The sequence below is a fragment of the Podarcis erhardii genome, assembly GCF_964252035.2.
Source record: "Podarcis erhardii genome assembly, chromosome: 3".
Lineage (NCBI taxonomy): Eukaryota > Metazoa > Chordata > Lepidosauria > Squamata > Lacertidae > Podarcis > Podarcis erhardii.
In genome coordinates this window covers 40,656,943-40,727,518 of record NC_138507.1, presented here as the reverse complement: position 1 = coordinate 40,727,518, position 70,576 = coordinate 40,656,943, and the positions used below count along the sequence as shown (strand labels likewise).

Here is a 70,576-nt window from a genome sequence, read left to right as displayed (position 1 = left end):
CTTGGCTGCTCATACCCCTTCTGTCATCCTAACTTCCCTCACAGATTGCCATGAGGATAAAAATAAAACAGCAACCCAAACTTTATCACAAATTACAGATAGGTAGCCGTGTTGGTCTGCCATGGTCAAAACAAAATAAAAAAATTCCTTCCAGTAGCACCTTAAAGTGAACTAACTTGAACTAACTTGAACTAACTCAGTTGGTCTTTAAGGTGCTACTGGAAGGAATTTTTTTATTTTGTTTTTATCACAAATGTTTCCCTTAATGTTTTCTAATGAAAGCAGACTCCTTCTGACAAAGTACAAAGCTTTTTTTTTTTTTAAATGCGTGCATACTTAAGATCTGTTTCTAAAACTTCTAGAACATGCTTTACTGTTGTCGTGGCACTACTAGACGCATTTCAGTTTCATGCTTGCCACCATCATGTGCCATAAAGACAAGCAACTACCAACCACAAGTGTAAAGAAAGAAAGAAAACCATCTCTTGACTTTTGCCACATCCTAATAAATAGGAGCATTCTCTAGCAACACCTGGAACTAACTAGATAGATTTATTGTCCTTGGAGCCTAGAGAACATATGGTTGTTCTTTCCTTTCTTAAATAAGGAATTAAATGGATGGAAAACACAACAGAAAAAAAGATCCTTTCTAGATAGCTACTTATGACAGGCCCACCTGACAGCTGAACTTCACACAGCATTAACAGAAATGAGAAAGGAGGGAAAGCACATTTTCTCGAAGACAGCCGGGGTGGAGGTGGGGGCTGTCAGTGTGATGAATAGGAAGACTAAGAAATCAAAAGAGAAAAGGCTTCTCATGCTGTGTTGCAGAGGTGGGAAACTTCAGACCTGGAAGCTGACTACAACCCCCTCTTCCTCCTTCTGGGGCTCTCAGTCTGGTCCTTGAGATGCTTCACCAGACCATGTCCTCATTCCCCAGGCCATACCCTTTACTGGCTCCGTTTTGCACACCTCTTAAGTGTTTTTTCCTATCTGAAAGTGTTCTTGAATTGTGATGATGCCTCTTGCCTGGGTGTACAAATGTTGTCGCAGCGGAGGCAGTATAAACTTCTAGCTTTCGTATGGCTATTGTGCATAGATAAGAGTCACATTTGTTGTTGCACACTAGTTTTGCTTTTGACCCCACCACCACCACCGGGATGCAGCCCGCAGACATGTGTCCATGAGGGAATGCAGGAGTTAGGCTGAAAAGAGTTCCTTGGCCCTGTGATAGTGCACAAAGTACCGTATTTTTCGCTCTATAAGACGCATTTTTTCCCTCCTAAAAAGTAAGGGGAAATGTGTGTGCGTCTTATGGAGCGAATGCAGGCTGCACGGCTAAGACAGAAGACAGAACAGCGAGAGGGAGTGCTGTGCAGCGTTCCCTCTTGCTGTTCTGGCTTCTGGCTTAGCCACGCAAAGCCTCCGCAGGGCATGGGGAGCCTTCATTTTCTCGGGGGAAACCTGCACGCACCGCACACACGCTCCACGCAGCTCATGAAAGGGAGCGCTGAGCAGAGCCTGGGATGCATACAGGCTCTGCTCAGCGCTCCCTTTAAATAATTCCCCCCCCCCTTTGCATTCCTCCTCTAAAAACTAGGTGCGCCTTATGGTCAGGTGCGTCTTACGGAGTGAAAACTACGGTACTCCTAAACATGGGAATATTTTGAGTATGGAACCTATGTTACATATCCCCTTAAACCTTGATACTGTCCCCAGCACCACAGCAGTGTGATGCAGATAAACAAAATATCCAGCCATCAGGACCACCCAGAAAAATTCCCCTCAGTGGTTCCCATCAACCTAATAGCACCTGTCTGATAGAAGAGGGGGGAAACCCTTTTCTTCAGTTACCCTCCCCCCAAAGCCCATAGCAACATGGATTACCTCTCAGTTGGCCTCTTGAGTTGCTGAGAGACATCCATGCTCAGAGCAGGGCCAACAGCCTCCTGTTCCAAGATGAGATCAAGATCAGCAGCAGATATTTGGATTTTCACTCCCAGGCATCGATGGACCACACAGGAAGCCACACTTCTCATTCCCAATTCCAGTTGGCATGAGTGAGGAAGCACAGAGCAGCCTTTGCCGAACACGCAGCATACCCTTGGAAGCAGTTGCTAACGGTGTAAACAGAATCACAGCCAAAGATTATTGCAAGCCCACCACATAGCCAAGGACGTGAGGAGGACAATAGTTAATTGATGAGCACATGCTTGGCATGCTGCCAATCAGAGCAAAGAACCCTGAGCTAGATGGACACACAATCTGACCTGATGTAAGGCAGGTTCCTGTGTTGTCACATGACTTGAAGAACAAATGCATTGACCTGTAATGAATAATGGCCTATGATTCAATACATGCTCTACAGATTCGAGATAAAGCCCTGCTAGGCAAGCATCACATCTGGAAAAACAGTTCAGATCCTGACCAAGCCTTGTGGAATGTGCCAAGAGAAGAGACTTCATACAAAGTCTAAAGCTTTGTAATATGAATTGTTCTCTTCAACTTATTGTCATTAAAAGGGCATGGGGCACAGACAGATACCTCCTTCACTGGAGCTTTTTAATCAGAGGTTATGTTGCCCTCTGCCAGGGATTTTTTTTACCTGTGATTTCTGCATGGAGTCCCTTCCAGTTCTATAGCTGTATAATTCTATGACTGCACTGGAGTCCCATATTGTAAGAGTGAAGACACTTGTCCTGTTTTGCCATGGATCATACTTCTCCTGCCCAAGGGCCACTACTTTTCTGCAGGAGAGATTGCATAGTTGTAATGCTGCTCTATTCAGTTTCCTTTGTGGAAAGCCCTCCTTCCTGATGGCTTTCCACAAAGGGCTATATTTGTGATGCTCTGATCATCCTCAGGCAGCTTAACAACTGGCTGGTGAGTCAATAGCACGACATTCAGGTACATTTATACTGTGCTAAAGTGGCGGTTGCTATTTGAAATCCAAGCACAGATGCAAAAGGAAGTGCAGGGATTGGGGAAATGGTTGTGTCATTCTCTTCAGAAACCCTTCTATATCTGTCACATAAGTACGCACAAGAGACGAGCTTGGACAAAATTAACACTATAATTATCATTAATAACAATAGCAATCATTGTTATTGTTTGTTGGGACCAAGCTAAATTATTAGTGCTGGGATAGATGATGATTAGATAAACATGTAAATGAATACTCCCAGATACAAAGTTCTTGTGTGGTTTAGTGCATCTTGCTCAGCCAAGGCTTCTTCCATATGGCAAGTCAAAGGAGGAGAAAGAATAGATATTTCCTCGTGGGACTACCTGTGTGCTACGCACATATTAGAATGCTGCTCCCCACCTTTTTAAGGACAGACATGTTTGGGATGAGGGGCATCCGGAGCACAGAAGCAGTAGGCAAGTGTTGCTTAATCCTTTTTCCTGCCCGTGGCTCATCTACTACACATCCTCCCCACACCAACCAGCTTCCATCCCTCCTGCATGGCTGAAATCACATCCCCTCCCGTGTCATAATAAATGGTTACATCTGAGAGGAGAGGAGAAGAGAAACCCTATTAAGTTAAACTTAAAAACCGCAGGATAAGTATGCCTGAAACTAAAGGTTTTTATAAAATGAGGGGGTCTCAAGGTGGTAAATAAATAATACCTCATTTTAAATGCAGATATGATCAAACGCAAAGTATTATATGGCTCGTATTTGCTTGCCTCGTTTTTCAAAAATAAGAAATAAACTATACCAGTTATTATTCTGAATGTATTTTTTATGACGCCATCTGGTTTATTTAATAGTAACCTGCCTCATTTTCCCCAGCTTTATATAAACATTTAGTCACTTTATTACCTTTTACGTATTCCTCTGCTCATAAATGCATTCCACTGATTACTGTTTATGAGGTCACATGAAAACAGAGCCCTTTGTGCCAGGCCTGTGAACTTACTTGACGGTAGCCTACTTTTGTGCTTGAGCCTCAAAACTACTGTGCAGAATGTATATAAAACAATGGCAAGTGTTTGCAAAATTCCTCAGGCAAGATTTCAAAACCAGCCAGCCCAGTAAAACCTTAAATATATTTATAGGCATTTTACTGCTGTCACAGCTAGGTTTCAAATGTAACCTTCTTTCCTGATGACATCATCCTGCCCACTGGAACAGCCAAAGCAGACGATTTTCCTCACTCGACAGGGCTGAATTTTCCAAAGTCACTTCTCGATGGTACCCAGGCAGGGCCCTTTGAAAAGCTGCTTTGCCACACACATACAGCTTCAATGGGAAAGAACTGGGCGTTCCTTCCCTGCGGTGTCACAAAGCAAGGCCACTCAGTGGGATAAATGGGATTCATTAAAGGTCCTGACCACCTTTATTCACTCACTGCAAACCCACATTGAGGCCTTGGGTGTAAAAATTTAAACAAACAGAGAGAGAAGTAATGATATTGAATGACGGGTGAGTCATTGAATCCAATTCCCTATGCTGAAGTCCAATTTTCTAATGATTGGAGTGTTTGCCTTTCAGCCTACCAGATGCATACTGAAATCTTCGGGTGATCACCACACGGCATAAGGCACACAGGCCTGCTCAGCCATGAAACATGCTCTGTCCCAGCTCCTGCCAACCTAGCAGTTTGAAAGCACACCAGGGCAAGTAGATAAATAGGTACTACTGTGGCAGGAAGGTAAACGGTGTTTCTGTGTGCTCTGGCTTCCGTCACAGTGTCCCATTGCACCAGAAGTGGTTTAGTCATGCTGGCCATATGACCCAGGAAGCTGTCTGTGGACAAATGCTGGCTCCCTCGGCCTGAAAGCGAGATGAGTGCCGCAACCCCATAGTCGCCTTTGACTGGACTTAACTTTCCAGGGGTCCTTTACCTTTACATTTTAATTAAATAATAATAATAATAATAATAATAATAATAATAATAATAATAATAATAATTGCACCATTTGCCCTCCCATAAATACATTTCTGTACAGAGGTACAGTTTTCAGAGTGGTTTCTCTTTCCTAGGGAATTCTGGGAATTGTAGGTCTGTGAGGGTAACAGGGGTTGCCTAAAAACTCTCTACACCCTTAACAAGCTAGTTTCCAGGAGTCTTTCTGGGAAATCATGACTGATACTGCTTTAAATGAACAGATCAGACGAGGCCTAAGTTTTCCTCAGAGTTGATCCAATGATGCTCATGGAAATGACTATCTAATTTCAGTGAGTCTAGTCAGAGCAGAAGTTAGTTGGCTACCACCCAATACCTTGTCCTGTGGCAAAAGTCAGGGAGGGTCCCTGTGGCTCCACGGCAGAGTCGGGAGAATCAGGTGGAGAATCAAAGACCTGGTGGTGTTGTAGCCCCACACCTTCCCCCAAACGGGAAAAACTAGCTCCTCTCTTCACCAACTCGCCTCTCAATATTCTGCCAAACCGATCTCCTGTCTTTCCATTCCACTCTCTTTTCATGTATTGTAGATAGTTAGCCTAAAAGCAAGTCCTGCATCTTATTTTGATTTCATTTCAGCACCTAGCTGACATGACCATCCTAGAAATGAGGAGGTGGAGGCAGCAAAAGAAGAAATAGGAAGCAAGCACAACTTAGTGTAAGACAGCTCTATAATTCTCATTTTATATCTTGGTGTGAAGAAAGCAGTTTTTCATCAGTCATCTCTCTCTTTTGCTAATAGCACTCAGGAGGATCTTTAACCTTTAATTGGAGCAAACAGTGTAATGGATAAATGTTGAGAATGTGCTCATTAGTATAAATGTTGGATGTGGGTGCCTGTTGAATGCTTAGCAGGTAATTAGACATTTCCTTTCAACTGCCTACAGAGCTTTGTTGAATGAGACACACTAATTGTATAACGGGGAGACCCATCAGCATCTCCTCATTAGACCATCTATGTCCAAAGGCAATTTGAATCAGCCGCTGTCGCATGCATGCCTTATGCAAAAATAATTTGCCTCATACACACACACAAAGAAAACATAGGGTTTACCACGTGGGCAGAAACAGAACAGGAGAGACAATTACTTCTATGAAATGAGGGCAATACAGTTGTGATTCTAGTTTGGTCTGTTCAAATGAACATTAATAACTGGGTATTTTGCAATGAAGGGAAAAGGAGTGTGCACTTTTTGGTGAAAGGTACACAATGTATAATGAGAAGATACAGGTTGAAATCCTCACCCCATGCATCATAGCTGTCAACTTACAGATTTGAAAATAAGGGACCAGCAGCCTCGAAAATAAGGGATCAGCAGCCAAAATAAGGGATCAACAATTACTTTGATAAAATACATATTTTGTTGCGTGCAAATGGCTTTAGATACCTATTAGGTCCATAAATTACCATATAGCAAAAAACAGCAACAATTTGTTGTTGACAAAGGACAGCTCGACATAGAAAGGGCCCCATTACCTTCAGTAGCTTATTTAAGGGACATCATCAATAAGGGACAGCAGCGGGACATGGCGCTGGGATAAAGGACTGTCCCGCCAAATAAGAGACGCTTGACAGTTATGCCATGCATCCATGCAGCCCCTGTCACTTATTCTCCACCCACATGTTCAGGGAATGCATAGAGGGAAACACTGTTCCCAGCAGTACTGTGTTATTCCGTCTTAGCACTGGCACCTACACATCTGCACACCTGAAAAGGTTCCTGATTGCAGGCAGAGCCTATATGTGAAAACTGCCCTATGAAACATTGTGTAGACAGAGCTGTTAGTGCATGCATGGGGAAAGGGCAAGAAATGGCTAATTGAGGTGTGCTTGTCCTGGACCTGCAACTGGTTAAGTGGGAGTCAGCAAACTTGTGAGAGTGACTCAGCACAATCTAATACATAAATACCCTTGTGTTTGTAGCAAGTTTGCCTCGGCCTCTCGCCCCTTGGCTAGAACCTAATCTGTGTTGGAACGCTGCAAGAAAGACATGTCACTGGAAAGGAAGACATTTTTCTATAAGCTCTCTGTTGGAACAGTATTACTTTATACTGCTCCTGGGCGTAACTGCTAAGCTGAGAGGAACTGCATTATATTTTGGACTACCTGTTAGTAAAGGAATTGGCCCTGCACAAGCTGTCTGGTGTTTTTCTTTGACAACCCCATTCTGGGTTTTCCAATAGCACAATCTGCATATAAATGGAGACCATGCAGCATCAAAATGGTCTCATTTCATAGCCTCTTAGAACTCTCCTGTGATGGGTTAAATGCTCAGACAAGGCAACATCCCATACCCTTTCAAACCATCCATCCCTAGAGGGACCCAGAACTATTGTTTCTTAAGGTTCCCGTGAATTGTAACTCTGTGAGGAAGGCCGAAATGTACTTAAGAACCTATTCTTGAACATGTCAATGCCCTAGAAACCAGTGAAACCATGAAGAGGAACAAAAACAATAAACATTCCTTAGTCAAAGAGACACTTTGTAAAGAGTGGAGCACCGAACAGTAGGTAAAGAAGTAGAAAGCTCTAAGGAATTAGGAGGAAATGTAATTCACTTTTGCAATAACTCTTTTACCATAAACATGAAAAGTGAACAGGCAAGTTAATGATGTTCCACCTCAAGCTCTTAAAAGCACCTAACAAAAACGGGAAATATTTAAAATTTAAAACCAGTATAAACATTAATTACAAGTCCATTTATATCAGCAGGTTCCAATAAAATGCTCCCCCAAGTGCTTGTTAAACTAATATAGCCCCAGATGATTGACCTTAAAACCAAAGCCTTGTGGATTGGCTGAACCCCTCTAAGGAGAGAGCTGTTGATGTTTAATGTGTGAATTAAGGTGATTTACAAACAGCTGTTCATAGAAACAGCTAAAAATAGCTTTTAAAGCAGTAGAGAGAAAAAATCCAAAGAAAGCTTTAAAAACAATACAAAATGAACACCTTTTTATCTGCCTGCAGGTGCTTACAGAAATAAAAATGTCTTCAGCTATTTGCAGAAAAGTAAAAATAGTAGGTGCCTGGGCTCAATGGGGATGCTGTTGAACAGAATGGGGCAACCCCACTAAAGGCCCTGCTCTGACATTTCTTGCTTCCAATATTTTAGAGAATCTAAAGCAGGGGTCAGCAACCTTTTTTCAGTCATGGGCTGGTCCACTATCCCTCAGACCATGTGGTATGCCAGACTATATTTTGAAGAAAAGAAATGAACAAATTCCTATGCCTCACAAATAACCCAGAGATGCATTTTAAATAAAAGGACACATTCTACCCATGTAAAAACACCAGGCAGGCCCCACAAATAACCCAGAGATGCATTTTAAATAAAAGGACACATTCTACTCATGTAAAAACAAAATGATTCTTGGACCGTCCGTGGGCAGGATTGAGAAGGCGATTGGCCGCATCTAGCCCACAGGCCTTAGGTTTCCTTCCCCTGATCTAAAGAAAAACTCCCCTACATAACACAGTGACTTATTAGGGATATAAGGGATAAGGCAATCTCTCAGGTAACCTGGTCCTGAGCTGTAAAGCACCTCATACGTTAGGGCCAAAAGCATGAATTGGCCCAGAAGCAGAGTGGCAGTCGGTGCAGATCCTACAAACAAGCAAAGTGTTACATGCTGGTGGTAGTTTTCATCCACAAGCAACCCATCCACTGTGAACTGCGGCCTCCAGACGAACCTCAAGGGCAGCTCCTCATAGAGCACTTTGTAGTGAGTCCACCCTGAGTTTACCAATGCATGGGCAACTGTGGTCAAACTATCCTGGATGCAAGAATGACCAGTCTAAGCTGGTAAAAGACACTGTAAGCTACCAAGGACACCTGCATCTCCAGCGACAGAGCTGGATCTAGGAGTCCTACACACCTGCTCCTTCAGGGAGAGGGCAACCCCATCCAAAGGAGACAATGAACCAACTTCACATACCTGGGCATCACTCATCCACCAGGGTTCAGAATCCGTTTATTACCTCTTATCCAGCCCACCACTGCACCCAAATACCATTCAGGGCCCACTCAGCTATTCCCAATTCAGATGTTACAAGGAAATAGAATTGATTTCATCGGAGAACTGATGACACCTCACTCCAAATGGCCTCTCCCAATTACTTCTTATAGATGCTAAACAGCATTGAAGGCTATGCTGTGCTCCGTGGTATCCCATAGCTCAAGAACTAGAGGCCCAATAAATACTCTTTTAGTGCTATCTTCTAGAACCACTGGAGCAATGTGTGCTATATCTACCTCCTGTGGATGGTATCAAACGCTGGTGAGATATTGAGCAGGAGCAGCAGGGTTGCACTCGCTCCTCCTCCTCCCAATAATAATGGTCCTCCATCCAGGCAACCCAAGTTGATACACAGCACAGATGTCACTGCTATAATGCCAGCCAACCTAGCATCTGTCATTGTCCACTCTCAGGTCTGGTAGCATCATCTGAGATATCCTGGACCTGATTGATTTAATGTGCCACAAAACTAAACATCAGCCAATGTACATCTTTCAGCACAGGCGTTATGAGCATCCTCTTGCTATCAGCAGGCTGCTACCATATTTGGAACCATTTGCAGTTTCTGTACAGTCTTCCAAAGGCAGCCCCGTGTAGAGCATGTTATGTTCGCTTGATGTGGTATTATAACTAGCAGAGAGATACATTGTTCTTATTTTTATTATGTATTTTGTGGTTTTTATATTGTAATTTTATGCCGTGAACCACCTGAGATCTACAGATGAAGGTTGGTATACAAATTGAATAAATAAGAATAATAATTTATTCAGGTTTTCTCTGCATTTCTATTAAGACTGAAATGAACATTTTGCAGGAGAGGCAGGGAACCAGGCAGTGGGCCTTCTCGGTAGTGGCGCCCGCCCTGTGGAACGCCCTCCCACCTGATGTCAAAGAAATAAACAACAATCTGATGTTTAGAAGACATCTGAAGGCAGCCCTGTTTAGGGAAGTTTTTAATGACTGATGTTTTAATGTATTTTTAATCTTTTATTGGAAGCCACTCAAAATGGCTGGGGAAACCTAGCCAGATGGGCAGGGTATAAATAATAAATTATGATGATGATGATGATGATTTCTACCCACCCTTTCCTTTACTCAGTTGCTTACTTTGCCACTTATTCTGGATCTAATCTATTCCTTGTTCTGTATCTGGTTTTTCTTCTTGGAAAAGATACAGCTGAATTGGGAGCACATAGGGAGCATAATGACTTATTGCAGCCAATCAGATCTGGCTACATGACAATATCATGAAGCTGATAAAGAGTCAAGGCATTAAGATGCATCCTGCATCTTCACCTTCATTATAACAAGTTAAACATGTTTGTCTCATTCCACAGTACTGCTGAAAATTCACTCATCAGGAGGCACTCTTGTGGCTGCTGAAAGTTTTCCCTTTTATAATATTGACTCCACCTTATTCCCTTTCTGGTGCTTCCCAGTGGTACTTGCTGATAGGAAACACAGGTTATTATAAACCTTTGTACCACAATCCTTAAGTATATCAGGAGCCTGAATAAGCCATTCAATTTTCTTCCTACTACTGTCTGTCTGTGGTTCTTCATTTGAAGCAGCCCACGGACAACAATGTCCAAGGGATAAATACAGCGTCTCACTTGTCCTTCCTGTTTACTGCAAGGTATGCATTTGGACAGATAAACTTGCTTATTGTCTCGCTTACCTTCAAGCAGAGGGATTGTCTCAGCAACAATAATTTTCAAGGATCATGTTACCTTGGATGCAGTAGTGATGAGAACAGTCTAAAAATAAATTAAAAAATAATCCCCTTTTCAGGAACTTGCCTGAAAAAGGAAGGGTGTATCACAGGCACTGAAATGGCCCATAAATTATACAAGCAGTGAAACACTGTCAGAATTAATTGAATACATAGGATAAAGACTTGACACTTCTCCACTTTATGCAGAAAGCATGCGTCCTGCAGGTGCACTGGTGTGGCTCTCTAGATGTTGTGCCATGGGACAGTGAAAATGTCTTCAGGGGACATATATATCCCAGAGACTTGCCACCCCAGGCTTAAAAAAACAAGTCTGGATCCATAATAAATTATATTGTTAGATACAGATACTCCAGCTTGAGAAATGTATTTTTCTTGTCCTTATGTACACTTGTGTGAATTAATATCAATGGGCTCAATATGCTTCAAACTTACTGTAGATTTTTTCCTTCTCATCTTGATTTTTTTTAAAAAAACAAACACCTGAGAATATCACAGCTGAATATAGGAAATTTAAAGCTGTTTGATGCATGCCACAAATCTGCCTTTAAAGTGCAGAACGTCTAACGCTGAAATATCTCTTTGATCTGAACAAGAGAGAAAAGACTAGGTTCGTCGGGGAAAGAGTGTTTATGATCCTTCCCCTTGGAAGGATAATAACTCAAATGACTTTTGAGTCTTTCCTTTTAGTAGTCAAACAACGCTGTGTTCAGAAAGATGAGGAGGTAAACATTGATGGTGTTAGAAGCACCTCGTTTATGGTCTGAAGGATGGTTCAGATGGTAAGAGCAGATGTTGAGAGGCATCAACATGTGTAATGCTTAGTGCAGGGGTAACCAATGTGGTATCTTCCAGATATTGTTGGACCACAATTCCCATCATCCCAAGCAGCTGGGGCTGTTGGGAATTGTAGCCCAAAAACATCTAACCAAACCACATCATCAGGTATGGTCACAACCCCACCATATATTTAAAGCACTCTTATACTACTTTAACAATCATGGCTTGTTAGAGCAATCCATCAACTATCAACCCATCAACCTTCTAAATCATCCATCAGAGGTTGATGGATTGATCCCATATGGCTTCCTCCAAAGAATCTTGGGAACAGAAACTTGTTAAGGCTGTTGACCTCACAGACTTACAGGTCCCAGCATCCTGTAACAAACTTCAGCTCCCTGGATTTTCCAGGACCATTAAAGTGGTGTAAGAGGGCCTTAAATGTAGGGTGTTGATGTAATGCAAGATTGGGGAGAGTGGAAGATGGTTTTATAATATCTGTTTTCCTGTTATCCCATGATACCATGACTAAATACAGATATATTTTTTACAGATGGACACTAGTCTAATTTTCTATGCCAATGATCCAATAGTAGGTTGTATCCAATGATGCTCTTCTGAACATGGAAGAGTCTTGGATCTAGCAGAAGCCTCCAGTGACACAGGAAGTGCCAGCTAAAGGAAGAGAAGGGAAGGCCATTTTCACGGATTCCCTCCTGCCCTGAAACCTCTTTGCACCATCTTCAGCTTTGCTCGATACGATACAATATTTTTATTGTCATTGTCCCATACAGGACAATGAACCCTCTTCTCTAGAGCAGTTTTTTAGGCTGCAAGGGAACAGTGGAATTGGCAAAAATCCTCTCCCTTTCTCTTTCATTAGTAGAGACAGATTGTCAGAAGCTCTTCCATAAATGGAAGGACACAACTTGAATCATCGCACACAGAACTTAAAGGGTCTTAAAGAGACTGGAGAATAATTCCAGTGTTCCTTCCTTGGCTTGACACAGTCAGCATTAAAATGGAAGCAGCTTCTTTTAATAGTGGATTGTTATTTTTAATAGTACATTTTTAAGCACCTTCTGTTCCCCACCTGCATCTCACCATACATGTAGACATCTGGTCATTTTGTGAAACCAGAAATCTTTGCTGCTGTTGTTTACAAATGGAAACAAGGTTTTTCCATAGCAAGGAGTCCTGAACATGCCTTCCCCTCCCCCCCCAAGCACCACCATCTGTGCCTTGTCTGTTTCATACACATTCTGGAATCCGCACCTCAGAAATGTTTGGCAAAGCCTCATAGCTCTGTTTTTTCTGATGCGAGAAGTTCTGCTAAAATTTCCTTTGCACAGTATGGCCTGTTCGTTCCCAGTCCTAATTACACGGTTCAGAAAGGGAATAAAAATAGTATCTCCTCCAAAAAGAGAGGGAACACCACAATACATGACTGAAATACTAAATCCTGTAACACTGCCACAGTCACTTTACATCAAATTTGGCTGTAGTTTAGGACAATGTATGGCTTTCTTCAAATATGAAGACTGATTGGGGGCGGGGAATGTAGAGGCGGTAATGGTGTGGGATCCACTGAGAAGAAGTCTTCTCACCCTTTGTGCTGACTGGAGCCAATCAGAATAAAGGAAGGTGAGTCAGACACTGAGGAGCAGTGCATGGGGAAAATAGTGAGTTGTTGTTCTGTGTGCTCCAAAGCTGAGCATTTAGGAACACTGGGAACACAAGGTGCTTCTATTTCAAGAGAATGGTATACAAGTTCTCTCATGTACAATGGAGCTTCAAGGAAAACACACCTTAAATCACTCTGAAAGAGGACACTGGAACACTGCACAGAAAAAAGTAGATCTAGCTGAAAAGTGAATTGCCATTTTAATTTGAATCAATGCAAATCTCCTATTGTAATTATTGTATAATTATAAAATTATTGCATGATTTTAAAGGCTGCATAATCTTGGAAGGGTCTGTGGCTGAAACTGTTGTGAAAGGACCCTGCACTTCTGAATCGACCACTCCACAATTGCCTCCAACAGAAATTACAGTGGTACCTCGGGTTAAGAACATAATTTGTTCTGGAGGTGCGTTCTTAACCTGAAACTGTTCTTAACCTGAGGTACCACTTTAGCTAATGGGGCCTCCCGCTGCTGCTGCTGCTGCTGCCGCCGCCACTGCTGCACCACCACTCGATTTCTGATCTCATCCTGAAGCAAAGTTCTTAACCCGAGGTACTATTTCTGGGTTAGCGGAGTCTGTAACCTGAAGCATCTGTAACCCAAGGTACCACTGTATTGAGAAAGGATTTGATGCATGTACAGCTGTATGTTTACTGCCAGGAAGCTTGATCATTCCAGAGTTCCTGCTCGCATGAAAGATCTCTAAACAAATGTGGTCCTTTCTCACTAACATGGCAGAAGCTGTTGAAATCTCCAGTACTTCAGGGTTGGCTAGTGGTTGCAATCTTCACTGCATGTATGTGTGCAGCAGAGGTGAGGGACTGAGTTCATCTACACAGCTTAAGAAATAAGCACAGTGAGCATCTGATGTCCTTATGGGATAAAAACATAGAATCCCAGTACCTGTCACCATGGCCAGAGAAATTCCCTTCTTCAGAAGGTTGCCATACCAGCCACAAAGCTTAGTCTTAGGATGTAGCCCAAAATAAAATAACTACACTGAGCTCTCTTAGTGCAGACCCAGGTAATCGAGCCTGAGCTTCCACAGCTTCCAACTGCCATGAACCATCACTGGTAGGATTGGCAGCAGCAGATATGTTCTATGCTTATAATATTTTGTTTGCTAATTACGTTGTTTTAAATGTGCATTTTATATTTGACTTCCATTGTTGTTGTTGTTTACTCATTTAGTCGTTTCCGACTCTTCATGACCCCATGGACCAGAGCACGCCAGGCACTCCTGTCTTCCACTGCCTCCCGCAGTTTGGTCAGACTCATGTTGGTAGCTTCGAGAACACTGTCCAACCATCTCGTCCTCTGTCGTCCCCTTCTCCTTGTGCCCTCCATCTTTCCCAACATCAGGGTCTTTTCCAGGGAGTCTTCTCTTCTCATGAGGTGGCCAAAGTATTGGAGCCTCAGCTTCACGATCTGTCCTTCCAGTGAACACTCAGGGCTGATTTGCTTCAGAATGGATAGGTTTGATCTTCTTGCAGTCCAGGGGACTCTCAAGAGTCTCCTCCAGCACCATAATTCAAATGACTTCCTTTAGCAATCTTTTATTCTGAAATCTTCAAGATAATATTTTAGTTTCCTGTTTATCATGTTGTTTTGAACGTATACTTACTTGGCTTTCTTCAGTAATGTTTTATTCTGGGTTGTTTTATTTGATGTTTTAATGTAGGTTCTAAACTGCCTTAAGATTCTTTAAAATGTAAAGTGGTATAGAAATGAAATTAGTAGTAGTAGTAGTAGTAGTAGTAGTAGTAGTAGTAGTAGGTTAGACTGCATTTCTCTGGTTTGCCTGTTTTGAAGCCCATTAATCATTAGTTGTGTCTTTCAAAGAAATTGGTGTGCAATTGTTTCAGCAGAGCAACCATGGAGAAAATATGCTACTGAAAATGATGGTTGCAGAAGATTTAGAGCTAAATGTAGAAAATGTAGCCAGTTTGGTGCTTAGGAAATCAATCTTTCTTAATTGGCTACACTTGGAGGAAGCCAAATAGACTACTTTACTTGGCAAATTTACTCACTTACTTGTTTCTGCGATGTCCATCTTTTCAAGTAAAATTTCCAACGGCATAGTCTCAGAAAAATATAGCATATAGAAAAATTAGGCTGCCACCAACATTGATTGCAAAAATGTTTCTTTTCTGTAGGCCTTTTGGATTTCTTTTATTAAGATATTAGTGGGGAGTGCCTGTCACTGCCTGGGGATTTTTAGAAACCAAAAAATTATGTTTCTTAAATGGATAATGCAATTTGTGAGATTGGACCTGTCACACCCAAAACTGGGTGAAGTCACATTCCAGTCCACTATCTTGATTCAAAATTGTGTCTGGCATCCAAATGCCAACAAAGACCCCGTCTTACCTCAAGAACCCCCATGCTGAGTTGGGCAGCCATATCTCAAATGCAGTGGAACCTATGCCATAAAATAGGCAAAGTCATGCCAAAGTCATGCTTCAGGCCACCATCTTGATTCAAAATGGCACCCGGCACCCAACATCCAAACATTGATGTAGATCCTTACCCCCACATGGAGAACGCTTTTGTGCTAAGTAGTCTAGCAACAGTATATTATTTCTGTCTCTCCCCCAAAAAATCTCCACTGGCTGTTTTGTTTATTATAATCAAAGAAACAATACTTAATGTGAAGAGTCACCAGCTATTTTTGTTCCATTATCTAGGGAGATTATCCAACCTTGTTCTATTTTAATTACATTGTTCTTAATTATGTTTAATTTTATTTTTAGTATCATTTATCTACCTCTGTGATCAATTATCTACATTTTATTTCTCTTTACATATTATCTTCTGTTAGTGAACTATCATTTTTTGTTGTAAATCAATGAGGATCAGAGCTAATTTAAAGAACCACCAACACAATGGTCTCCTTGAAACAAAACATCAATAAAATACCCTTGGTGTCACCAAAAGGAAAAATATAGCAGTGGGAAACACAGGAGAAATAATTTTCTTACCTGTGTAAAGGGGGTTACAATGCCTGAGAGCCAGGTGGAACAAGTGTCCTCTGTGATGTAAGGGTGGGATGAGGGATATAAGTACCGTACTTTTCCGTGTACAAGACTATGTTTTTTACTCTAAAATAATGTTCAAAATCTGGGCTCATCTTATACATGGATAGTATCTCCCCCATTTTCTTAAATTGGAGTCTCCAAAAATAGGGGGTGTCTTATACATGGGGATGTCTTATAGACAGAAAAATACGGTACTACCTGTTTCTCACGAATAATCATCAATGGGAGATCTGGGTACTAGGTATTCGTAATGCCTGTTACTTGGCTAAATTCCAGGTGCTAGTACTGGAAACAGATACCCCAAATTGTCTTACACCATATACACCCAATTGATCACTGCACTCTACAGAAGAGGACCTCCTGCAGATACTATCCTATCAGAAGAGCCATTCAGTACGATATTGGAACTTGGCACCTACCCTTTGGAATTTTCTCCTGCTACATATTAGATAGGCACGGTCTCCGCGATAAATGGTTTTGCCTGGTGCCTAAAGATATGTAATGAAGGCACAGGGCAAGCTTCCCTGGGGAGAGCATTCCACAAGTGTGTGGGGGGGGAGCCATTCTCGTGTTGCTACTCCAGAACAATACCCTGCATACAATCCATACATTAAAATCACATGGCACTATCCTGGAAGCTGTTTACTCATCACAGTGCTACAATTCCCAGCAATCTGAGCAAACTAGTTTCCAGGATTCTTTGGGGGAAATTATGTGCCCTAAATGTATGGTGTGCACACAGCCAGAAGGTATCAGTTGCTGGAGAGCAACAATGGCAGAAAGTTTCTGCCTTTATATTGTGCTGGTGGACTTCCTATGAGAAACTGGATGCTGCGCTAGATGGGGTTGGGATCAAATCCAGCAGAGCATTTACATTTTTCATGATTTTAATCTCCATTATTATATTTGCATATTTGCATTTCCATTGCATTTTTCTGGAGCCTGTTGAAAATGGGTATAAGGCATACAATGATTTCCTTAAAATGGGTTATATAACAAAGCAGTCATAAGCATCTCTAGTCAAGTCTTTTAGATTTCAATGGGGTTTATTCCCAAGAAAGTGGGGTTAAGATTGCTACCTAAATTTATTGTTTTTAATAATTGGTCCAATAGGGATCTTTCCTCTCCTGAGCACAACTTAATTTAACGTGTGTGCATTAAAATCTCACCAGATCAAATTTCAGCAAATGCGTATTCCTTCTTTAAATTTTTTTTAATGATGTCTATATTACTCCTTTTCTTTTATAAAGCAGTTGAAATACACATGGAATAAGTCTAGGTTTATTTATGTTTTATGGGTGGTCTGAAGAAACTTAAGTTGTTTTCTTTCACTGAAGATTACATATTGTGGCAGCACAACTAACTTTGCGTTTATTTTTATTGCCTGCTTTTGGGTATACTGGTAGCATTAAAAAAATTACATTTTCTTGATACAGGTAGCAATACTGTGGGTTCTTCTCTGCTGCTTAACCATGCCAGTCAGTGCCCAGATTAAGTGCCACAGATATTTCTCCAAGAGTAATCAAATTGAGAACCAAGAACATTTTGCATGGTTTCTGGAAAAAGGTAATTGCACTCTGCATGTTGAAAACGCAGGCCAACTTTCACTGAAATAAACCATTCAAATCCATGATGAACATCAAAGTTGTAGACATAAAAGGCAATGCAGTAAATTGTAGTACGACAAAATAACTGTTTAATTATGTCAAATTCTATATAATTTGAGAGGTTACCTCCGATATGGGTTATTTAAAGTTACGCCTAACTTCACTTCCTTTTCTGAATAAAAACATTGTCTGCTGAAAGTCATGGTACTGATCAGACCTCTATTTGATAATTTGGAACTTGAAAATGACTCACAAACCTGTCTGTATTTTGCTGCTTCCTTGTTGCGGAGCAACAGAAGCGCCTTTTAAGGCTGAGTTACTGTACAAAATCTTAACTAGGAAAAGGGCCGTCGAGGAGCATTAAATAATGGAATATATGAAAGCATTTTTGCTGTCTTTGTGTATTACACACACATGGTCGAGATAGAAATGCATTTATGGGCCTGCCAAAAGTTAAGTAGACATCAAGGCACCATTTGTATTCCGTTTTCATCCCTGTCCTCTTCCCTCCAGGCTAGATTGGCAAGGAGAGGTGGAATGGAGAGGATCACAGAAGCTGGTACAAGCAAGCAGCCATCCGTTAGTCATGTCTTTGTGTATCAAGTGCACCTTAATATGGATTGCAAGTTCAAGTAGGCTGCTGTTCTGGTCTATAGCCGGAGGTGTGGAAGGAGCCATGCCTATCTACCTGGATTAGCACACAAAAGCATTTAAATCAATGAACTAATCTCAAATGAATCTACAAGAAAAACAGGAGGAGGAATGGGGTGCGGATTTATATTTGGTAAATTGTTTTGTACTTATTGAAATAGTTCATGTTTTGCTTTAAAAATGAATTAAGACATTAAGATACACCCACTGGCAATCCCATGAATTAATAAATAGGTTATCTAGCAGGGCTCTGGAAATTTTTTAAGAATAGCATCGTACTGTAAATTGGAGAGGCAGATGGAGGCACAGGGAGATCTTGGATGCTCCCAAACATGGGCTAGCTAAGCATCACAGGGCTTGCAGTTCTTCCAAAAACCTAAGTTCTGCCTGAATTCTTCCTTATTACCTCCCTGCCACTCACACCACCTTCACAGAGTATTCTGGAGAAGTAGGAAGACAAAGCCCATAACCCTCAATGCAAACAGAAGCAGGGATGGCAGCCCCAAGCTTCTAAAGAACCAGGGGTTGAACCAGACCTAGAATTTTGCGGAAAGGCTTGGGTCCCCTCATGATTTTGGGATCCTTATGTTATAGGTAAGACTCTGAAAGAAACAGACCCTTGAAATATAAAGAGGAAGCCCAGAAATAATGGAATTTGCTGGCAGCAAGACTTCATCCTCAGAGCTCCTTAAGGCATAAAGACAAGTCACCCCACTGGTGCAGAAATTCAAGCCTTCAAAGACTTCCCAGAGAGAAATTATGGATTGGTTCAAGGTTTTTACATCTAGGAATGTGAATCTGCATTTTGCTTTGAAAAATGGGCAAAGATTATGAATCTTTAATCAGTATCCATTGCAATTTCTTTTAAAATTGTATTTGCACATATTATTGAAGAGCCAATTGTACAATCTATGCATATTCAATTAATTATCCAATCACTTTGAGGATTTCTCATTGCCATTTATAGCCAGGTACAATTGATTTTCAACTTCTGACATATCAAATGCGAGTAGTTAATCACATTCACTTCAAAATAAACATGCACCAAGAGATATTTTATGGCCTGCAGAATTCTATGTCCCCACACCCACCTTTTACTGCTGCAAAATAGTGACTTTTCAAAAAAAAAATCTGGTTCTTTTTCTTGGGTTTTTATAGTCCCTGGACTTCCTACAACTTCCACCATAAATGCCCCCCCATGACTCTTTTCTTCCGTTCACATTGTTTGAGTGAATGGTCCTGAAGTGTAAATTTCTGGCAGGGCTATTATATAGTGATGCTATCAGCAGCCAGACTGGCAGTCTTCAGTGACCTGTCCCAAGTGCTGACACAAGCCTCGTGGTAGAACAAGCACCACAGCCAGGAACAGTACTTCAGCACTTAATAATAAAAGCAGCAAGCAGCACCACTTTTGAACAATACAAGCATTGGTGAGCAAATTGTCTGCTGATTTTGGTTTATTCCAGGGAGGGGAAATTGGAACGCAGAAGATAAAAATGAATACACTAGAAGGCAAGGGGATAAATTTGTGGGAGAAGAAGTTAATGAAATTAATGTGGGTGGGGAAATAGATTTAAATATTGACATGGGAAGTTAATGGAATGAAAACTAGATGATACACTAATATTCTCATTAATAACCCAAGGGAGTCCAAGTAAGGGATACAAGAGAAGCAGAAAACACGAAATTTCATCAGTCACTTTTAAAAGATCTCAGGAAATATCACCATAAAAATTAAAAAAAACTCCTGCATTAGGCTTAACCCATGAATCCTAAATCATTCACTCAGTGCATCTAAGAGTACATTTAAGAGAGGCTTGGGTAAAGCACAACATGTCTTTGTTATCTTATGTTCACAGATATGGTCCAAATCACATAGCACAGGCAAAAGAAAGGCCTAAAACTTCCTCAAATCAGTTATTCATGAGTATGTGCCAGAATTGTGTCACTTAATATGAACCACTCAGAATACCTATACAAATGCACAAACATAATTATAGCAGTTGTTGACTGAAGTTTTCAGTTTCATGGCAGACTCATCTGTTGTGCTTTTAAATGTTAGACATTAATAAGGAAATGCAAAACACACATTCTCCAGAGCCCTGATAAAGAAAAAACAAAGTTTTTGCTCTAATTAAGCTTTTAAGTCATCTAGCAAATAATTGAAACTGGTACCTTCTGTAACTTTAATCATAAAAGGCATACAAGAACTAAGTAAGCTTGCATTTATTGATAGTCGTTAAAAGTGAGAAAGTCCATAGAGACTTTTCTAGGGACAGCATAAGAACAAACATGTGTAGAAGTTGGCTGTGATAGCAATCAAGATTCCATAACAGCCATCCAACCATCTTTTGAAACAACCCTGGTTGCATTTTTCTTCTTCACAAACATTCATTCCCCTCTGAATTATAAATCAGATAAATTATGCCAGGCAATCTATAGGCTAAGCAGGGGGCAGGTTTCATGAGCCACCCCCGTTTTTTAGTATTACTGTTTTTAGCATTTAAGTCCCCTTTGCTCTCCATCCTACATCCCAATTCATCACTTAGCTTAAAGGTAGCACCTTTAAAAAATATTTTAAAACTCAAAAGAAATATTCAAGACAGTTCTATTGTGTTGGAGAGACACTACACCACCCACACAGAACAAAGGTTATGTGTGATTCCGTTTTCAAAATTAGCATCAGACCTAAGTAACACACAGGAATGGTGTGACCGTGACAAAAAGAATCAAGTGCTACCTATGCTCATCTAGCAGCATTACAGTAAATCAATGCATGCAATATTTAGCAGCAAGATTAGATTCCTCAGGTGGCTTGTAAAAATCAATAATTCTCTTGGCAAGTTTAGAAGACAGAAGATCTTGATACTTCTCAAAAAAATAAACAGGTGGGTGGAAACAATATCAAATCTTAGCTTAATTATCTCAATAAATGTAATACTTTGTCATACTATCCATATTCATTCACACTAGCACCAAAGGTGCTTCATAGTAGAACAGGTGGGTGTTCTGCAGGAAGATCACGAACAGAAAACCAAAGTGTTGCTGCCTGATAAATAGGGGTAACTGAGATTCAAACCAAGGACAAAACCTGTTGCTTGGATCCTGGCCTTAAGTTTCATTTATCTTTTACTTTTTTGCTTTAAATATCTGATTCCTCCCTCCCTAATTCAGCAGTATTTTAAAAAACCCCTTCAGTTTCAAATGCCATACAACATGAAGAACTGCTATTTAAAAAGAAAAAGACTAACCCTAAACCTTAGGCTCACGAAAAGTTAAACTGGTCTTTGGATCCATGCCATGACTTATAGAAATCATATGGAAACTACAATGGAGGTGGAGATTTACTAAAAATATCTGTTTGTAGCCAAGGCTTTAAGCGACAAAGCCAATAACCTGCTTGTAAGGGAATAACTTGCGCATTCACTAAATGCCAAGAAATTTATTTTGAAATGGAGTATTTCTGACTTTTTTTCTTTGATATGCAGCTTTCCAGTTGCAGACTTGATAAGCTATAAGGAACATGAATATACATGTGTTAGCCTTTTCGTTCTTTCTCCTTAAACATTTGTTTCGTAAAATCTGTTTGTACAAATTGTGATGGATTTGTAAACAACATTTTTTCTATTAAAAAAACACACCTGCCAATACACAGAATGAGTTTTGCACGCTTGTGGTACTTGACTGTGGTAAAAAGAGAGGCAGTACTTCTAACAGGTTTTCTTTTTAAAAGAACATGAATTTTGGATGTCTTTCATAGCATCCCACAGCTAGCTTTCATGGAGCGATGAAATCATACAGAGACATCCAGTTGTCTTTTTAAACATGAGCACTTCAGCTTGTTAGAGGATGTACTCACATATTAATGTTATTCGCAAGGCTATTGGGTGCTTTAAAGCTTCCATCAAGCAATGGAACATCTTCTCATTAGCCTTTCCTAAAGATATATACAGGCAGAATGGGAGAAGTATTTGCTCATTTTGAACTCATTATTACTTTATGAACAACTTATTTCAGACCCTTACAAAAGCAAAAAGCAACAGATGTCTCAAGAAACTGCATTTCTATCAGTAACTAAATTTGATTAGGTAAGCAGGCATAGCCAAACCAATTCTAATTTCAGAATAAATATATGCATTCGTACAGTTGCATACTTCTTTCTATGCTGCCCTGCATTCAGGAATCAGAATAGATTTATTACTTGCAGCAAACTATGTTTTTATCTTTCAAACTGTAGGCCTGTAATACAATTTGTAAATGAAAAAGCACAAACTAGCACAAACAATCTTACATTTTATTCTAAAAGCTAATGTTTAAACATAGTTAACATAAACATTCCTTATGTTAACTTACATAAAAATGTTACCTTTCAAAATGCTTAGAGGTCCAGGGTATCATATGCCCGATACTAATGAAGATACATTTCATTTGTGACTTTTTAACTGAGGATTTCATTGTCATGTGCTGCATTTTGGCAAAAAGCATGTAGAATTTTCACATTTACAAGTATCTGTTTTTGTATGGTAAACACTTTTAAAGGCATTTATCCAGGTTGAATAGGTGCACACTGCCATCTAGACAAGGCTGTGAGAGCAGCACAGAAACTGAAGAATTCCAACCATCCATGTTATGAATCTATACCTGTTTTAAAATGCATTAAAAATGTAAAAGGTTATCTTGGTCTACACAATGTGTTAGTAAGTAAATGCAATGCTTTGGGGTGCTGAGATAAACCCATTTAGAAAAATGCACATTTTTCTCTAATGATACAGTTATTATATTCAAGGTTAACATTTTTGCTTTGCATTCAAAATAAAATCATAATGCAATATCTAACTTTCATACTCAAGTGTAGAAATACCTAATGAGTCTCAGACTCACAGGAGTGTTTCTGTGAAATTACTGGTATTAATTATATATTTTCATAACTCCATGGCAGCAGATGCTTCTTCATCAGTTCTGCCAACCCACGTTTTTTAACAAAAGCCTTGAGCAAGCAAACTGATTTGAGAATTATGTTTGTTTTTAATTTTGGATCAAAGAGTAGCTTTTGATTCTAACTTTAGGACACCTGGCTTTTTCAAAGAACTGAAAGTTTATGCCACTGATATAATGAGATCTAAAAATAAATAAAAGAAAATGTCCAAGTGTAAAACCACTGCCAGTTTTAGTTGAAACACAAATAAGTCCGTTGTGAAATCAAAGTAAAAAGATCTATCTAGTAAGGCACACAAAAAAGCATACCAAATGCTTCCTGATTAGTGGGCTGTATCTAATGATGTGTGGGCAATGGTCCGCTATGAGAATCCCACTTCCTCTCATCTTCCTGCAAATCTGCGCCAAAGGACCCCCAACCCTCTGGAGATTTTGAGGGTGCGCAAGGAGCTAAAGGGGAGAGGAGGAGTAAATTCTCTTGCACAAACAGAAGTCTTTTGTGCTAGTGGAACAGCAATGTTGGATACAACCCCCTATCTTCATTGTGTGGAACCCAATACATCATTTATAGGGTAAAACATTTTAGAAGTTTTGTCACATTCAGAATGGGGAGCGGGGAAAGAGAATCACAGCCAATGTTTCACGGCAATCACCTGCCCATTCTTGAATGCACAGCTGGCAGAAATGTTGAGCTTTTGATGAATAGCCAAGATGAGTATCCAAATCAATGCATTTGAGAAAATAATCTCACTTAGTTCTCCTCTACAATTTTTGAAAGATCTCAATTTTATGTTAATAGTTCCACCAACAGCAACTGCTTTTTCTTCTTGTTCTTCTCACCTTTGTAGAAGCAGAGAATGTCTAACAGAGGTTGTTTCTGGGGGGAAAAAGAGAACGTATTACAAACAAGTAGAAAATGTTTATGCAGAATTTCAATATGCACACTTTTAGGCATTGAAGGTTACAATCCTATGCACTTTTTAGAGATTCATGGATGGTAAAGCTATCAATGGCTACTAGTTAATATGTTTGATCCAGTAGAACAGCAACAGGCTGGAATAAGGAGCTGGAGAATGCTGTTGTGCTCATATCCTACTCATAGCCTTCCTATGGGCACCTGGATCATCAGTGGACTAGATGGGACTTTGGTCTGATCCTGCAGAACTCTTCTTATGTTCATGCATTTCATGCATTTCCTTTCATCATTCCATTTGGAATGTTCCGTTTGTTGAAATATACTCTAATTCAATTTAGACTTTAAAGAAATACATTAAAAAGACCTCTTTCAGAAAGCATGTATGCGCTTTGGCAGTCAGTCCTTTCTGTTACTTTCATCCCTCTTTTACTTCTCTCTCTCTCTCTCTCTCTCTCACACACACAACCAATGTTGCAATTTTTACTGAATTGTAAGCTTCTTGTCAGATAAATTTAAAAATAATAATTTTGTACGGTGCTAGGCTTGCATGGCCCATTATTAATTGCTACTACTATGGAACACAGCGTGCATGTGGAAATGGCATAAACATAACCCTAGTCTTATAATTCAGTTGCCTTGATTGTTATACCATGTTTAATGATATTTTTTTCTGGCAAGACATAACATCATCACATAACCTCACTTTAGTATCCTGTTATGATTGCAAAGGGAAATACTGCGGTTAGAATGCAAATAAAGCACATGATCTAGAAATGTTTGCTTCTATTTACACAGGCAACCTTCATGTATGAAATTTCATGTCTGAAGTGGCCCTGAAGTCTCATATATTCAGTAAGCTCTTGGTCATTTTACTCAATTTGGATATAGAAAAGACAAAGAAAGAGTAATTATTAGTAGCCTCCCACAAGTACTGAATTTCCTGTGTTATGAGCATACTTGCAAAACATTATAAACCCCTTTTTTATTTGCACTGGCACTTGGAATGAAAGAAAAAGCTTTTAATGGGAATTGGGGAGGCGGAGAAGTTGCCAGTTTGGTCTGCATATTTTTAAACTTACTTCCCACTCCCCAAAGCTCTAGCAGCAGTAAAGGTCAAACAAATAGGTAATTAAGATAAAAATCACTGCACCAATTAACTAAATAGGAATGTATTATATCAGGCAGTTAGGTACTTAGTACTAACTGAAATGTTAAAGATATCAATCAGATTTTGCAAATATACAAAACTGTGGCTTAGATCCTAACCAGCCCTCTATGAATGGGACAGGCTCCTTCCCTTTGCAGAGAGAACTAAGATCCAGCAGAGGCTCCCACAGGAGTGAGAGAGCAGGGCAAGATTTTCATTACAGTGGTGCCTCGCAAGACGAAAAGAATCCATTCCGCGATTCTCTTCGTCTAGCGGTTTTTTCGTCTTGCGAAGCAAGCCCATTGAAGGATTAGCGCTATTAGCGGCTTAGCGGCTTTTAGCGGCTTAGCAGCTTATCGGATCAGCTGATAAGCGGCTTAGCGGCTTAGAAAAAGGGGGGGAAGGGGGGAAAAACCGCAGGAACTGGCAAGACATTTTCGTCTTGCAAAGCAAGCCCATAGGGAAATTCGTTTTGCGAAGCGCCTCCAAAACGGAAAACCCTTTCGTCTAGCGGGTTTTCCGTCTTGCGAGGCGTTCGCCTTGCGGGGCACCACTGTAATTTAACCTTCCCACTGCAGTGCTCTGTGCTTTCTCTTATGCCACTTCATAGAGCCCCACAACCCTTCAAATGTATTGCTCTGATTTCCTTTGGAATACATCTGTGAGGCTTGTCATCCAGAACCTCCATATACACCACCCAGGCTTGTGGTGCTAATACAGAGGTTTGTCTTCACCCCAGAAGTCGTCACCGACAACCTTTAAAAATAGCTCTAAAGTGAGCAGTAAGACCATGAAAACTGTAGGACAGTCTGGCTTACAGTGCTTGTTTTAGTTTTCTCTCTGTGCAGATCTAAACAACCACTTAGTCTTATATCATGAAAACTACCCAAAAAAGGTTACTTTTGAAAACAAATTGTTTCTATCCACATCTTACAGCGAAATAACTGTTTTAAGCCTCAATGAATGGTTGTCTAATCCCTTGCCAAACTGTAGCAACCCTGAACAAGTAAAAATATCTGCTACCATGATTTATATGGTGACTTTGCTCAATGGTAGCACAATCATATATATGTTTAATAAGAATTCATCCTGCAGAATTAAATTATATTTGCTCCCTAGAACACACGTTTGCAGGCAAGGGCTTATGTAATTTTTTTAAAAAAAAATCTTAGAATTTTATCTGAACATTTTAAAACTAATTCCAAACTATCTAAATATATCTTCTCCACCCCCCCACTTACCTGCATGATCAATAATTAATCATTTTCCGAAGTGCATCATAGCATTTCCATTTGTCTGGGATATAGAATGGCTCAAATATGTGAGGAAATGGAGTGTCATAACCACACACTCTTGAAATAGGCGCTTCTAGGTTCAAGAAACATTCCTCCTGTTAATGAAAAGATAGAAGAAAGTGAATAATGCCAATAGCTTTAAAGGATATTCTTGACATTTTAACACTCATTGAACTATGCTTGGATGAGTGTCTTGGAATTTAAAGAACACAATTAAGGGTCGTCCGGATCCTCTAGGAATTCCATTATCCCAAGGTGACAGCTTAGGTGACAGGTCACAAGCCCGTAATGTTCTGGAGAAGGCAGGTTCAGGACCCTGGACAGTTCTGAAAGTACTAGCCCAGAGTTTTTGGCAAGAGTTCAGGACTATGACTCCTGATCTTGCACTAAGAAAAGAGGCAAGTTAACTCAGTACCAGTACCAGCATGAAGAAACTGCAAGACTTTTATAGCCAGGCCATGAGAGTCCTTCTCAAAGCTCAACTCCCCTCAAGGATTCATGTTACTGAAAAAGACTCATGTGATTTCCCCCTGCACACATGGCTGGATCATTTAAATGTTTCCCATATACACAACAACTTCTCAGTGATTAACAGGTGTGAAAATGTCTAAGGGACACTCAGGTATATAGCAGTCTAAAAACCAGCTATTATCAGTCAATGGAAGAGATTTGGCCTTCCCACTTTCTCCTTTCACTTCCAATTTATGTACCAGAAGAGCAGAATAATCTCTGTGCCTTGAAAAATAGTAGAAAGCAAGACATCGTTTTCGTCAACCCCACTGGCAATACTTGTTTGCATCTCCCAGCTGTCACTACTGAATATCAGCTATGTTTCAAAACTCTCAAGTTAAAAAGGAATATTTGGTTTTTTAAATCCAAAAGAAAACAAGGCCAAGGCAAGGAAGAAGTCTCTTGCCCAAAATAAATTTACTGTCTCAGTGATGTCTTAAACTTCAATGTTCTGTTCAGGGAAGAACCAATAGGACACAGACAAAAGAAAGAAAAAGTTAAAAAAAAGAAATGAAAATGTTAGGTTTTCTAGGTCAACACCAGCACTTTGAATCTAATAGTTTAAAAAAACTTATCAAAATTCATCAGTTGCCATTGACATGTTTAGTATTAGCTTTAAATGTGTCAGCTATTCAAACTCATGCTGCTCCCATTATCTAAGAAACCGTAAGTCCTCAAGATTTTATGGAGGAATGAACAAAATAGGTAAAAAAAAATAATACATTACATTATTTAAGTAAATAATTCAAATACATGAATAAACTAAACTGCTAGCTGAGCTTTCTTCCTGGCCAATAAGCTTTCCATTTTCCACTTACAAGAAGATTTTCACACATAAATGCTTTCAAAAAAAGCAATTGCCATATGGATTCTGAGGTGGAAGAGTCCCATGAGATGACCATGTTACTAAGTAAACATTTGAATGAGCTGGGTTTGGGGATACAGTTGATTACAACTGACTGAAAAATAATCGCAAAGCATTTTATTGCCTGGAAGTAATAAAACTAGAAACACAAACATCTAGCTGTGAACAACATTGTTCAATGTCCTGGGTGTAGCAGTCAAGTTCTCTAAGTAGCATAATGCACAACAAGCATATTAAAGAAGAAAATGGCAAATGAAAACCAAACTCACAAAGATCTCTGCTTTGTATCTTTTCTTTAGCACAGCGTATCTAAATCCCAAACCATTAAATCCCTAACACCAAATGTGCCCCTTTTTCATTGCTATAGCACCAGGGCCAGTTCTAGAGTTGAGGAGGGCCTTCCTATGATAACGTCCCTCAGGCAGACTTCTCTGGCAGTAGCAACTGTGAAGCTGGAAGCCATGACTTAAAGTTTTCCATGCTGTACTGTAGGTGCCTGCTGTGAGAGGCACAAGCATGCATCCACACCAGTAGACGTAGCTAAGGTGCTAGGGCCTCTCTTGTACGGTATGCTCAAAAGATTTATTCTATCAGCACATCACTTAAAGCATGGGTAGGCAAACTAAGGCCCAGCGGCCGGATCCAGCCCAATCGCCTTCTAAATCCGGCTTGCGGACAGTACGGGAATCAGCATGTTTTTACATGAGTAGAATGCGTCCTTTTATTTAAAATGCATCTCTGGGATATTTGTGGGGCATAGGAATTCGTTCATTTATTTATTTTTTAAAAATATAGTCCAGCCCCACACAAGGTCTGACGGACAGTGGCCTGGCCCCCTGCTGAAAACGTTTGCTGACCCCTGACTTAAAGTAATACTGGGGAAATGGAAGTACCATGGTACATGGGTTTGTAAACTGCACCATTTCTTTGGTGTGGGTTGCACCATATACTCCGATCCCTTTGAGGGTCAGCACAATTGACTTGTAAGGATCAGCGCATCATATTTCCAACCTTCATGTGAAACATGGCCTTACGATAAATCACACAAGGTGAGCACTTCCTTTGAACTTTATACAGAAGAGATCTTTCCTTTTCCTTTTCCTCTTCCTCTTCCTTTCCCTCTTCCTTCCTTCTTCTCTTTCTTTCTTTCTTTCTTTCTTGCATTTCCACATTAGGGTTTTTCTTAATCTATTTAAGTTATTGCCATCCCTGCTTAGCATTAATCCAACCACTCTACAGATGACTTCTGGGTTACATTTTTCCTAGATATTTTTACCAGCACTTTTTTCCTATAAAAAAAGAGCTTCTAACATTATGTACTGTGTTGTAGATTTTCTTTAACTAATTACTTTTACCCTTCAGACAATAAATCTATTCAATAAGGGTTTTTGGATGAGAGTGGAAATGCTTGTTTTAGCTTTTCATTTTCTTGTACTGTGAAATCCTCAATGTGAAACCCTTGGTAAAGCCGCAGTTCTGCTGACAAAGTGAAATGAAATTAGAAAGAAAATTGCTACTTGTAATTTTAAATGTTATGATGAAAACAGAATGTATTCAAATCTGAAGTATTAATATTTGCTGATAGAATGCAGCACCACCATATGTTAACACTCTGAGTCAGTTCTTTCCAATATAACTTGGGATCCAATGCTTCACGATTTGTTCTGCTAATGATGTTTTTAAATTGAGACTCCACACTAACAATGACAGTTGGATCACTGATGAAGATTAGTAGCTAATAGCACAATCCCAACCATGTCTACATAGTATCAAGTTCCAGCGAATTAATGGGGTTATCCATTAATTAAGTGGGATTAAGGATTGCTATCTAAGAAATTGAGCTGTGATCCAGAAAATCCCAAAGATCCAGGAATTATTGCTTCTACCATAAGATCACTGGGTAGTCATGCAACTTACCATCACTTAGGCAACCTCAAGTGACATGTTATTATTAACTGCAACAAAGCTGGTTGCTGCAAACGCAAACGCAGCAGCACTCCCTCCCTCCCTCCTACATCCTATCCTCCTACGTCCTATAACACATATCTTCCTGTTCCCATTTCCTCAATAATTTAGAACACCTGCATGTCAGATTACTGCTGTTGAAACACTGTTAGCCACTCCGGCCGGGCAGGGCAGGGCAGGGCACAAATAAAAATTTATTATTATTATAATTTATCATGGAAGGAAAAGACTTCCACTGTATTAGCTGATGTGGTATGATTTGCGAGTGCCACTCAGCCACCTGTTTTAAATACGCAAAAGGAAAAAGGCAGTGCTGTTTTTCTAGAAAAAGAGGTGCCACAACTCACTAAGAACGCCTGCCTTTTCCTTGTATAATGGCAATGGCGCCCACCTGAGAGATGCCAGAATTGAGTTCTGATGAGTTTTATTTTAAAAAAAATCCCCAAGAAAAAAAATCCCCAAGAAAAAAAAATCCCCAAGAAAAAGTATCCCAAACTATCAACTTCCCATGCTCTATGTGTGTAGATAATCTATTCAATATGAAAAATCTTAGGATGAAGAGATCATATTTAATCCTGACAGTTTACAAACATGTTATAAGAGAACAACCAATTTAATACCACCCTACAGACAGTGGCATAAAGATTTCATCTATGTTGAAATGCATTTTAAAACCAAGTGTGTTTGTAGCAAGATCTATCTTTTTACACAAGCAGACTTATGGCATTCAGACACACACATTTCTTAAATGAAATCTGATACTAGCCTTTTTTAAACAATACACCATTCAGTGCTAGCCACCCAAGGGGCCTTCCAGGAATTAATTGCAGAAACTTGGGCTTGTAGATAGCTCCTTTGTGTGACAATACTGAACAGTAAAAGTTGGGCTGTGTTTGGATGAGTGGCCAATCTTCAAATACTTTAGGATTCATACATTTCAGTTTTCCAATAAAAGCATGGAACTGTCAAATTATTTTCTTTTTTTAAGATCACCATCTGAGTTGTCCTTGGATTCTCATGCACACAAGCTGTTTCTTGTATTCCTTTTGGATTGTACTGATGCTATACTTCAGCTGTCCTGCTGCAATAAATTATAAAATTTCCGACTTGAATTAAGGTGATTATTTAAATTAAAACTAAAAGTTCAAAAAGATTAACTTTCAGGTACATCTGAATGCCTGCAGTAACATTTTAAAACAGATCTCACTGAAGTTACTTGTACACATTTCTTTGATCTATTGTTTAACTTTCCTTTACATTTGTGTAAGATGCACTGCATATAATGAAGGATATATTTCTGAAAGCTTGCATCTTTATATATTTCATACCAAATTGTATTTATTTATAAAATATAGCTGTACTTTTAAATGATATGGCAAGTAGAAATGGAAAAAATGAAGCTACTTTGGGAGTTATTCAAATCTGTCTTTGTTTTTCTTTGTTTTAATTATTATTTTTCCTGGTAAGAATCCTGTATTCTTACTATAAACATTTATTCATGAAAAACAGATTTTTGTTCCTATTATTAGCCTCAATGCTTCATCAAATTTTCAATCTCTGAAAACAAGAGCTTCTAATGTCAATGTCATGATTGTTTATCAAGTTACTTTCCATCCAAACACATCTGTTCTACAATGCAGGAAAATATAATTGTTAAGCTTTGATCATTTATTATTATTTTTTAGTTTCAGATATAGAAGAAAATTATTGTTAAGAAAATAAGTGATCACTCTATCAACTCAGTAGGTGCTATTTATACCAATAGTATATATGTTACATGGGATTTGATTTCAAGATGTCTAACACGTTACACATGATTATTTAAAATGTAAAAGCTTTTAAATTCTAAAAGAAATCGTGGTATGATTTTATAGTATTAACTTGAACATGTGAAAATAGTTAGCTACGTGCACAATAAATTAAGCTTTGCATATCCCACCAAATGAAATGCCGATGTACCCTTAGCTATTATACTATTTTAGAAGAATGCAATGAGCAGGAACCTCTAGCAATGAGGAAAACCTGTTAGCGCTGAGTTGCAGTTTTGTTCAGCGCTGAAATCTGGGGTTCTCTTTTTCTTTAATTTATGACAAAAAATAAAATCCCAGGCTAGAATCTGCTGCCCCGTTATATACATTTCATTACAGTTAAAATCAATCTGACTAAACACATGGAGGTGAACATCTGAATTCAGTCTCAAATAGCCGGCTTCTGGAGCAAAATGCTTTTTGAAATGCTTAAACAAAGCTTTAGGTACAGTTTCCAAACCTTTGGAAATTAAGTGGATATTTAGGTCAAAAGCAAATACATTGGCAAGTACAGTCAGTTCCTGACAGCTTCTAAGTGATCTGAACCTTTTGCTCAAATATTTTAAAGATATGCAGCAACATATGCATTTATTTAGTTTTGACCACTTTTCTAAAGGAAGGATGCAATCACTGCAGATGTTTCAGAAAGCATCAAGAGAAAGGAAGGAAGACTGAACTCGCTAACAGAAAACGTTTTATTGGAGAGGAAATCGATAGTGAAATTATTCAAATTGTTAAACAACTATAAATTGTTGATCTATTGGCACCCACAATCCTAAATTTATGACAGTCCAGTAAATCAATAAGCAATGTCATATTAATGTGGCATGATCTAGATCAAAGTGGCCTACTTAGGAGCTAAACATTTCAGAGCCAAAACCCTGTCATATATAAGACCTAGAAATTCCTGTCCGCCAAAAGGTTTCAGTATGAAACAAAGTACAAAAATAACACTTGCGCAGCTGAAACATCTCTTTAAAACGTACCTGAATATTAGCACAGAGGTGATCGTAAAAAAATGTTTACTTAACTTGATTTATATTGCCTCTAATAAGTTTTCTATACTAAGCACACAGAACATTCTTCTCTGCTTCACTGAACTTGTTTAATATTACCCTAAAGTATATATCTCAGTTTGAGTGGTGCTAGAGCCCTGTATTGGCAGACCTGAGCATTAACATAACATGTTTAGGACTGACCAAGACCTGACAGGTTGGATTCAGACTTAGTCATGCTGAGATGAGAGCACAGTGAATCTAACTCAATGTTCTGATTTTCAAAAGGCTTTACAATTCTGAACTGTGATCAACTCTTCATGCACAATCCATGTTGAAGTGAAGAGGATGTGAAACAGCATTAGAAAATCAAATAAAACAATTCCTTAACGCTATGCGCAGAGAAACTGACACAAGGATGCGATCATCTAATATTCACTACTAGATTGAAACTGATTGCAAGTAATGTAGGAAGTACTTAAAAACTAACAGTTTAAGAATACATTTTAAGGAAGATTCAAAGTTCTGCAAAAAGCAAACAAATCTAATTAAATCAACTAATATTTTTAAAGGAAAGTTGCATACATACTTCAGCAAACTATAAAATTCATCATTCAAGATTAAATAGAAACTGTCAGGCAAAACCACAATCTTGAGGACTAAGGAAAAAACTATTCATGTTAAAACCCTAGCTATGTAAGAATCGTTGCACATGTGTCTTAAATAAACCTTGTTAAAAGCTTGAAATAAACTATGCTAGAAGGTCAGGGGCCTTTATTTGTAAAAGAACAAATTAAGCAGTTTTACTCTTATTGTACATAATATTTACTTTAATCTACTATTCTCACAAAATGTAGTTTAATCTCTGTCCCTGTAATGTAGACTCTGACACGATAAATATTTTCATTAAATATTTCCTTTAGCTCACTGCAAGTTAACCTAAATATTGCTACTTTGTCCTTAACTCAGGCTATAGGTTTTATACTCCGAAAGTGTAACATGACATAGAGTATCTAAATGCTTAGTATATGCATGCACACAAGCAAAACTGGTGTTGTTTGTCTCAGCCAGTTCAGTTCAACACACAGCACATTTTTAATCTCATAAATGTATCTAAATATGCAATTATTTAGGAGACATTCAATTCCTAAGAGAAAGATGTGTATACAAACAAAAAGCAACAGGGAATAGTTAATTAATTAAGGTGCCTATTGGTGACAAATTTGCTTGATGATAAGTACGAATTTGCTTGATGATAAGTACATCAACAAGCTTCCTGAAGCACCAGGCTAATCAAAATATATCATACTGAGTTTGCTATCTATATGTGGGAATCATGCTACATGGAAATCTCTCGTGTATGAATTTGGCTTAGAATCCTGCAATGCAGCAGGTTGGAATAGATTATTGTTGGGATCCCTTCCAGCTCTGCAGTTCTATGAATCTACAGAGGTTTTTCTTAGTGATTCCCCCTTTATCAAAATGGGGAAATTTATTTAAGTAGTAATGGAGAAATTTGTTCTTAATCTGAACTGATTTCTGACATCTAGAGCAAAGCTGGAACGTAAGCTTTCAATATTTTTTATTTTATTCTGATCATTAATTTAATTTCCCCACACATTCATTGAAAGTATGTTATCCCACAATCCCTCAGCGTACAGCAAACTAACAATTCAAATAAAGTCAGCAGGAATATCATTCCCGAGTCTAATAAATCCAATGAGTTTGACACAGACCTGTTGTACAACAAAACTCATATCAATTTCCACAGTAAAAGGATGCAGAGTTCAATTCCCCCTTTCCATTGCAGCCCCTCTCACCACCTCTCATGCAGATCTAGAGGTTCCCCAACTCTATAAAAAACATTTTCAGATGCATGATAACTGCATGTTTATAATGTGTTAAGAAGTTATTTGTGCATTTTTAAACACTTTGTATGTGGTCTCTCACCTTCTATCATATACACACCTTTGTAAAAACTGCACATTCCACAATTTTCCTTTTTCAATAGACCTAGCTCACATAAATTAGATTTAAGAACATTTATCATAATTTTCTTCAGTCTATGAAAAAACTCTTTTATCTGCTATAATGTCCTAGGAAATAATACCGTAGCTGAGAAATTTATCTTGTGCTGTTTTAGACCAACATCACAGCACTGTATCATTTCAGGTGTACAAACTGAAGTATACAGGTCCAGATTTATCTTCAATTTCCTCGCTGCATTCTAAATAAGTTTAGAATGGTTTATACTTGAAAACAGAAGTCTGAAATACTTTTCTTTTCCCATGATAAACTAGCTCTCTGCATTCATTTGCCAGGAATTCAAGTGTATAGCACCTGGACAAATGCAGCCTGTCAAACCTTAATCAATGTTAATTTTATTACCACTGAAATTACCATTGCTGCTCAAACTTTCTCCTCTTCAAGTACAAAAAGCTAATCAAAAGCTGTAATTAGTTTAAGTACCCATAAAACTACTCACAGAATTATGCATTGCTATATAGTAAATAAACCATTAGGTAGCAAGTATTACCAGCAGCAGATAGGATTATTTCACAATTCACTTATCACTGTGGTTGTTGACCAAGTTGTATGAGGAGGTAAGGACATGGTTTCTAAAAACAAAACTGCAGCCTAATGATGAAGACATATTTGCTATTTGATATTGACAGAAGCATCTCAGAAACACTTTATCAGAACACTTGAACAAAGCATTGACCTGGTTCACACACCACGCTAAGCCAGCCCCTGGCTTAGCACAAACAAGCAAACATGCAAACTCTCAAATAAGTGTTTATGATCACGATGTCTCCCCTTGCCAGCTTGTGGTTACAACTCATGGTTTGTTAGGAGAGAGTTAAACCACAGCCCTAGTTTAGAAGGCACACTAAGCCAAACCATAGTTTAGCTCAGCACAGCAGAATGACCAGAGGAAGAGCAAAGTAGCTGCGACTTCCTTTCTGGAAAGCTGTATGTTTCCTCGTTTGCACTAAGTCAGTGGTGCAAACCAGGCTACTGCTTCAGTCACTTGACCTCTGACCTCAAAGAACTTGTATTGCTTGTCCACACTGGGTGAGGATGCCTCGTCTCTCTGAGAATATTCAATAATATTAAACCAGCTCATGGAATCCACTGAGGTGAACTTGCAAAAAACAGCCAAGTTTAAATCTGTGTTACCGGCAGTGCTTGTGTGTCACTTTAAACCATGGTTAAGTTTAACTTTGGTTTAATGGTGAACACAAAGTGAATGGTGAACAGAGCGATAGTTGTGGCCACTTCATTCGTCCCCGATTCCTGAAGCTGCCACACTGTCATAGATTTGGACTTAATGCTAAGCCAGTCTGGCTTCATGGCTTGTTTTCCCCAAATAAATCATGAGCTATAGCTGTAAGGTTTGGTCTTTGCTTAAAGGTAAAGGTAAAGGTACCCCTGCCCGTATGGGCCAGTCGTGTCTGACTCTAGGGTTGTGCGCGCATCTCACTTAAGAGGCCGGGGGCCAGCGCTGTCCGGAGACACTTCCGGGTCACGTGGCCAGCGTGACAAGCTGCATCTGGCGAGCCAGCGCAGCACATGGAAACGCCGTTTACCTTCCCGTTAGTAAGCGGTCCCTATTTATCTACTTGCACCTGAGGGTGCTTTCGAACTGCTAGGTTGGCAGGCGCTGGGACCAAGCAACGGGAGCGCACCTTGCTGCGGGGATTCGAACCGCCGACCTGACGATTGGCATGTCCTAGGCGCTGAGGTTTTACCCACAGCGCCACCCGCATCTTTGCTTACCACCCAACAAATCATGAGCCTAGGTTTGGAGATAAGACTAAGCCTAGGTCCCAAACTGCCCAGTAGGGAAGAAACAATGCAACTGTGATTATCACCTTACGCATGCCGCATATTCACTGTTAAACTTAAACATTAAGCTTAACTATGGTTAGTGACATGCAAACCAGACCATTGGTTGATGGTGCTACTATTGTTGTAATGCAGGGGTAGTCAATGTGGTGTTCTTCAGCTGTTGTTGGACTACAACTCCTATAAGCCTGAGGCAATATGATCAATGGTCAGGGACTATGGGAGCTGCAGTCTAGCAACAACTCTAGAGTGTCATATAGGCTAACCCTGCTATAATGTGTTATTACATAGTATCACTTTAAAAAAAATGGAATAGCTCCTATTAATGTCTTCAGAGTTAACTAAAGCTTCCTTGTAATTCAGTGTTATGTTTTGCATGTGGTACAGTCTATCTTTCCAGGTACTTACAAATTGTGTGTGTGTGTGTACGTGTGTGTATGGATTGATGCTCTAGGTGATTAATTGAAGAGAAAGATCATTATTCACATTTGGTCATTCCCCCTTGTGAGCAAATGAAATAAATCTTTGTCAATGAAATGCATCTTTTCTGTGAACTGCAAATTACTGAAAATTATACCAAGTAACACTTCCACACTCTAGGATGCCCTTACATAGTTATAAAAATTAATAAAAGCATTAACTACTTTCATATTGTGCAAGTGTGTGTTTGAAACATTAAAATTTGGCAACTACTTTGGAATAAAGACTTTCCTGTAAGCCAACCCTTTATAAAATTAATCCTCCATCAACTTTTATTCTGGTAAGATAAATGCAGTGATTTATTTTCAACGTCACAAAAAAAGACTGCAGTCTATTTCTACATATATGTTTAATGTCCAGAAGGTATACACTTAAATATAGTATTTTTTGGATCTTTTTGCCCTCTAAAGGAACTCTTTGAGAGGAACAGTGAACAGCATTTGCTATTTTGGTAGAATCTGTCATCAATGAATTTGCCAAAACTGGGAAAGAAGTCCATATAGCATTACTATGCAGCATTTATGTGTAGATAAGAATGCCCTACTCAGAAGCTATCTATGAATGGATTCTCCACAAAACAACTGGCATATTGTAAACTGAGAGCTCTCGTTTTTCTTTATAGGATGAGTATATAGTATGAGATGATACCTTTTAAAACTGGCAGATTTAACAGTAACTCCTACAATTTCATATTTAAAGCCATTTCTGTGGGTTTTTATTTACAATGCCAAACAAAATAAAATGCTTTCAAGCCTTAATTTTTGGAACTGGGACATGTTGAATGTGCAAGACTTTAGGCATTTTATTGAACATTTTCACAGCTATGTCCTGTCACATTCAATCTGTATTAAATAATAGTCATACATGTAACCAGTCAGAAGCCAAGTAAGTGATTAAAAAGAACACTAGAACTGAACTACAGATTATTGATGCAATGCACTGTACTTTATAAAATCTTTTCTAACTAAATAGGACGTGAATGTATACTAAATAATCCATATGTCTTTCTGATCCCAAATTATCATTCAGTTTATAAACTTGTTGAAAATGCTGATGCATCCAAACTTTAATGTATCTTTGGAACAACAAAGGAAACTACACCAGTTCATAAAACATAAGTTGCATAATATGATATGCTTTTTCAATGAAGTTCCTTTTATTGGTTAAATTCTAACAAAATATAATATTGAAAAAATCTTTCTAAGTTTCAGAAAAATTCTACAAAAACTTTCTAAAGGTTCACTTTGTGCATGAGAATCCCTCATTATTTAAGTGTTATCCTGGTCCTTTTCCCATTATGCTTTGAATTAATGGTATTTCAAGCAAGCATGTTATAATTTATCTAGGTTAAATTTAAGTTTAGGTCCGTATTTCCAACCATATTGGTTTGAATTACAAATATATTTTTGCAGCTGCAACTATATACTAAATAACAAGTATAACCCAAAACACATTTTAGGAGAGTGAACATTAACAGTTGAACAGAGGCATGTGCTAAACCCACTAAAGGAAAGAAACTCATTAAAACAAAAGTTCCATATTTATTCCAGTTCTGCTTTGGCAGGCATATATTGAGTTATAAATCACAGTCAGTAAATATAAATGTACTACTATGACAATCATTTTGCCTCAAGCAGATAAATATCTACGGCAAACTGAACATCCCAAAATGGAAATAAATTTTCAGTAAAAATGGCCCACATTTCACAAGTTACACTCTATTGATCTATTCAATAGCCAATAACAATCTGTATCCCAATACTAATGGTTGAAGAGGGGTGGGTGGGTGGTTCACGTCATTATGCAGACTTTATGCTAACATGACACACAAAAACCCTCATGTGGCCCCACAAAGACTGTCTTACTCCATGCATAATCAAAACATAGAAAGTAAATCTCAGGAAAGGTAGCTGTCAGAATTTTATTTTTTTTAAATAGATGCATCTTGCCACGCTAACTGTAGTTCGAGACAAGGGAATTTTAACAAAATGCTTTTCTTAACGAAACGCCTTTTTGTAGTCATCTGAATCAGAGCCCATGTTATCAATGCTTTCTTTTTATATAGCTCAATTCTTCTTGCTTATCATCATCCCCCAGGCCACCCTTTTCACCTTTCTTCCTTTCTTCCTTTTCTTTTCCATTTGGCTTCTACTCCATTCCGCAGGCCTCTTTTATTGCTTTACAGTTCATTAATTTTGTCCAACAACCCAAGGACACTATCTTATACTGTGATCTATGGAACTGTGACAATCTTTTAGAAGTTGTGATTATTGCCAGCTGAACTGCAGAAGATTAAAGAGCAAAACAGAAAATTAGCTGTATGGCAAATCCCGAGTATCTGGCCCTGTTTTACAGAATGAGATTTTAGGAAATTTAATGTGTTTCAAGCAGCTCCAGGTCTGCTGAGTAGCAGAGCTCAATCCATTGACTCTGCTGTGGCAGGCCAGCTCCATCGGGCCTCTTTTCCCTCATGTCTCATCTAGAGGCAGTCATTTCATCAGGCACCTCCAGCCTCTGAAGTATGCTAGGCTTGGCATACGCCAGGAAAATTCCTAGCATGTCCTGGCCTTTAGGTGTAAAAATGGAATCTGATGAAATTTTGCCAAATTGACAAAATGACAGGGAAAACCTGGGTGTATGGCAATGCGCTGGAAAAAGCAGCAGAAACAGGTCAAAAAGCTTAAAATGACTATTTTACGGAAAGGTTTCCACCAAAAAGCCCAACAATTTTGGGGTCTAAACAAAAAGCTCAACAACTTTTTTTGAAATATGGCAACCCTAAAGTATGCAAGAAGCTGGTCAATATACGAACAGCTGTCTAGAATTTGGTGCCTGGGTTTTGAGGGGTTTTTTCGTCTTCCCTTCTTGTGCCTTTTCCTCTGTATGTTGTTTGTTTGTTTGAAACTAAGCCTGCAGCTAGGGAGGGTCTTGTTCTGATTTCATGTAAGCCGCTCTGGGAGCCTTTTTTGTTGAAGAACTGGGTACAAATGCTCTATATAAACAATACTAAATAAAAGGAGCTGGGAACCTCTGATGATTAGCAATAACTATCACCTTATCATGCTAGCATAAAACAGATGTCCAACTCTGTGACAGGTAGATACCACCAACAGCCACTCTTTTAGAAACACTTTAAGTGTGAGAGGTTATCAAACGCTTTCATAATTTGTTAAAAGCAACATCATGACCAGCAAAGTCTTGATATAAAATATTATGCCCAGGCAACATCCTTCTACCCCCAGTAAACTTTGTGCTACATGAAGTCTTACTGCCAATACACCAGGAAAGATAACCAGGAAAGCAGGAAGTATGTCTCATTACTAATTGCATTCCACTAGTTCAGACACTATTTTTCACCATGTGAGTGTATAAAAGGAAAGACTACGGCTGTTCACATAGACAAAAAAGACACAATGTGGACTTGCTCTTAGCTTTTGCATTTGAAGCTCTAACAGCTTACGGATGTTTCTGTGATGCAACATACCAGATAATTGTGCAAACAAATAGTTTCCCTGCATCCACTTAGATAAAACTTTGGATCTGGAAAGCAAACTTTTTTATTTGTTTATTTCTACTTTTGTTGCAACCTGTGTAGTGACAGAAGGCTCATTATCTAAAAGCCACACTTTCCAGGCAATACCCACATGAATTGACTCTGGTGGGCAAGAAAAGTAAAAGGTAGGCACAATAGTTTTTCACAAATCATACTATTGGTCCCTGCTGGAAATTCTTGGAGCTCAATTCACTATACACAGAACTTATGGCTCTCAAAATTAAAGATGAGCATCAGTGTGGCAGGTGTAATTCATCTCTGTTCCATTTTCATTTTAACAGAACAAAGTCTATTTAAATAAAACTACATTTATAGTTCCAGGAATAAGTCACCACTAGCAGGCAATCCATACACCATCTTCATTAAACGCTAGGATATGCATTAAAAGATTTTAAATCTTCCTTCAGGATTACATCAATGCAAAATATAAGTTTGATAACTCAGGCTTCAATCTATACCTACTTTTCTAGGAGCAAGCTCTGCTGAAATCAGCATGACTTAAAGTTAACATGCCCGGGATTGCAATGTGACTCTCTCTTTTATTTAAGATCCATGCTGACACCATGCTGTTGTGTGTGTACACTGCCATAAGATGCAAAATTATTAATAGTAATAATTATTATTTAACTTTCATATATTAAAAACAGAGGAAAAATTAAAGGGCAGAACTAAAGTATCTCGCCTACTGAGGGAGACATCAGATAAATTAAAAAACAAAGGTCTGGTGCCTAAAAGTAAGAAATGATGATGCCAGGATTGCCTCCCTGGAGGAAGAGTTTCATAAGCAGGGAGCCACCACTGTAAAGGTATGCTGACATCCTCTGAACCTCCCTCAGAGGAGGCACAGGATGAAGGGCCTTGGATGATGAGCGCAAGTTTTGGGTTGGTTCATGTGGGGAGAGACAGTCTTGAGTTATTAGGATCCTGAACAGCATAGGTCAAAACCAGCACTTTGAATTAAGACTGAAAACCAACTGGTGGCCAGTGCAGTTATGCCAGAATTGGGTTTATATTGTCAGACCACCTTGCACCAGTCAACAATCTGGCCGCTGAATTCAGGACCAGCTGTAGTTTCTGAACAGTCTTCAAAGGCACCCAGCCACATGTGTTAATGCATTGCAGTAATTTAGCCTAGAGTTGCCAGAGTGTAGACAACAGAAGTTAGGCTGTTCCTGTCCAGACAGGGGTGCAAATTATAGAAGGAAGTCTGTGGAATCGAGGACACTTGAGCCTCAAGCGACAGTAACAGATCCAGAAGTACCCCCCAAGTGATGCATGCTAATGGTTACTCTTATAAAAAAATTCCTTCCAGTAGCACCTTAAAGACCAACTGAGTTAGTTCTAGGTATGAGCTTTCGTGTGCATGCACACTTCTTCAGATACACTGAAACAGAAGTCACCGGACCTTTCTATATAGTGAGAAGGTGGGGAGGGGTATTACTCAGAAGGGTGGTGGGAATGGGTGATTGGCAGATAGCTGCGATGAGCCTGTTGACGACTCTTAACGACTGCAATAGGTCTAACAGGAAAAAGCAAGGGGTGAGAAGGTGAAAAATGGCTTTGTCATGTATAATGAGATAAGAATCCAATGTCTTTATTCAAACCAGGTCTCTCCATAGTTTTAAGTTTGGTGATAAGTTGCAATTCAGCAGCTTCTCTTTCCAGTCTATTTCTGAAATTCCTTTGTAATAGAACAGCTACTTTGAGATCTTGTATAGAATGTCCTGGGAGATTGAAGTGTTCTCCTACTGGTTTTTCTGTCTTGTGGTTCCTGATGTCGGATTTATGTCCATTTATTCTTTGGCGTAAGGTCTGGCCTGTTTGTCCAATATAGAGAGCTGAAGGACACTGTTGGCATTTTATGGCATACACAATGTTAGACGATGAGCAATTAAATAGTCCCGAGATGGTATGTGTGATGTTGTTGGGGCCAGTAATGGTGTTGTCCGGGTGTATGTGGCAGCAAAGTTGGCATCTGGGTTTATTGCAGGCTCTGGTGCCAGTGTCCGTGTTAAGTCTGGTTATAGTATTATTGTGGGTTAGGAGTTGTTTAAGATTGGGGGGCTGTCTGGAGGCAATGAAAGGTCTTCCTCCCAGAGCTTGAGAAAGAGAACTGTCATTGTCCAGGAGAGGTTGTAGATCTCTGATGATGCGTTGTACTGTTTTAACTTGGGAGCTGTATGTGATGACTAGAGGTGTTCTGTTATTTTCTTTTTTGGGTCTGTCTTGCAGCAAGTTCTCTCTGGGTATCAGTCTGGCTCTGTTGATCTGTTGTCTAACTTCATCTGCTGGGTATTTTAGTTCTAAAAAGGTTTGCTGTAGATCTCTTAGGTGAGAGTCTCTGTCTGTAGAATTGGAGCAGATGCGGCTGTAACGTAGTGCCTGGCTATATACAATGGACTGTTTGGTATGTTTGGGATGGTAGCTAGAGGCATGTAGATATGTTTGTCGGTCAGTTGGTTTACGGTATAAGGTGGTGTCTATGCGCCCATCCTGTATTTTTATAGTAGTGTCCAAAAAATGTATTTCTTGCATAGATTGATTCATTGTTAGGTTGATGGTGGGGTGAAAATCATTGAATTTCTGGTGGAAGGTGTCCAGGGTCTGTTGACCATGTGTCCAGATGATAAAAATATCATCAATGTATCGCAGGTACAAGAGAGGTTTGAGTGGGTAGGAGTTTAGGAAAGGTCCGGTGACTTCTGTTTCAGTGTATCTGGGTAGTGGGTAGGAGTTTATAGAAAGGTCCGGTGACTTCTGTTTCAGTGTATCTGAAGAAGTGTGCATGCACACGAAAGCTCATACCTAGAACTAACTCAGTTGGTCTTTAAGGTGCTACTGGAAGGAATTTTTTTATTTTGTTTTGACCATGACAGACCAACACGGCTACCTATCTGTAACTGGTTACTCTTATGGTAACCTGCATATTGGTATTCAGTTTCTTCTAGCCACACAGTTGGAATGAATGATATGAAAATAGAATTTTTCTACTGCAATTGGACTCCCTTTATTTAAGTTTTATTACTTCCATGTGCAAAAGTAAAAGCCAACTCCAATCCTGAGATTTTTGGCATTCCTACTATGCATTTCATCCAGCAAAATATTGATTGGGGGGGGGGTGTTGGATTTTTGCTTTCTTTTCATGATACAGATGTGTCAAACACTTTAAAAAATACATTCACTGTGAAGTGAATATGTGTTAGAAATTAATAATAAAGCTGAATATTTTGTGCCTAAACTAATGTTCTCCTACAATATATTTCATAAATCACATGACAGAAAATCTGATTTTACATATGGAATTTATGAAAAATGACAATGACAACAAAGGAAGGGGGAGAAAGGCTTTTCTATCCAATTATAAAGCTTTTGCCCACTTTTGCAGTTGTCATTTTTTAATAAAATGCACATATAAAAATTACTGAAAGGGGGGGATGAATAAAGTAATAGAGAGTAGAAATTCAAGGGCATTAAACTCTGTACCAAATGAAAATGGCTATGTAAACAATGGGTTTCCAGTTTATATGAAAAGAATCATGAAACCAATATTTTCAAAACAAGCTGTCATAAATTGCTCTGTTTAAATAATATACTCTATTTTCAAATATGAACAAAATCAGAATTTTTCAGGATAGGCAAGTTTTATCTTGAGTTTTGAAAAGGATAAACTTAAGTAACAACATAATCACCACTGTAAAATAAAATCAGCTGTGAAAAACACAGTGTGTGGCACAGTCTTTCTTCTGCTTTCTGAAACTTCTAAACTTCCCTGTATGCCCATAACAAGTCAAGACTCAAGAGAACCCCATTTTCACACATCAGTGCCCATTTCTTCCAAATGTTTAGCTGTACTATACATGACAGTTCTAGAGATTTACTAGTCACCACTTAGTTGTAAGTGTAGCTATGTTACTGTTTCGCTACAACCACTACAAAATTAATCCTCAAGCAAAATTCCATAAAAATTTGTCTTTGATAAAGACAAAGGAAAACTAGAGGACTCAAGGGGATACATGGGCACTACAGAAGACACAAATGAAGTAAAGCAGAAAACACAAGCCTGAAAGCCAACAAAGAAGCATAGTACTGAGATGCAACCACAACGAGACGGATGGCTTGGAACACTGAGATTTCCCTGTTTGTACAACAATTCTCCCTTCAACCACAAGGCAGCACTCAACTCCCAAAATGATGGAAAATTAACATGCACAAGAGAACTGTAACATCTTAATTATATTTTTGAGTATGTGATTCTTAACACTATAAATATCCTTCTAGAAAATAATCTTCTGGTACTTAAAAACAGATTACCTGAACCGTTGAACTAATTTCTGACGCAAAACCTCCTGTAATAGGGGCTTCATGGCTAATCAGCAACCGTCCAGTCTTTGCCACCGACTGCAAAGATAAAATAATTTAAAACAATGATCTTTCAGATGCATAGTATAAATAGAACATGCAATTTCATGTTTTAATAAGCATACTTGCAGAAATATTCCTAAAAGCTAAATTGTTGCTCTAAAATATCCAAAGTTTATCCAGCAACAGTTAAAATTCTATAAGAAATGTAACAACAGTAATTGCTACAAGAATTTAATGCAATACAAAGTGAAAAACCCTGCAGATTCATCCATGCAATGGATCAGTCTTAATTTTCTATTAACACCAGTAAATCAATGAACAAGTTAAAAGTTCCAAATTACTTTTTTAAAAGACTGCAGTTATCACAGTTATGAGTGTCCAACATTTTACTAGTTCAGAAGCAAATGATCTCTTTGCAACCAAGAACTGACATTCTTGTTGCCTTATTCGTTCGTGATTAAGGAACATGACAGCAGCAGGTATAGGGCTGGGATTTCCTCAGAAAGCCACAAAAGTTTTCACAGAAACTCCACAGATTTTGCTGGGTTTATCAAACTACCATAAAAGCTGTATCTATTAACTGCATGCTGTGTTCCAGCTCAGTGATAGAATGATAGAATTGTCGAGTTGGAAAGGACCCTGATGTTCATCTTGCGCAGCCCCCTGTGATGCAGGAATCTCAACGAAAGCATCCATGACAGATGGCCATCCAACCTCTGCTTAAAAACCTCCAATGAAGGAGAGTCCACAACCTCCCAAGGGAGACTGTTTCAATGGCAAACATTGGCTTTTACTGTCATTAGACAAAAAGACAGTCAGGAAAACCAAAGGTTCCTGGATTCCTTTCCATTTGCTAAAAGCTACAGAGGAAGCTACAAGATAAATCTACCCTGTATCAAGAATTAGTTAGGGAGGAGGGGATGTATGGCACAGCTATACATAAACTGAAAGGATCAGATCAAAACTTTATTAGCAAAGCCAACAGGCCACAGCTATACAAGAATTAAAAATAAAAATAAGAATAAAAAGAAGAAAAGAGCAGGCAAAAGGAGGTCCGTCAGATGAACAAGTCTGTCACTCAGATGGTGGCCCTCAATTTCACAGCTCTCTCGATGTACCTCGCGACCTTCTCTGTTATCTGACTATCCGTATCAGATAAGAGAAAATACAGTGTGATGTCTGGTGAGCGGCCGGGGTTGGAGAGAATGAGTGGAGTAATAATCTCATTCCTTAGGTCTTTGTAAATGGGGCAGGATAGGAGGACGTGGGACACTGTTTCCGTGTTACCATCTCCACATGGGCAGAGACGTTTTTCAAATGGAGTCTTTTGATAACGACCTTCGAGTACGGCAGAAGGAAGAACATCCCATCTAGCCAATGTAAAGGCACGTCTGTATTTTGGGATGGTTAATTTAAACAGATATGAAGCTGGGGAGTCAAAATGAGAAGGGGGAGAGTAGGTATACCATGGGCACAGTTTCTTTAAGATAGTCAGGTTGTTTTGCCGTTCAATGTCTTTCAGGCGCTGGCCTATTAGACTCTTTGCTTTAATGAGGCCCATTGATAGTAGGGACTGTGAATGCAAACCGCATGTAAGGAGTTTTTGATGCACAGTTTTGAACCACTTGCTTTTGTGAGGGTCTTGCATTACTAGAGGCAGTAGACCAGGTGGATTTAGATTAAGACGAAGCCAATAGTTGAATGTTCTTTGCCAGGTCTGAGTTTCTACAGATGGAAGGCAGGCCTCGAGTCGTAATGCTGCGTTTGGAACACAGGTGGGGACGCCGAATATCTGCCTTAGGAATTTAGACTGAACAGTTTCAAGACTGGAGCAGTGGTTCCCCGTCCAGATTTGTGCCCCATACAGTAACTGCGCCAGAGGTTTTGCTTGAAAAACTTCAAGGGCTGCTGGGATGTATCTGCCCCCCTTCGTGTAAAAGAAGCGGGACAGCATCTTAATACTTTGAGCTGCTTTTTCTTTGGCACATTTTTGATGGACATCCCAGGACCCAGTCGACTGGAAAACGATGCCCAGATATTTGAAGGCTTTAACCTGTTCAATTGTCTGGTTATCCATCCTCCAGCTGTACTGTCTGTGTTTCCTTGCAAAAACCATAATTTTGGTTTTCTGATAGTTTATTGCCAGTTGCTCTCTCCTGCAGTATGCTGAAAGTTCACCTATGAGCCTATTTAAGCCTATTCTTGTTCGAGATAGGAGTATCGCATCATCAGCATACAAAAGTACTGATATTGATTTGTCAGCCAGTTTGGGGGCGTGGAAGTCCGGAGATGACAAACAGTTAACCATATCATTGATGTAAAAGTTGAATAGAACTGGGGCCAGGATGCAACCTTGCTTGACCCCCTTGCTGACAGGAACTGGTCCTATAAGATGGCCATTTAACGAAGTTCTTACATGCAGCACCGTGTCTTTATATAAACAGCTGATCAGAAATAATAGTCTTTTGTCTATACTTGATGTGCTCAATTTATCCCAGAGTCTTGCACGTGGAATTGAATCGAAAGCAGCCTTTAGATCGATAAAGGCTGCATATAGCACCCCACGGGTTTTTTTGGCATATTTGTCAATTAAATAGGCTAGGGTGAAGCAATGGTCTATGGTGGATCTGCCTTGTCTGAAACCCGCTTGCTCTTCCGCTAGAATAGCTTCAGTTTCCAGCCAGCTAGTTAGCTTAATATAAAGATGTTTGGCATATAGTTTGCTGGGTATAGGCAGAAGGCTGATTGGTCTATAGCTCGCCGGGTCTGGCATAGGTCCTTTTTTATAGATTGGAATAACTATTGCCTCAGTCCAACCATCTGGGAGTAAACCCGTTGAGTCGATCCAAGAGAATAAAGACGCCAGCAGGGGGGCCCACCAGCCAATGTTGGACTTCAGAAGTTCGGCAGGGATGTAATCATTCCCTGGGGCCTTGTTGTTCTTTAATTGTGCGATTAAGTTCTCAACTTCCTTTACAGTTACTGGTGGCCAATGAGGTAGGTCCTCCAATTGAATGCATAGTTTGTAATGTTGGGCTTCCTGGTCATAGAACAGAGATTGAAAATGGCGCAACCACTCCATTGGTTCCACTGTACAGATGGAATTAGTACGCTCCTGATCCAGTAGACCAGATATGGTTCGCCAAAAGCAAGTAGTATCTTTCTCGTGTGATGCCTTAACCAAACTGTGCCATGCGGCTCTTTCAGCTTCCAGTTTCTTTCTCCTTAGTAATTGTTTGTAAGACCGTCTCAGATAAATATAAGCATTAAGTAGGGGAGCAGTCCCTAATTTCCTATATCTCTGGTAGGCTGTTCTCATTTGTCTCCTTGTTTGCCTGCACTCCAGGTCGAACCAGCTAGCTCCGTCCTTTGCCCTCTTTGTAGCGGCGCTTTGTATCACTGTTGTTAAATGGGGTTTCAATCTTTCCGAAAGTAATTTAAAGCGTTCCATAATCGCATCTACTGAATTGCCTGACACAATAGCGGAGCGAATAAGCTTTAACTCCACTGACTGAAGAAGGAGGGTTAGATTTTCATTCAGTATTGGGGACCATTTGAGTCTTTTGGGAGCAGGTATACCCAAATTTACAGAAGGTATATATTGTGGCTCGGCAATAGAATAGTCAAAAGGCCGACCTGCAAGCTCTAAAATTAGAGGTAGGTGATCACTCAGAGTATTGTGGCCCACTTGAAACTTCCTTACAAGGCTGTGAGCAAATCTTGAGATTAGAATATAATCTATAACGCTTCCCCCAGCCTTGGAAAAATGGGTATATTCCCCGGGGCGATCCCCCTCTATGTTGCCGTTTAATATCAGCAGTTCCCTCCGTCTGGCAGCCTGCACTAAGCAGAGACCTGAAAAATTACTTCTGCTATCTTTGGACAGTCGTGTCGCACCAATATCCGTCTGTTCTTCAGGGTCCATAAATAGGTTGAAGTGAGTGTATAGACTATTGTCATCTGTTCCTATACGAGCGTTAAAGTCTCCACACACAATAGTCAGGGCAGACGGGTAAGTAGATTCGAGAGGCTCTAAAAACGCCTCTAGCTCAGCCCATGTAGCCTTGGCCACGGGATTTTTTTGGCCTGGGGGAATATAGACATTGACCAGCAGAAGAGTAGTTCTCTTGAAGCTAAGTAGAGCGGCTGTTGCTAAAGAATTGCAGCTGGGTAGGGCTGTTAGAGAATGCGCCAGCTCCGTGGAAATGAAGCAAGCTAGGCCACCACTAGATCTGCCGCCCCTTAGAGATGGAGAGGCAGGCAGGTAGTGGCAGTTATACCCATTGAGAAATATAGGGTCATTCTGCCATGTCTCCTGAAAGAAGATGATGTCAAATTGCTTAAGGTAGCACAAAAATTGTTGGTTGTTTTTCTTGGCGTGCCAACCCGCGATATTCCAAGACAGCACTTTTAGGCCCCGGGCCCTTCGGGGAGCTGGGTCTATGTCACCACGTCCAGCAATTCTTTGGTGTCTAAAAAAACACACCCATTGGCTCTTTTCGAGGATGACTGCTTGGAGAGAGTGTAGTGATCCTCTCTTCTTGGTGATTTGGGGCTAGATTTTGGAGTTGGGGGGGAAGCTAATTCGTTCGGAGACAATTTAAGATAGCTGTGCCAGGAGCTTTGAGATTTCACACCTTGATTTGGTCTTACTTTATTGTACATCACAGGGGGCTCAGATTGTAATTCCACGTCTACACATTTAAAGGTGCCTCCCACTGTCTTCTTATCCACTAGACATTTGGGAGATATGGGCTGCACATGCGGGTCCTTCATTGTCTCACCTTGGTCATCCTTTTTTTCTAGTCTGCTTCGAAGTAAATCAAGTCTTTTCAGGATCTCAGTTTGAGCTGGAGAATGCAGTGACCAGAATCGCTTTATCAGCGAGAGTTCTTCCTCCAAAACGGAGTCCTCACTATCACACGTGCGAGGCCAGACGCCAGTTGGATGTGGAGCTTCCTTTTTTTCATTTGGTACTGTTTGATGGAGATGATCCTGCTGGAACTTATGCTTTCTATTTTGATGGTTTTGGTGGTTGGTTTTTTCCCTTTTATGAGCTTCCATTCCTATGCCCTTGGGCCCCATCAGAGAGGTTAAAGGTGCTCTATTTTCAAATATTCTTAATAGGACTATTCTTTCTTTTTTGAATAGGTTTTTAGCTCTAAAAATAAGGCTGGCCAGATTATGATCTAAAAAGGTAATCAATGCTCGTACCGAGTAATCATCTTGATGTAGATACTCTATAGCGGCTATGTCGGATGCTTTTACTACCCCCGGTAAAATGCCACTTATAATGGACAAAAAGTGGTCTATACGGTCCGACCCTGCATAAAATCTAGGCGGTTTAGGGTAATTAGCAAAGACAAGCTTTTGTGGGATTAGGACTAAACTCCATTCTCTTTTGGGACACAACATCTGTCGAGCTTGAGAGGAGTGGTTCCCCTCAATAGTTTGGGTCGCCAGCTCACCTCTGTCTACAGATTCTGTGCTGGCCATAAGAGGACTCTGGGGCGGTATAATTGTAGCTGGATTAGTTCCTTTGTCCCAGCTCGGTGTTAATTCTTCAAAACTTGGTTTAGATTCTTTTATAGGTGTATCTACTTTACGTGTCTCTTTGATGGCACTCGAGTTGGATTTGTTTGTTCCACTTGTAGAAAGGGATGGAAGAAGGTTAAAGAGCTTCTGCCAATATTTTTTACAGGTACGGTGAGTTGTCTTAAGCCGCCTTAGATTTTTCATATTTTTGCTTTTCTTCATCTTAGGCTCAGCTTTTTTTTTCCTCCGGGGTTTGCTGGGGAGTGGTGGGTCCGGGCTGGCTAGGGTATTTGTATTCTGGACTGAAGCGCTCACATGTTGTTTGAAATTATCCACTAGGGTCAGGAGAAGCCCGTTTGTTATCGCTAAAAAATTTTTGACGTTAAGGAGGTCCGTAGAGATCTGGTATATCTGCTCCTGAAGATAATCACCCCGCATTTCTGTTCCGCTGTCATTGGCTTTCAGCCAATGGGTTGAAAGGTTGCTTCCAAGTTCCAGCGGTGACAAATGAGGATTAGCATCAGGTGTGTTGGCTGTATTAGCCTTTGTAGCATTCTCTGCTATGGCAAGTTCTTGGGCCAAATTTGTTGGATGGTTTGTCCTCTTGTTGTTTGTTTGCAAGTCCTTTAGCTGTGTTGACCAATCCAACACTGTGAGTGGCAAAGGCATAGCTACATCTAGAATACTCTCATTCTGAGTTCTCTTACTCGAGTCTTTTTGAGGAAAGTAGCTGGTAATTTTACTTTGTCTCCTTCGGCGCTCCATCGGCCTCTGTGGTGAATTAGGCAAGATTCCTTGGTCCTTGTATTTTTTCCTGGTGAGGACCATAGTGGGTATATGGATATATATGGATATATGGTAGGGGGTGCTTGCTTAACGGCGACTTATCTTTTGTTCTAAGCTTGTGTTTCTTGGGGTTGTAGCTGCTTCAGTTCCTTCCTTTTAATTTTTTTTATAGATAAAAAGCTCGGCGTCCTTCCAGAGGAGTAGCTGATTCCCCCGTCTGCTAATTACCACCTCTCACTCTCTCCATATCCACCACACTGGCTCTTTCTCAGTACTAGGAAAGAAAATGAACTGTAGCAGAATGGAACTCTGACCCTTTGTTAGTCCAAGTTTTTAGCCAGGAATCAAAGCAGGCAATCAATCACAGGAGCCGCTCCTTTAGGCATTTGTTGATGGGGGAGGCCAGCTTGGTCAGTAGCACAGCAACAAGCCAGTAAAACAATAAAACGTTAACTAGGAAAAGCAGGGGCAGTAGTGAGGTGATAAGGCAGCCAGTAAATCATTAAAACTATAAAACTATAAAATTAGAGTCCAGGAAGGCTAAAAAAAACCTACTTAAAATCTTAATTGAAGGCAGGCAAACCTGACTATGCTGCTATCTCCGTCGCCTGAAAGGACTGTCTCCAAATACAAAGCACTGACGTGATATCATTAGTTTAAATGCAAGCCAAAATTCTTTAGATGCTGAATACAAAAAGATAGCCCTTAACAGTCCTACATTCAAACCCAAGTGATTTCTAGAGAATTGCTTGGCTCTATGAGGGCCATTCATCAAGACAATATGCCCTGCATTAACAGTTCAATCCTATTAATTCAGTGGGGCTTACTGCCTGGAAACTTGGTATAGATTGCAGCATGATATCTAATGTGAGACATACACATTAATTCTGCTGTGCACACATGGCAGAAATCTACTGCTTTCTGGCACTTCCTATCACATATATCAGCCTTCCATCACCCCCAATCATTGGCTATGTTACCTAGATTGATGGGAGTTGTAGTCCAATCCAATCCAAATTACTTTATTGTACTAGCCATTGGCCAGGACAAATCTGAATCAAAAATAAATACAAGCAAAAGAGGTGTCGCACCACAAATAAATGTCTCTATTTAGATATTTGCATCTCCCTTACAGTTCACTGCTATATTGTCCAGGGTCTTCATTGTGATCTTTTTGGCCGCCAAAGCAAATTTTATGAGTCACTGAAGTGTTTACATCGCTAAGAAGTCATAGGATCTTCTCTGCTGGGAAGAGACATTTTTCCTGTACGGATGGTAAGGTGATAAATCGCCTCCTCAGTCCAATGTATAGTGGGCAATATAGAAAATATTGCAAGACGTCTTCCATCTGCGGTTGCCCACATATACAGAGTCTGTCTTCGAATAGTACCCTGTTATATTGTCCGTTTAGGACAGCGGAGTGTATAGCTTGAAAACGTAGCTCAGTAAAAGTGAATCTAAGCGAGGCTGGCCAGAGATTTGACAGGTAACTGGCTCTAAAATGGACTGTTTTTAGGAGGAACCAAGGAGAGCATTTAGAGCAGGGATGTCTAATCCCTGGCTGATCCTGGTAGATCACGGGATTGTTATTGTGTACAAAATTATGGGGGGAAGCTAAAATACTCTGTGCATTCCTTCCCCCCAAAAGCTCAACAACTCTGGGCAATCCACCCCCCCACCCACGCTCCTCCTCCCTCCAATCACAATGGGTAGATCACTGCCAGTTTTTTTATACTGGCAGCAGATCACAATCTCTTCTGAGTTGGAAATGCCTGATTTAGAGGATTTGATCACTTGGCACCAATCCCTTAATTGGCGTTTGTCTGTGGATATAATCTCCTCTAGTTTATGGAAATAATAAGAGTTCAAATAACGTTGCGTGTTAGATTTCCACCACTGACTGTTCTCCAATTCCGCACAGCACAGGGCTGTCAAGCGCTTGCGAGGCATGGAGGACAGTCTTTTCAAGTAATTAAATCTGGTGCAATCTTGCAGTTAACATTGGAGTTATGGCCCAAAATATCTGAAGAGAACCTGATTAGCAGCGGCTGACATTTTATTTTAAAATTGCATTCTTTGTGCTCCATTTTCATTGCTTTGTAGTCCTTCTTGTATGTTGCTGCAGGATATCACGCCTTATTTTGCTAGAACATTCTTGGTTCCTAGTACAAAAGTCCAAATTTCACTAAGTTCTCTCTTCAAATTTCCCAAAATGTCATTAGGAATCTTGAGTTTAATTGTGGTGCCATTAAAGCAGGTGGTCCCGATTTTACTTGTTACAGGAACTCAAGAACATTTACAAAAAGAGGAATCTACCAATGTGGAAAGAGGAAGCTTTAAATGGGGAAAATAACAAAAAAAAAATGCATGAAAAAACATCTGAATTAGCAAAATTAATGATGAGAATTTAATTATTTACTGACAACTAGGGCACATGCAGCTGCTGTTGTCAACATTCCTCACTTGAGAAATGTGTAATATGTGTGCAGTACAAAAATATTTTAAAAAGAAAAAACACCACATGTTTAATTACTCTTTAGAAGTGCATAGCAGCAGCTGGAGAAGGGTCCGGCAATTAGTAGCAGAAATAAACAGTCCTGTACTTGGGCAAACAAGACAGAAAAGCTGGAAGTGAAGGAGACAAAGCTATCCTTTTCTGCTTCTATGCTGCACCAACCCAAAGCTCCCGATACTGCATTTCATTGTTGTATCTTGAAATAATTTTTATTAAATATTTTCTTTTTATGCGTTCTCAAGCATTTGGAGAGGCAACACACACATTTTAAAGTAAAATATAATCAATAAATGAAACTTTACTCATCGCACGAATGAGGGAGAGGGTGTCCCACATTTGACAAGGTCACACTCATTCTCCAAATGTTCAGAGATTCAGAAGGAATGAATGACAAGATAAGGATGCATTTTAAAACTAAGCCCATCACCTACCTTTACCTGGTCTAGCAGGCCAATCAAAGTTTTTCCCCAGGGTGTGCACACTGTCACATGCTGCCACTTCTAGGAAGCACAAGTGCAGGGCGGGGACCAAAAGTGGACAAACTACCCCAGAAGGAGCATAACATGTCCCCCACCAGAGGCAGTACCCCTCCCCCAACACGCCCCATTATTAGCCAGTTATTCTAAAAGTTCTAAAGAAGAAAAAAGCTCTTTTAAAAATTATAAAGAAAAAAATACACATAATATATTTCAGAAAATAGATTACAGATTTCTCTTCAAGTCAGTACTGTGAATACAGGTACCACTCCCCTGATTTTAACCAGCATGTTTTCCAGGTAGCCTTCTGACTACCCATCTCTACCTAAGAAGCTAACGTACCACAATATTTTACACAATCTCATATGACAGAACAGTATAGATTAGACTTTCAAAATGATTTTGAAACAAGCTGAAATTCTGTCTTCACAGTATAGTAGTCAATAAAACAGCGCCAAAACTCAGTTTTAACTTGAACTAATAGAGGCCTCTAGTGGTGGTCATTCCACAAAGACCTACGATATGAGAAAATAACTGAAATGCTTGAATGCGCTAATGTGCCATATGTACCTACCTTGCATATAGTCTCTGCATCCCAAGGCAGAATAGTCTTCAGATCAATTACTTCACAGGACACACCAAGCTTTTCTTGAGCCATAACTGCTACCTCTTTAATAACATGAACCTAAATATTGGGTGAAAACATGCAATAGTATATTAGATATGCAGGCTACTAAAATTTCATTTCAGAAACACTTAGAGAGTGCTTTTGAATATTTCACAACATGCATACTGCACTTATCTTAGCACGACAGCCTCAATCAGAAATATATATTTTTTAAAAAATAAAAACAGAATTGATGCTATATGTGTTTAATTTAAAGGTTTCCACAATGCACTGAAGTATTTAAGTTTCACTTGTTAGATAAAGACTGTGGATTGGAGCCATAGTTAGCTGCCCTAAGATCCCACTGAAATAAATGGGACTTAAGTCATGATGAACTTTTCGCACTGCTTCCATTGGAACCTCCACACAGAGTAATCCAAACCCAACTTATGCTGGGGTTGGATTAGGTGGAGGCATTGCACCACCCAGCTCTCCTGGCTCAACCTACCAGTCACTGAACACATGGACAGGAGCCAACGAAAAGGCCTAAAAAAGGGCATTCAAGGCTGGTCCCACAGCCATCACACAACAGCATTGGGCCCAATCATTCTGTCTTCCTACTCCCAATTTCTGCTGTCCCTCAAATGAGCAGCAGGGCTGCGGATGTGGCAGGGGCTTCACCAAGCCCCACTGGCAAGGGGTGGGAGTTAGGAATGTGCCATTAAGTCTGGATGACATGTACTAGATTACTGTGACCCCTAGGTCTGCATAGCCAATGGCCAGGGATCATGGGAGTTGTAGTCCACTTCATCTGGAGGGCATTTCAAAGAACATTTTTCCAGGAGATAATATAGCATAATTTCCCTTTAAAAATCCATCAGAGTCTTACTTGCCTGCGTACCCCAGGCCACCAGTGTAACATCACTTCCATTCTGAAGGACTTCTGCTTGAGAGAGTGGAATGTAGTATGGCTCCACAGGGACTTGCTCCACTGAATAAATGCAAAGCAATGGAGGTTAGATTCTCCAGCTGCTAAACAGTTACATGCTGAACGCTAATGATTTAAAATTTGCATTGTGTTGCTCATGGTTTTGTGTTAGTTGAACATACCTTGGGAGTACGAAAGAAAACTGTTTTCCCATAGTCAAGATTCAATGACCCGAGTTACATAACCACTTTGAGGTTTTACTACAATCAAGCAATATATAAATCTTTTGAAATTAATTAATTAATAGCAGATGCATATGACAAAGCACCCAAGAATGTAAACTGAACAGGTGAGGCTGAGGCTGCAATAAGTTCCAGGAGATACAGGCTGCACAGTGGCAAGGCACCCCCAATAGCAAAGGGAGGTCTCTGCTTGCCTGATACTGTACATGGTATATTAAAAGTTTAGAAAACCAGACTTAACAAAACTCATCACGTAATGAGCCACCAGGTTAATGCTGCTATATGACTCTCTACCAAAAAACATGAATTGCTCAACAACAAAATTTCCAGTACCAGTATCCATTCTTTTAACAATTTGAAACAATTATCAGAAGCAAAAACAAAAACAACACATTGTTGTATGTTTTCATTTGTAGTTTATTTACAGGTTAATTCCACAATAGCAACACTGTAATTTCTAAGGAACAGCTATGGATTGGGAATTGCACTGAAAGATACAGGCTTGGATCCAAATGGCTATTTCTCCCAATGCCCAACTCCCCGTCTGCAGCCTCCTGCCAAATCACATCCATTCCCAAGGGCCCCCCAGTCCTCAGCAGCGGCTTTCTATTGCTGCAAAGAACAGCCAGGAGTCTGTGACATTCACATTTTCATTGAAATATGTTGCGTCATTCGATATTATTGACCATTCTCAGCCAAACCTTCTGCAAAAATAAAATAAGCTACTTTCTCTAGCTTTAAATGATTCCCATTTACCTCATTAGCTTAACTCAATACAGTGAAAGACCAAAGAAATCAAAAAAGAGCCTAAATATATCAGTGCTCATATGTGAATGCTGGTAATTTTAGATGTAAATGCTCTTTCACACAATTTTCCCACTAACAATGACATCTGCTCTTAGTTATATAATACTAGTGAAGTAATTATTCCAGCCTGGGCATTTTCAATTATAGTTTCCAGGTGTAATTTTAGTCACTCTAGCAACCCACAGAATAACACACAGCTATATAGTAAATTATTCTGAAAATAATTGTCAATCTTTCCTTGTATGCTTCTATTAAAGCTGCAGAAGTATTTTTCCCTTTGGACAATGAGGCCCTTTTACACACTGCTTCTTCAAAACCTCATATTTGGCAGCAACTCTGAAATGCTATAGTCCTGCAACCACAAGTTCTCACCTGCTCTAAATTGGCTGTACCAGCTTCTTTTCCTTGAAGGGATAAGTACACTGATTAAATCATAAATTCTGTTACCATCATGTAGGCTCTACCTTCGTGGGATTTCAGAAAATTCCAGAATGACCACAGAATTCAGTTTCCTAAGTATCTGTACTTTCATTTAACAACAGAAGAAGCAAATTTCTAAGCCACATGACTGCAGAGATAAGTTAATAAGTTTGTAGATAGTTGCCACATTCAGACATCACGTGAACAAGCCACAGCAAGTCCCAGGCCTGCGTACGTCCCCTTCCCCATGACCACAAATTGTTGTTGTGATGTCAAGATCTACAAACAAGTTCAATACAGCATAATCTATGCTTGCTTCCAGAAACCGGCAATTTGAAGGTGGGGAGCAGAATGGTACAAGTATGAAAGGAGAATGGGAGGATTTACAGGAAATGCCTAAATGTAAGAAGCACTCAGGGTAAAAGTGGGGAAATTGCTTGCATGCTTGCTTGTTTGCTTGCTTGCTTATTTATTTATTTAATCATTTTGGATCAGCATATTCTGCCTATAAAGGGTGGGCTTAGTCACAATCACTGGTGGAGGAAGAGGAGTTGGGGGGAGAGCGCACCGGCACCGGCACCGCGATCCCGGCAGGGTGCCATCATGGCTGGGCCCCCCCACCCGCACTGGGCGCCCCGCCCCCGCCTGCTCTCCGTTCCCTGATGCTGGAGCCTGAAGCTCCACCACTGGTCACAATACCTCCAAAGCAAATATTCATTACTTAGCTTGAGGAGAGCTGGGCTGTGGTGCTCGTTGTCATAAGAAAAACATTGTGGTACAGGATATAATAGTTTTCAAATATGGGTTAGACAGAAGCATATAGAAAATGATATCAGTAATTTCGGGTTTATGCAACACTCTGCCTCCATCTGCCACCATACTGTGACTTGTGGGCTTCAGTTACTTTCAGCCATCTCAAGAAGACCCTGGAGCTAGAAATTTTGAGAATCTCTGGTCTCAGGTAAGCTAGGTTGAGAGTGTATGATTCACCAAAAGCCATCCAATTAATTTCATGTAGCTATAATTGTTGGAACCCAAGTCTCCCACTGCAAAGGCCAAAGTTTGCATAATGACAATCCTGTGATTTTTAAATAGATATTGTAACATGAGGTCTAATTTCAGCTGGAAATTAGAACTTTATTAACAATAAAAATCAATGGAACCAGTTATCTAGCATTACCAAAATGCTTGGCTCAGCTGGAACTTTGCACATGCCCTGGAATGATGTGACTATGTTAGCTTTACTCTGAGCTATGAGTGCAGTGCCATGGCAAAGGAATCAGAAAAAAACTGTGGTTTAAGCCAAATCTTCTCCCACGGAAATAACTGTGAGGTACCTGTGCAAGGAATGGGTTATTTTAATAGACCACAAGCCTCATTAGCCCTCAGAACCTTTGCCATATCTAATGCAAGCATATGCTCTTGTTTGGCTCTGAGGACATCCTCTGGCAAACATCTTCCACCAGTAACTGGATTAAGTCTAAATTTGCATTTCCTGGGAAACATTGCCCCCTTTCCCCGCTAGTGACAGATTAGTCGCCTGGCTCTATGTCATGTTTGGTCAGAAACCCCTTACGAACATCCTGCAGCTATGGAGTGAGTAACTTGTGTTGATATATCAGAAATGACAAGTTAATTAGCATTTAATGTCCCTTTCAACCCAGCACTGTTAAGTTAATCACCCTTTGCACAGAACTAATGGCAGCTTCCGGTTGCAGAATGCCCTCCTCGGTGATGTGTGTCTATCTCCCTCATTATTAACATTCAAGAGAAAGTTCAAAATGTTCCTGTTCACTCAAGCATTTTATAACTGAAAGATGTTGTCCACATCAAACTTGTAATTATTAACTGTGAGGATACAAGACTGCTTTATAAAAAAAAGGTTTTCAGGTGCTTTAGATTATGTTTTTATTTTATTTTTAATTGTATTGTTTTGCAGCTTTGTTCTTTACTGCCCTGGGCTCCTTTTTATTATTGTTAATGGTTATTAGCATGATTATTTCTCACCTGCAAAGCTTCCTCCAACTAACATTCTATGAATATTCATAAATCCGAAGTCATGCATTTGGCAGTGCTAGTGTTTGATTTTATTTACAATTAATTGCAATAGAAAAACACGTCTTTGTGACAGGGCATTTTAAACGCTGATTAAAAACAAGCTAGTTTTTCCCATCTTACCTGCCATGTCACTATAACAACCACTGATGCAAATCATTTCTGCACCACTCATGTCATAAAAGATAGAATTAAATGAAACTGAAAAGGTCATAAGCCATAAGAATACTCTCTCCACAAGATACTTAAACCTGATAAAGTCAAGGTGACTCATTGTTTCCTATGAATTACCACTATGTGCTCTTGATTCACTAGCAAATATAGTTTAAAAATAAACAAATCAACCACCTCTATGTAAAATTTATCTTTTGTTTAAAACAATTCTTATATTTTGAATAAAGCAGTTTTAAAATGTTGCTATTACTAAAATAACTGACTTATTATTAAAATAACTGACTGTATTCACCATAGTACTTTGCATTGCTTCCTCCTGCATCAATATCTTTACAAGACAATGCACACTGGCAAGTCTTGCTAAAAATTAAACTAAAAACCTTGTTCAAAGGTACAAAAGTGTATTTTTTCACCAATATTATAAATTATGCACCTAATAAAAAGACAAACAGCTTATTTCCTTCTCTCTCTTATTTTTGCCACATCAATATTTTCAACAACAGGAAATATGTACTATTTTACCCTTTCATCATGAAAACGTGAAAAATTCAACTCTTTTGTATATTACTGTATTTACTTAAATCTAATGCTCACCTTTTTTGGCCAAATTACAGTGTGAAAATTAAGGCACGCATTAGATTTGATGGCACATTTACATTTGCTAGCAAATACTTTTTGGGGTTTCAAGGTTCTGAAAATTGAGGTGCACATTAGTTTCGATAGAGCATTAGATTTGATGGTGCATTAAACTAGAGTAAAAACAAACATTAAAAAAAAATGCTAGCAGGAAGACTACCTAAAGCTAAAGGTGTATGTATGCAGGGCAAGAAGCTGGATCACACCTGAATAGTCTGCCTTGAAAATAGCCCAAAATCTCCATTTCTAGCCTAACTGAAAATTGAGAGCCTCCCCCCACATGATACATATATTAAGACCCAAGTTCTTTCTTGACTGTTTGTACTAAATGAATTGTTCCTTTGATAAATAAGAGAACATTGATTCAACACTCGAGCAAACGCTTTAACAGATACAGGCCCAGTTCACATATAATACTAAGCCATAGTTTAGAGTTATAAGGATGAGCCACAGCAAGTTGCAGCTTATGCTCACTGTTCACCTCACTTCTTCTAAGACAGCTGTGATAAAGAAATTGAATGTTTCCATTAATTGCAGATATAACTGAATGAGAAATCTAATCTTAAATATGATTAGTGAAAATAATCCTACTTCATAAAGTTTGAAACTACTATGGCCAACTTAAACCTCTTTAAACAGATACCCTGGGCCATTATTATAGCAAAATACCCTTAACAGTGAAATAGTCCTATTTCATTCTTCAGTCATTAATAAAAGGCTACCTTCCAGCTGGTCAGGCAACCTTCAGCCTATTAATAAGATAAGGGAGGCAAATCCATAGTTGTCAGGCAGGAAATCTTTCTTTCAAAGATCTTAAACAAACAATAGCAAACTATCTGTGCACCACCACCATCAGGACTCAACACAGTGGGACATTATTAGTAGTATTCTTTCATATGAATAAACACACAGGAGTATGCTTTAAATAATCTATTTCTTCATATCCAAGCAAATGTTCGATAAACGAAATAAGGAAATGAGTAATTTAAGCTGGCTGCTCAAATAGACCATGCTTCCTTATATGCCTATACAGAACATCATCTTCATTCACTTATTTTTATGTTGTGCATAAAAGCTTTTTACCTGCTGCTCTGTACAGTATTTTAGGTTCAAAGAATATACAAGGGTTTTTATCTTCTATGCATGATAGCAATAGTCCTTTGGCTTCTACAGGACCTCTTGGAACAACAACCTGGAAAAAAGATAGAATAAGAAAATCTACAAAACAAAATACTTCGCTTATTAAGAGGCTAATTACAGAAGCAACGTAGCATACCTATCACCTTCTTATACTACTATTTCTATTCAAAGTTTAATAACTACCATTATTCAATCATCAAAACTAGCTCAGAAATACCTGAAAGAGCCTACAGCTCTCTACTGTGACCACTGCATCCAATGCATTTTTTTCTGAAATATGAGCACATTATAGAATAAAAAAATCTACATCTGGTCAGAGTTCAGAGTAGTTATCAGGTATATACAAATCAACAACACAAACAGTCTCTCTATGGTTTTCTTCAAAGAAGACTAATGGCTCAAGCTACATTTTAAACTGGCTTGCTTCAGTAGCAATTAAAACTGGTGTGGCACAAACTACAGTGGAACAAACCAAGATTGAACAAACTTACAAAAAAGAGCCTCAGAAGCACAGTACTGAAACATCACTGTACGCCTATCTTGCATTGCTTTTAGAACAGGCTTGAATATAATCCTCAAAATATTATCCAGTGACACTGCTGTACCTATACACTTTATCTGCTACTTGCCCCAATAAACTGAGGGCAAAACACTAAGGCACATCAGAAGCTAAACTCAGGCCAATGCAGTCTGCCCTAAATATCAACTGAAATTCTGATTGTGGCACTTGTTCAAAAGCAATACCATTTGACTGACAGTATAATTGTCTTCTGACAATTCTGTTTGATTCAAGTACACCGGTATTTGATCTGTTACGAGTTTATTAAAGGCAGCTCTAATCATCACTCTTCAAACCTGAGAGTAATAAAGGGACTCTACTCAAGTAGCCATGCTGGCAAAAGGTTCCCAGCTGATAGTTCCTAAAGATTTCCCAAGAGATTTCGTAAGTTCTTCTCTAAACCCTGCTCGTTTTTGTGTGAAGTATAAACAGCTTAATCATACAAAGAAGTGATCCCCTACTTTCAGACTGAGGTGATACATTCCAGCAATAACTGCAATACACAAGTCCACTGACTGTGAGCTGCAACCTTTTAATGCATATTTGATAGCGTAGCACTTCGTTCTTCAATGAAGACTCAAGCTCAATTCAAATGTTTGGTTTTAATTTAATTTTAGCATTTAATTTTGGGGTGGTGAAGTCCTCACAGTACTCTGCTACCACATTAGTACTGATCCTTACACATAAAGGAACCATGTGAAAAATTAGTTAACATGTCAAAACATGGTAACAGAAAAGGGAATCTACAGAGTCCATCTGCAAACATCACCAGATTCATTCACAAGGTAACATGGCAATTGCTTAAGTCACAGAGAGCCTCCCATGAGGAATAGTTAACCGTAATGGTAAATCCACACCAATTATAATAAAATCCACTTATCCAATTACCATACCTTTAGTCCTGGACAATGAGCAAAAAAGGCTTCAGGGCTTTGAGAGTGATATAATGCACCATGACCCACACAACCCCAAGGGGCTCTTATAGTGAGGCTTCCACAATCAAAGAGATTTCCAGAGCGATACCGATACTTTGCCGCCTCATTAACAATCTGAGGGGAAGATACATTTATTTAATTAATCTTGAATGTACTCAGGCACACACATACTATGCATTTTGATCGTTCACGTTCCATTGTACAATATTAAGCAGGAACAGACACCCCAAATCTTAAAACCAAATGCTAATAAATTTTTACATCATTTTCTTTGCTTTGCAACACACTTCCTTGAGCCAGCTACAGATGTAACACAGATTTCTAGTATCTGATTCCTACAAATTACCCTTATGTGCTGCTCTTTATTATTTCTGTAACAAAGTACATTTTATCAAGTATGCAACAGCCGAAGTCAAAGCTAAATACAAATGTTCAGTTTTTAGCCTAGCTCCAATACTTTTTCACTGAGGGCTGCCTCACATTACAAGCAGCAGCAAGAAGTAGCACCAAAATTCCATTCACACCTCTACTTTCCACCACTTTTTGAAATGTCTGCAAGGGGACTCATACATTTCCCCTCTAAGGAGATACAAGCGTACTATCTGCCCACAAGAGAGCTGTAAATTTTCTTCTTCTTCTTTCATGTTAAAAGGATGAAGAGCAAGCACAGGCACCACTGCATTCACACATACAATTTTGGTGCTTCATGTAACATGCAAAGTGCCAAAACCTTATCAGCATCCCCACCTAGTGCAGTCATATTGACACTCTCCTTCAGCCTCCCTCATGTCCAATCCCATTTCTGTTCAGCTTTTCATTACTTTAAGGAAAAATAACAATAAACTGTTATTCTTATTTTCAGCATCTTAGATTATGCACCAACCTGATCAAAGGCAGGGTAGATATAGTCAGCAAACTGAATTTCTGCAATGGCTGTAGCACCAGTTACTGCAACTCCAATGCCAAATCCTACAATTCCTTGTTCGCATAAAGGAGTATTGAACACTCTGTCTTTACCTACAAAAATAAGAGTTTCTCTTAATAAACCTTTTAAAATAAGAATATAGGGTGGATGCGCAGATGCAAAAGATACTTCTCAGAGTACAAGCTACTTAGTGGAATTCAGGAGCCTACAAAGTGACAATAACTTTTTTTACTAAAAGCTACTGTCAGAAGTAGTGATGTCAGAGAACAATGATGGGAAAGTCTGAAGCCACAGAGCTTTTCTCCAGTAACTTTTGTTTGTTTTGAAATATGTTCAATATTTTATTTGGTGTGGTTTCTTGTCAAACCCAAGCTAAATTTACTCATCTATAAACATTTAATGTATCATGTGTAAGTGGACACCTAAAAACATAGTTTGATATATTTATGAAATATTACCATATGAATACTTTAATTTTATGCAAGCACAGCTACAAATATACCTAGTGTTAAAAGGGGCCATTGTTACAATATATACTACTAATATGCAGACAAAGAAACTTGTGTAAGGGTAAGGAAAGTAACACCTACACTAGTAACTGTTTATTAATGTTGCAGTTACAATATATTTGTGATCAGAGCAGCCCTAACCACTAATCCATGTTGCTGGCAGGGGTTAGGATTGGGAGAGGTTCCACTGGGCTCTACCAGTGTGGAAGGAGTTGTGCTGTCCCAGAAGCCCCTGCCAGAAGTGCAGTGGAATGCACACTACTAGCCATGTTCTCACTAGCAGCAACCAGAGTAAGTTTCCCAAACAGGGCATTTCACTGGTAGCTCTAAAGCCAGTTTAAAACAGAACTGTGCAGATCTCTATTTCCCCACATACCACAACATAAAAAACCACCCCACGTCAGACGTCATTGATAACAAATCTTAACCTATTTGTTTCATGTGCAAAATGTTATAGTCGTTCTTGATATATCAACATGTAAAATGTTGTTCCTTGCAAATGCAATCTTTCCCCCTTGTTGGGCAAATTGAATTGCTGAGCTCTATGAGCGTATACCACAGACCCCAAATAAAACCATCTCATGTCAGAAGCACAATCTAACACAAATGAATGCACTGTTCTAACAAAGCTTGACATTAAATGAAAATTTGCTATGTTTTAAAATGCTAAATATGGGATTCCTCGGTGCAGCATATTAATAGTTCTGCACATCCTGCATAACTGTCAAAGAGCCTAAAAATCATTCAGTTTTAGTAACCTTCAAAACCAAGGTGAACTAGGCTGTAATTCTATACAGGACCCACTTTCCTAGTAGTAAATCCTTCTTACCTCCACCAGGCTTACTTCTGAATAGACATTATAGTACTGTGCTGTTAGCCCATTTTTAAACTTTGGAAATAGCTGCCTGCATTGGCTGCTCTGATCACCTTTACAAGAAGGAAATAACAATTTCTCAAGTGGAATCAAACATATAACCTCTCTCTCTATATATATAATATTATATATATAGAGAGAGAGTTGATATAATAGTTAATGTAAACAGGAAGAGAAACAACGATCTGGCAAATGAATCATATAAATTGTAAACTCACCATATTTGTCTCTCAAGCCAAGAGTGCACCTAAAGACTCCCCCAAAGGATACATCTTCACCAAATATTACTGCAAGTGTACAACAAGGAATTAAGTAAATAATTGCTCAATAATACAAAATGATTCTTAGCTAATAATGATTAGTAATTAAAAGGAGTCTCAAGTTCAACCTGACCCTTTGCATACTTTGCATTATATTATTCAATATAATCAAAACTCTGGCTGCACAGTAGCAGGATGTATAGCTACTACCAGGCATATTGCTTACTTTGTGAGATTATGGCTGGTCCTATCAAACTTATTACCATTTCGTGGTTCTGAATAGTTTCTAACAGATCAAAGTCACTGCTTGATTTTTTTAGAATTCTACTATGTTCTTGTGCAACATAAATCTCAAATTAATTTGTATTTACATACAAGTTTTACCTTAATTCAGATTTAGTTTAAGAGTGTGTATTCAATAAAAAGGGCGTCTAACCAAAGAACCTCCACAGACATAATTTTAGATATAAAACTATACCTGCTGTTGGATCTTTCGACAAGGCATTATCCAAGGCACTTGTAATAGACTGGAAAAGGTTCATTTTCTGTGTCTGGCCTGTGCAAAGAGACCAATAAGTTAAACAAGACAACGGTTAAATACCAAATACCTGAAATATTGGGTTCCGATCCACAGAGACAGCATGATATATTTCCAATCTACAAGATTTTCCATGACCCCAGTGCCTTCAGCTATTCACAGTTCATTTCACTACCTATAACTTCATAAAGGGTCCATGCAATAAGGGTTAAGATTTCTTGTTAGCTATCACTTTCTGTACTATTGATTGTAGTTGAGCACTTCATAAGGTCAAATGAAACACATCAAGTATGAAATGTTCATCACTCATCAATAGTTAATTGTCTTTCTTGTACATTAAATAGCTTCTGCTACAGTGGTGCCTCGCAAGACGAAATTAATCCGTTCCGCGAGTCTCGTCGTCTAGCGGTTTTTTCGTCTTGCGAAGCAAGACCATTGACGGCTTAGCGGATTAGCGCTATTAGCGGCTTTTAGCGGCTTTTAGCGGCTTAGTAGATCAGCTAATAAGCGGCTTAGCGGCTTAGAAAAAGGGGGGGGAAGGAAAAAAAACCCGCAGGAACTCGCAAGACATTTTCGTCTTGCGATGCAAGCCCATAGGGAAATTCGTTTTGCGAAGCGCCTCCAAAACGGAAAACCCTTTCGGCTAGCGGGTTTTCCGTCTTGCGAGGCGTTCGTCTTGCGGGGCACCACTGTATTCTGCTTCTGCTATTTAATCCAAAAGCTGAATAATGAAATTTTAAGACACATTCACCATGAATAATCTTTGGGGAGCTCAGTTTTGTTCAATACCTTTGCCTACATACTAAGGTTGCAATCCTAACCCCACTTACATTGGAGTAAGCTACAATTAATTAAATAGGATTACATCTGAGTAAACATGGATAGGATTATGTTTTTTAATCATTGTACTTTTCAGTAACAGTTTAAGATGGGGAATGGGGGATGACTGAATAATACATAGTGCTAATTCCCCTCTGCGGTACTGTAATATTTGGATGTTGCTGGTTTGAACTGGTTTTGCACTGTTTCAATTGAAATTTTATCGAATTATTTTAATTGTAACATTAAAATGTATATACTCTACTCTGGGACCTTATGGAAAACCAGATTGTAAATCCTATTATTATCAACTAGAAAAAAATACTGGGAAAAATATTGTACAGAATTGAAATTGAAATATAAGAAACAGATAAAGCAGGTATTTGGAATAATGAAATGTCTCCACCCCTAATGTTCTCACCTAGCCATACACAGAAGTAGTCAAGCCTTGTGCACAGCATAGTTATATCACATAGGGGTCAGTACCGAGACTCACAATAAACTAGCATAATTTATAGCAGAAATCACTGGGGTCATTTTTCTGCACTGAACTACTATATGTCGATACGATGCCCTACAACAGCTCTTCTAGAGAAGTACCCAATTGTTTTCCTTTGTTCATGTGAATGTAGACATTATGTAACAATATATATATATACTCTCTCTCTCTCTCTCTCTTTTGGATGCACTCATAATAGGTTATCCTTTTAGCATTCTTCCACCGCCAGCTGTTCAATGGTATTTAGGAAGCAAGGAAGTGGAATTACTTAACAGGTGTAACTGTCTATCTCTGCACCCTAAAGTACAAAATCATTATAGTTCTGAAGCCTGACTGACGCAATTTCTCTTCACAAAGTGACCTCATGTACGAACTATAAAGTAGCACAGGTCACATCTCCAAGAATTCATTTCAGCGTATGTAAACTTTTGAGTTTTAAAAATCTTCTGTACAGATAAATCATGGCAGGCTGGTGTCACAGAGTTCTAGTAGTACCATCGTTTACATATACAGTGGTACCTCGGTTTACGAACTTAATCCATTCTGGAAGTCCGTTGTTAAACCAAAACCGTTCTTAAACTGAGGCGCGCTTTCCCTAATGAGGCCTCCCTCCACAGGTGCCCTTTCACTGTTCGGCTTCCATTCGTAGTCCAAGATAAAATTCGCAAACTAGGACACTACTTCCGGTTTTGTGGAGTTCGTAAACCTAATAGTTTGTAAACAGGACTGTTCATAAACTGAGGTACCACTGTACGCCTGTGTGTATGTGTCAGAGCTGCCCGAGGTCCCAGCTCACAAAGGACCAACGCCAGTTCCTTGTTATATACAAAAGTCTTTATTGAAGTTCAGTTTCGATTTCAAAGCCGCGGCGCGCAGCTCTACGTCTCAAACTCTAGACCGCTGAAGCTCCGTCTGAATCTCCTCCCCCCAGACACCAGTTTAAGACTCTAGCCTTGCTCCACCTCTTCCTTTGCTCTTTCCTCCTCTGGGTCCACCTGTCCGCTGGGGTCTTGCCCTTTCTAGACTCTTCTGACGCTGAGTCCCCTGAGTCTTCCCCCTGCCTCCGGCGGGCTTTAAGACCTGGTTCCCAATCCGGGTTTTCTGCTGTCCCGCGCGCCTGTACATTTGAACTTGGCTCGCGCGCCCAGCCGGCAACCTTTCTCCTGACCGTTACACTGCTCCTGTCACTGCTTCCCCCTTCGGGGAGGCTAGCTGGACCTGACTTCCCCTCCGTTCCCTCACTCTCCGATGGAGGTGTGGTCAGCCCTGACTCATCTTCTCTCCCTCCTGGAGGAGACGCTGGCCCTGATACATGGGACTCTTCCCCCCCACTACGCTCTGGTGGGGGAGCTGGTCCTGATCCCCCGCTGCTGCTTTGGGAATCCCCGCTGGCCCCTTGCTTCTGGTGCGTCCCCCCTGGGACCCCCCTTGCCCTGGCCATCGGCGCCCCCCTCTGGGAATCTTCTGATTCGCTGGAGAAGCTCATGGAATCTCTCGGGCCACTGTCATACTCCCCTACGCTGCCCTCAGATTCTTCCCCTTCGCTCTCCGTTTCCTCTCTCCCCTGTGCCTCTGCTCCTGAGCCCCTGACAGTATGGCAGGCGGTTTTCATGATTTTTACTGTCACTCCTACCCACAGGAGTGTGTGTTTGTCAGTAACATCTCTCACTCCCTAGAATCAATATTTACAGGACGCCTTGTTTTGGGAGTTCCACGTTCAAGGGGATGAAGGAGAAAAGCCCTACTCCAACATTAAGTGAATGTGACCAGATGCAAAGAACTACAGCAAACTACCAGCTGGGTGCAAGCCTCCCAATTTCTGCCATAACTGCTAAAAAAAACTGCCAGTGTCCTTCTGTCCTCTTTGGCACCTGGCTGCCTTGCTGCTCTGCAGCACCACAATGAGGTGGGCAACCTGAATTTTAATAAACGCGAGCACCACCACCCAAGGGGAGGGGGAGGAGAGAGTAAACAAGTTTGATTTATTTCTGCCCCCCATTCACAAAGCGATCGCCCTCTAGCTCCAAGCCTTCACCCTCCCAGCAGCAACATGAGGCTGAGTCTCCATAGGACAGCGGAACCAAGCGGGAATGAGAAGGGAGAACGGACTGCACCACTTTAAGGGGAGGAGGGGGGTGGAAGGTGCCTTTTTAAAATTCGGCTGCACGTAAAGATTATTCAGAAATAAAAGGCGCGGGACTTAGAAAAAGGGCCTAGCGCCTGGTGCGCGGTTTTTGAGTAACGGCATCCGGTGGTGTGTGTGAAAATATCTTTTTTTTCTTTCCCCCCCCTCCTTAAATGGTGCAGTCCATTCTACCGCCTCAGCCGGCGGGCGCGTGGACAGGAAAGCGAGGGCGGCTCGCTTCTACTCAGGAGCGAGTGAGGAGGACGGAAGCTCTCACCATACTGGGTGGGCTCTGGGTCCGGCTGGAAAGTGAAATGCGCGGCGTGCCTGCGGCTCAGAGGCCCCGTCGCGAAACGTAGCCGCGGCCGAGGTCTCGACGCCGCCGCAGCAGCGCCGCGCAGCGCGAGCCCAGCGAACGCCATGTCGGCTGCTGACGAGGAACGCGCGCGCGCGCGCCCGTGGTCTCGCTACGCCGACCCTGAGAAGCGCAGGCGGGGACCGCACCGGACATTCTCATTGGCAGCTTTGCGAGCGTGGGACGGGCCAATCAGCACCCTCCCTGCTGGGGCGGTGGGGTTGTGTTTAAAAAAGACCGAGCGAGACACTGCTCTGGAAGGTCGGGGAGAGAGAGTGTGGTGTGAGACGCATGCGCAGAGTATTGGTGTGGATTAGGTGCTAAGAGGAAATTGGGAGGTTCGCCTGTGAGATAAAGGGAACCTTGGCAGCGATTTGACTTTTGAAACTGCAGAGTTGTACGGAAACGGCACTTCCTGCCATTTTGTGCTCTCCCTCACCTGCAAGGATAAAAACAACAACAACCATGGACACATTCAGGACACACAGACACCCAAATAAAGATAGAAGCAAAGTTCATAAACTTTATCAGGTCAGATCTTATTTCTTGAGGCAGATTGTATTCATTTATTTGCTAGTTGTCAAACACGTTAGAAATCCCCTGCTAGGGCAAGGTGGAAGGGTGAGTGATAGAGCATATGCTTTGCATACAAAATGACGCTGTCAACAAATTGCAGCACCTGAATCGAGACTCGCTTAGCTTAATCGTTTCTTAAGCATGCTTATTTGAATTAATGAAAAATGCAAATATTTTCCATA

General features: G+C 39.9%; 1 protein-coding gene across 2 annotated transcripts; it reads right to left on the bottom strand.

Moving 5' to 3' along the window:
* Nucleotides 1-22,699: 22,699 nt before the first annotated feature.
* On the bottom strand, nucleotides 22,700-69,900 carry BCKDHB (branched chain keto acid dehydrogenase E1 subunit beta). Of its 2 annotated transcripts, XM_081857317.1 has the most exons (11): nucleotides 69,741-69,897; nucleotides 65,961-66,038; nucleotides 65,441-65,509; nucleotides 63,798-63,931; nucleotides 62,873-63,028; nucleotides 61,364-61,472; nucleotides 55,912-56,009; nucleotides 54,986-55,096; nucleotides 45,049-45,135; nucleotides 26,659-26,807; nucleotides 22,700-24,231 (listed from the first exon to the last, which is right to left on the bottom strand). In XM_081857317.1, the coding sequence occupies exons 1-10, from the start codon at nucleotides 69,883-69,885 to the stop codon at nucleotides 26,667-26,669; spliced, it is 1,128 nt and encodes a 375-aa protein (XP_081713443.1). In that variant the 5' UTR covers nucleotides 69,886-69,897; the 3' UTR covers nucleotides 22,700-24,231; nucleotides 26,659-26,666. The 2 variants fall into 2 exon arrangements, with proteins under 2 accessions (XP_081713443.1, XP_081713444.1); XM_081857318.1 differs by lacking the exons at nucleotides 22,700-24,231; nucleotides 26,659-26,807 and adding an exon at nucleotides 38,319-39,466 and having other exon boundaries at nucleotides 69,741-69,900.
* Between the last annotated feature and the right edge of the window lie 676 nt (nucleotides 69,901-70,576).

What these genes read in the sequence shown, in the direction of transcription:
- BCKDHB (XM_081857317.1), bottom strand. Translation starts at nt 69,885, where the DNA reads ATGGCGTTCGCTGGGCTCGCGCTGCGCGGCGCTGCTGCGGCGGCGTCG. An exon ending in CCCAGAGCCCACCCAGTATG is followed by an intron (nt 66,039 to 69,740) that starts GTGAGAGCTTCC and finishes CTCTTTGCACAG; the next exon opens with GCCAGACACAGAAAATGAAC. An exon ending in AAATTAGTTCAACGGTTCAG is followed by an intron (nt 26,808 to 45,048) that starts GTAATCTGTTTT and finishes TTTCATTAACAG; the next exon opens with GAGGAATGTTTCTTGAACCT.